This window comes from Haliotis rubra, unplaced genomic scaffold, assembly GCF_003918875.1.
Source record: "Haliotis rubra isolate DU_JTF1 unplaced genomic scaffold, ASM391887v1 Scf72, whole genome shotgun sequence".
NCBI lineage: Eukaryota > Metazoa > Mollusca > Gastropoda > Lepetellida > Haliotidae > Haliotis > Haliotis rubra.
Window position 1 is genome coordinate 2197963 of NW_025767435.1, and position 60195 is coordinate 2258157.

Sequence of the window (60195 nt, forward strand, 5' to 3'; positions counted from 1 at the left end):
TGCCATGATAGAGATGTAGCTGACGCTTGTCCTAGAAATGTTGTGCCATGATAGAGATGTAGCTGCGCTGGTCCTAGAGATGATGTGCCATGATAGAGATGTAGCTGACGCTGGTCCTAGAGATGTTGTGCCATGATAGAGATGTAGCTGCGCTGGTCCTAGAGATGATGTGCCATGATAGAGATGTAGCTGACGCTGGTCCTACAGATGATGTGCCATGATAGAGATGTAGCTGACGCAGGTCCTAGAGATGATGTGCCATGATGACAGACGTGTAGCTGACGCTGGTCCTAGAGATGTTGTGCCATGATAGAGATGTAGCTGACGCGGGTCCTAGAGATGATGTGCCCATGTATCTGACGCAGGTCCTAGAGATGATGTGCCATGACAGACGTGTAGCTGACGCTGGTCCTAGAGATGATGTGCCATGATAGAAGTGTAGCTGCGTTGGTCCTAGAGCTGATGTGCCATGATAGAGATGTAACTGACGCTGGTCGAGATGACATTTGGTCAGGTCACTCGTGTGAACCCGGGGTAGAATGTGTCCACATCATCCCATTGCTGGTCTTAAGAGGGGACCACATTGGTCAACCTGTCTGCCGTGGGTTGTGCCCGTGTGTCGGTGGAGGAAGGGATTCTGGTGGTTGGGGCAAAGGAACCTGGAACCGTGTTCCATTTGTCCAACACACCACTTCGACCCTGACTTCACCTAGACGGGTGGTAGAATTGGCCGGTTCTATCAATCGGCTGGTCATGCCATTTCTGTTCACGGTAAATATTGTTGCACTCTCTTGATACTAGTGTGAAAATTATTGTGCAATTTAGACCTTTTTGAATGAATGATTTAATTAAATAATTCAAATACATTGCCTTGAGTCCTAAGCCAGAAGGCGGTGGCTCATTGACCAATCTAGTGATGCTGACCGTTGAATACTGTATGTTTCTTAATTGTTGTTATGGGCAGGACCAGCCTGACAATAAATTTAGTAAACAAATACAGCTATTCAAGTTAATTTTGCTTGAGTATAACATCCCTGTATCCCTGGTGTTTGCATTCTGGAGACCCGATGCAGCAGGGATACTTAACCATTTTGTCTTACATTATAAATCCCCAATCACCTGGTTCATCTAGAAATGACAAGAAGAGGCGCATAGAAAATGTTGATGGATCTTCCAGAACTTTTTTATTCCAATGCTGATTCCTGGGCTCGTTTCCTGGAAGTTGAGGTTGTTTATTTTCTTCCTATCAAATTAAACCCTGTTGCTCTTTCCAAGGCAGTATATGGGATTTGTGGGGAAGTAAAAAGGCCACCCGTCTCCGTAGCGGTTCACTTCGGGTGAATGTACACGAAGACAGCAATGTCTGTTATCCATCAAAACATTTGCCAATGTCCGTGCACAGAAGTTTAAATTCCTGTCGTGGCATTATCCGTGACATAGCTCGCTGTCTGTCCGACATGTCGGCAGACGATATTGCTGCAGAGCTTCACGATCAGGGTGTTACTGCTGTGAAACGTTTCACCGTTAAAAGGTAGGGTACCATTGTAAAAACAAATACTATTTGTTAACGTTTGACCGTACATCCATACCAGCATCAATCAGGGCAGGGTATTTTAACATCGGGGTGAACGTGTATATCCCCAGTCCACTGCGACGTTATAAATGACATGGGTCAAACTCTTGCTGTGGCTCTGCGGTATGCCATCGTTGTGGTGAGAGCCACAAGAACACGGACTGCGACAAAGAATGTATATGTGCTCATTGTCTCGGTCCCACAAATGCTGCCCTGTGTGGCAAAAGGAATCAAACATATTGAAACTAAAGTGTGAAAAGAATATATCTTACTTTGAAGCCAAAAGGCTATTTGCCAATGAAACATCAACTCCACTAAATATTTACTCAGCTGCAGTCATCCGCTCCGTGACAACATCCTCCGTTACATGCCAGACTGACTCGACATGGGTCAAGTCAGACAAACCCATTACTTCAGCTTCAGTCGTACCATAGGAATCCCGTGTCGCACAGTCTACATCTCGATCTCAGACTGACCATCAGCCGGAGACACCATCACAGACGTCCAACCAACAGCCTGACACTGTTCAGCTAGCGTCCCTTCGCCCTCCTGCCCCTTCAGAGGTTCCACTAGAGAAGCCCCGACGTGGTTTAAAGAACCCCACCTCCAGATATGGAGGTCTCTGCGTCCTCACAGGACAGGCGGAGGAATAGTTCCTCCACACATTCACGAGAGAGATCACCAATTGAGACTACACGACTCAGTTGTCTATTTTAATGCAATGGAATTGCAGAGGACTGAAAAATAACTTTTAATACAAGATCTTAAACCGTCAGCATTATGTCTTCAAGAGACTGAAAAATACTGATAACTTTAGTTTGAGACAGTACAGTGAATATCACTCATTTTCTCCCCCAGGAGATAAAGTGACATGAGGTGCTTCCATTTTGGTACGGCAGGGTATAATACATAGCCCTGTCCATATTAATACAAATATTCAAACTGTACCACCCTGCACATTGCATTGACACTATGCAGCTTATATATCCCTCCCTCTTCTGATATTCAACAGTCGAATCTTAAGACTCAGTGTGATCAGCTTCCGAAGCAATGCCTCATCATGGGCGAACTGAACGGTCACAACCCGCTTTGTGGAAGTGGTCATACTAATACTAAAGGCAAGATTTTTGATGAATTCTTTTCCCATAATACTTTATGTATTTTCAGCCACTTATTTACATCCAGCTACGAGAACATACTTCCCTTTATCTGTCACTCGCCGACTCCATCTTGTATAATGAATGTGAATGGATGGTCCATGATGACCTATGTGGGAGTGACCACTTCCCCACCATTCTCAAAACAATCAATCCTGTTGATGATCCACCTTTATCAAGGAGCAGCTTCGCCAGGGCTGATTGGTCATAATATAAGATACTATGTACTGCACACTTAAAACATTATGTTTTAGCAGAAAGCGAAGATCCTATACAGTTGTTTTCAGATATACTCAATGACATTGCTGACCAAACTAGACCCTACATCCTCTGCAATTCCACATATTCATAAACCATGATTTTCTGTAAACAGGCCAGAGAGAGTAGGAAGAAAGCTGAAAAATATTTTCGCCGACATCCCACAGTCCATAACTTAAAGGAACTATGTTTCCAAATCAAATTCCCGTGCACCGATTTCAAAGGTGTGGAACATGGTTCAAAGAATAAAAGGCAAAGTTTCTAAATCTACTGTTCACCATTTTAAAGACAGTGACAATTTTCTAACTGATAAAGCTGACAGTGCGAATCAACTTAGTGAAACCCACGCCAAGCATTCGCCGTCGTCAAATTATGTCCCTGAGTTTAACAAGTATCAGAAACAACAGGAGAAGAAAAGAATACATTATAAATCGGGTAATGGCGATTATAACGAATTATTTTCGTTACATGAGCTCCATACTGCCCTTGAGCAAGTTCATGGTACAGCAACAGGAGCTGATAACATTCACTATCAGCTCTTGAAGCATTTCCCTGATTCATGTCTCGAAATCCTTTCTGAAATGTGTGTGTGTGTGTGTGTGTGTGTGTGCGTGCGTGCGTGCGCGCGCGCGCGTGCACGTGCGTGCATGCATGTATATGTGGTGTGTATGTGTGTATGTGTGTATGTATATTTTATTAAAAGTGTCAGGTACATCCCGTTTGCATCCATCCACCAGAAAGCAGCTACCACTGGGTGCATGTCATGGAGTATAGACATCCCTTTCCCTGATGTTTTCTCGGAGTAGACCTATGTAAAGTAAACCATATTTGAAAAGATGTATTTGCACTTCCAACAAGGAAGTTTGCCAATCGCTGGAGGGTAAGAGGTGTGAAAGGGCCATGGTCATCAATAGAAGATGGGACCATCCTGAGTTTTGTAGTAATATGCTGTTGTTAATGTATTGACATTACAAAAGAACTGAAGCGAAACATCCTGCCTCAACTAGACATGGAAAGTGATGTGAATTTGGGTGAGTCATTTTCTTTAAGCTTGTGGTCGTCAAGACGGAGACGGTAATGTAACAATACAACAGACCCACAAACCTGCCACGTGGAACCAATGTCTAATGAGCTGCTATTGAGTGAGTGAGTGAATTCAGTTTTACGCCGCTTTTGCAATATTCCTTGACATAACCTTGATTCAATGTTTATACGCATACCGAAGAGCGCATGTTAATTGATTTCTTCAACCCTAAGAACGGTGGATGCCTTTAGATAGTGTTATTTGAAAATATACATGTACCTGATGGTTCTAGACTGATTGTAATACATTATTCCAGCAGTTGATTTTCCGTTTCCGGATTTCTAATGTATGGGTGGTATAATGGCAGAGATTGATTTTTGAATCCCATTTTGTTTTTTGTGCCTTGATTTTGAAACATGCCATGTAATACTTCATGTTCATGTCAACTGACTTATACTATTAAAAAAATACATGTGATCTAGTAAAGCCGAAAACGAAATCAATTTACCATTGCTCTAATTGAAATCCTACTTAATACTAAATATGTACATTCAGCTATTTACTTTAGTACTCAGAAACTGTGTGTACATATTATTTGTGCAACAATGACTTCTCTTCAATCCTTCAGTTTTTAGACAACTTATTGCGTACACTACAACGATTACAACTCCAATGTTGTCATCCATGTTTGGTGGTATAGTACTTATGCCTGTACACCTATACTGACATGTCAAATCGACAATCATGCTATATTGAGGTTAATCTTCTTGTTCAATTACAACTACAACACAGGCTCAACGTATGAGTGAGTGATTGGGTTTTAGTCCACCTTCAGCAGCATTTGTGTTTCATCATGTAGTGTACGTCGGGTTACTTCTGGAGAAAACCAAATTTACCATTGGTAAAACAATAGATAGATTTGTTGACAAACCAGGGATTATAATGACTTACAAACTGTTTTCGAACCAAGACACACAGGTAGTTTGTTGTCAATTTTAAATCATGAAGATAAAGCCTGAATAAGATTAACTCACGTCTTAGTATATGCAGTGAAAAAGCCCAGCAGTCCTAATGGGTACACAAAGAGTGAGTGAGTTTAGTTTTAAGCCGCAGTCGGCAGTATTCCAGCTATATGACGGCGGTATGTAAATAATCGAGCCTGGACCAGACAATCCAGTGATCAACAGCATGAGCATCGACCTGCGCAGTTGGGAACCGATGATGACACGTGCCAACCAAATCAGCGAGCCTGACCACCCGATCCTGTTAGTCGCCTCTTACGACAAGCATGGGTTACTGTAGACCAATTCTAACCCGGGTCTTCACGGGTAGATACACAAAGAATAATTGTGTCGATGAACGTTTGGATTAAATATATCTTACTCAGACTGAAATAGGCTGAGAAGAATTTACTCAACTTAGGAACACGGTATAATGTTAAAGTTACCGGCGAAGATAATGACCACGTGACCGTAGCTGGCCAATGAGGAAACACCATTTCTGATTTTTTAGTAAAGGATTGAATTAAAACAACGCAGTCCCATACAATTCCCAAGTTTGACATGTGTCATGTGTGTTCTTGTGTTCTGCTGGTGAACAATTGATTTGCCTTGGCATGTGTTCATAGCGGATGCCGCCGATTGGTCACCATTTCATCAGAACCGTGTAGTCATTGGTTATGGCCCGGGAAAGCGAAATCTGGACAAAACCTCCTGGATTTAGGTGTCGGTTTCGCAGGAACTGTCAAGCTACAGTGAACACTGAATTTAGCGTTCCCGGGACTCTCAATACACAAGAAAAACAAAGAAATGTGAGTCGTCGTCTGATACCGTAGTCATGGTAGACATTTAATACATGTTTGAGTATGACCGTGTGCAATTATCACATTATAGCTGACGCCAGTGTAGGTTACTGACGGTCTGGGATTGTATCTGTGTCATAAACTGACGTACAAAGAAAGTTCACATCTGGTGTTTTGCGAATATTTTCCCCTGCAGGCCACAATCAAGCATAGTGTAGGTTACTGACAATCAAGCATAGTGCCACAATCAAGCATAGTGTACGTGTTGTCATAAACGCTAGCCTGTCCACTTGGTTGGATTCCCCACACGGCACGATGTGTGAAACCCATTTCTGGTGTCCCCTGCCGTGATATTGCTAAAATATTGCTAAAAGTGCCATAATACCATATTCACTCACTCTGATATGACTGTCATAATGGACAAGCAAGTGTTTCAAGCTCTGGTTATGACCAAGGTATAGTTTAAGAATCAGGGGTCAACCTTCACTGGTATCTTTTGTGTATCCTAAATACCTGTTAATGTAGCCAATGGAATACTCACAAAAAACCATCTTGAGAGCAAACACAACAATATATAAGGTAAAGAACATTTAATCACACTCCGATATAAGCAGTTGACATTATCACAGTCAGTAATTAGCAGTATGATAACATAGGTGGACGGCCTGATAACAAAATATATCTATATACACAAACACACCAAACATTACAACATTGTTGTAATTTGGTTCATTTTGGGGACATCAGTTCCACTTATAAAAATATTTACAGAAAAAATTACTTCCTTAACCTTAACATGACCCAAAACAGAATACTACAAGCTGACAGCTGTAAGGAGTATACACAGTATGTCACATCTCAGCATCTGGCATGAATATGATGATGATTACAAGGTCATGATGAGGAAACCTTTACATGAATATCAATAGTAAGTTCATGGCAGCTTACACAATAGGACCTTTACATTGAACGTATCAGAAGTATATATGACGAGATGGAATATGCAACTGTGATATATTTTGGTAATCTTTGAATAGTGAAGAAATATACAGAATTATAAAAATATTTGGCATAACCTTGACACCTCACGTAGATATAAAACTCTTATTTCAGGAAACATAAAATGTCAATGGCAGATAGTTTCCCAGACCTGGTAATCTGCCAAAACGGATTCCCAAAACATTATTAATGATGTAATAAACACATGTTCAGAGAAAACTTCTTCATACAGTCAATTCTCATTACTCTGGAACCCATTTCGAGGTGATTCTATCAGAAGTGTCTGCATATACTTCCCAAAAGAAGTTAGAAAACACATAATTCTTTAATATTTTTGATAATCTCTAATGTTATGACAGATCAAATATAGTAGCATGAAGGAATCAGGTATTCTATGACATCTTTTCCGTTGTAAATATATACAATAGAAAAGAATTAATATATATACAATCGAGAAGAATTCCTTTGTCCAGAAATGTGCCAATCCAGTTTATCATGGTACAGTTAAGGAATCACTTTGAGGTGGTCAAATGCTTCCTAGAACTGGTGTTTGATATTGCTTGTTCCAGTCTACTATCCATGGTCCCTCTAACAAGGTTCTACTACACTTATACGTTGTACATGACAATGCATATGGTGTTTAAACATAAAACTAATTATCAGTCTATCAAGATGCTTTCCATACTACCCATAAATATGTACAATTTATATTTACAAAAATTCAGATCAAAAGCTACCTGAATCAAATCACCCCAAACAATTCGCTTATACGATTTCAGCTATCTGTAATTATGATAAACACAGTATTTGTAGACATTGTAATTAAAAGGAAATAAATGTTACTTGATTTAAAAATTAGACTTTCGAGCAGGTATACAATTCCTGAATGTTTTCTCTTAACCTTAATCACATAGATTTTGACAAGGTGGTCCCCCAATTAAAATGGTTTATGAATGAACCAAACAATGTGTTTTAACTTAACAATGACCACTGTGGACATATCTGTATAGAGCCAGTTTTGGTGTCATCCAGCAAGAATTTCAAGTAATAAAGTTAATTCTACTCCTACATACAAGTTAGTTTTATATAAAAACGACTTAAAACGTGTTCCTGATATGAAGATAGTTAACATATTTGAGATGATTTATAACAATACCATGGTTTAAAAGTCCCACTGCACAGCTGAGTGAATGTTTTGACAAGAAACGTATGCTCCTGGTTCCAATCTCTATATCAGTTTTAGTTACACATTGACAATATGCATGGACTAGACCATGCAATTTGGGAATATTCTCAAATATGTGTATTTCCTGAGGATTTCATTATCAGCAGTTTCCTAATAATTTCACCTTAATGCCATTGACATCTTCAAATATGAATATTAATTTCTATGTATAAAATATTTGACTTCAAGTACCTGAAGTACAAAATGTGTGAATTATATCTTTCTGTTATTGTCTTTGGACTCTGGCGAGTTCTACACCAATTCAGCTACTCGGAGCCACTACTTGTTCCATTGGAATGTATGACTGAGTTGGAACAAAGAATTTCTGGGAGGACTTGAGGGTGATGAGCACTGGTTCCTGGAAGCGGGCATCGAACTCGTCCAGTCTGTTTGGGAATGGGTTCATGTACAAGGTCTTCATTGGCAGGTTGATACTCGGCACAAACGTAGTTATCTCCCCTGTCACCAGTGGTCGACTGCGGCCACCAAGAGGGGGGCAGTGGAAATCTGAAGATTGTGCATAGCAAGTTGTTTCAGGTCATGCACAGTTAATGATGTGTCACTATAAGCAGGTGGTTAAATTATTCATGTTTAAGAAATAACTTCAAACCTTTTTCGTGTTTATGGAGGTATAACCCCTCATAACTGGTGTGTATTTACGGAAAGTGTGCACACCATTTTTCACGTTCAAATATGTTGAGGTCAATTCTCATAAATAAATAAGCCAGCAGTAAAAACTTCACACACACAGAAAACAGTCTTCTGCTGGATGGCTTGATCAAGATTTTCAGTTGATGAAAACAGAAATGCAAAAATTATTAATCCATAACACAAAAGATATGACTGTTCTGTGCTGCTTGAATCAATACTCCAAACATATTACCACAAAGATACCCTGGTACTTCACATAACAAGAGACATTCAAGCAAAATGGTGCCATTAATGTGATTCAAGTTTTGTGATATGTATTGAAATGGAAGAATCCATGGAATGTTTGACAGTTATTAATGTCTATGCATCTACAACATCCGTCCATTCATATATCCATTGGTCCATCCATCCATCCATCCAGCCAGCCAGCCAGCCACAATCACATACAAAGCCACATACATACATCCAGACTGACAGACAGACAGACAGACTGACAGACTGACAGACAGACAGACATCCAGACAGACAGACATCCAGACTGACAGACAGACAGACAGACATCCAGACAGAAAGATGTAGGCAGTTTGGTATATAAGTAAAGTAGAATGTAAATGTGGGCCACATACCAATGGTGAGGGGTTTATCTCTGCTCCTCCTACACACACTGGTGTGTGTCTCCCCGAGGCGGACCAGCGCTGCTTTACTGTGGGCAGAGCACATGTAGGACTGTCAGAAACATTCATTTATCATCACCTGTAGCTATGTGTGGAAGGTGCTATTTTAACATGATCAAATTTATGACTCTCCCTGGTATAGACACTGCCAGGGAAACACATCTCTATCCTGAGCGATAATGTGGTGTATACCACACTTTAGCCTTTGTGTCATTATCTCTATTGCACAGTGTTAATGATCTAAGTTTGGAAAACTTCTGAAAGTGACCCCTGACCCCTGATAATGCAATAAAGTCTCCGGAGGACAACCTATGGACTTGCTGAGTAAGAAGAACATGGGACCACTTCATAATGAACCAGTGAGTGAGTGAGTATGGTTTTACGCCGCGTGGGACACCAGATGTGGGCTTCACACATTTTACCCATGTGGGGAATCGAACCCGGGTCTTCGGCGTGACAAGCAAACGCTTTAACCACTAGGCTACCCCACCGCCCCCATAATGAACTAGAGACTCCTGAGGATGAACCAAGGACTAGTGAGGATGACCAAATTTCTACTGGACCACAGACTATTGATAGTATAAGGACACACTGATTATGACTCAACAGAAACTAGGAACTCCTAATACGATCACTTAGAGACACTTGATGATGAAAACAGGACAGAGGACTCTGTCGTGATGAATCAATGTCTAATGAGGACAAACTCAGGTTTCCTCTAACTGTCCAAATTAGTCCTCAGTATAACCGAGGACTGCATGCTAATGAACAAAGAGTGAGTGTGTATGGTTTTACGCCACTTTTAGCAATATTCCAGCAATATCACGGCAGGGGACACCAGAAATGGGCTTCACACATTGTACCCATGTGGGGAATCGAACCCGGTCTCTGGTGTGACGAGCCAACACTTTAACCACTATGCTACCCCACCGCCCCTCATGAACAAAGAAGCTCAAGAAGATGAATAACGGGTTTGCTGAGAATAAACCAAAGACTCATTCAGCATGAATGAAAGATTTCATGTGAATAAACACGGATTGTCATCATGAGACTTACTGTGGTAGTTTTGGCAGTACCAGCACTGTGTTTTTGGGAGGCCCAGGTTTATCTTGCTGGGGACCTTGTGGGCGAGACCTTCCTTTCTTCAGCGCCTCGATCTCCTTCTCCACCATCATCTCACAGAAGTAGCCGACAGCGTCGAGGTAACGTGACTGCCTCCACCACGGCCTGGTCTGGCATCTTGTCATAGGTTACTGAAACATACACTTTGTTTACTTGTTGTTGTCACACTCAGCAATGATCCAGCTATACAGCGGCGGCCTGTCTTGACCAGACAATCCAGTGACACTGAGGCTGACCACCCAATTCATGTGTTCACGTCTTACAACCAGCAAAGGCTGGTGGTGGCCGATTGCTGTCCAAACCCACTGTCCCAATAGGGGAAACACATTAAGCCAGGACAATAATGGAGCAAGGACACTCACATAAAGAAACATAGCTCGTTGTGCAGATCCTGATGTAGTCACCAAACATGAGTTATGAAATACATACCTACGTACTACTTTCAAAAATATATTTAAAGTAAATCTTAAATTTACATACAAGAATATATTTTAGAGTTTGACAATTCACAAACAATATCAATCTCACATAGGCACCATCCAGGTTAAATAGAAAAGGTGAATGAGTGAGTTTTAGTTTTATGCCACTTTTAGCAATATTCCAGAAATATCACGGCAGGGGGACAGCAGAAATGGGCTTCACACATAAATAGAAAAAGAAACCAAATATATGAAATTTATTCTATCATGAATATAAATGGGTTTTATGTGGCCTGTAATGTAATTTCTTGACTCAGAGCATATCATGAGCATAATTTTGAGAGTCATGCATGCGAGCCATATTTTGAGTCCCAAATGTTCAGTCAACAATATCATGATCACCAAAAATATGCAAACTTTTAAAATGTTCACATTTTAACCTTGAAGACAAATCAGAGTATCCTGTTCAACCTTTTGATGAAAATCACCTTAAAATCTGTACCGACATTCACAGCTAATGTTAACTTTCTATAAGGTTCAGTACCGACTCTTCAAGATTTGTTGTGTCAAACATTGGCCTTGAAAATATGACACTGAGATTACTTGATAAACTCTGAGTCAAATACACATACTCACTGATGTATGATAATCATCACATCATTTGTAGTGATAGTGTATCATTTGGCTCCTATCATCTAACACTCTCCGCCATACAGCTGGAATATTGCTGGGTGCAGCGTTAAACAACAAATCAGTCAATCTAACACTCAACTTACTTGTCATACTGCGTGATGCTGTGGGCACAAACTGTACCCCGTCTGGAAGTGTCGTGAGCGTGGTCTGGTCATCCGATACATCGCCACCCTGTCAATATATACCGGTGTAACATCATAGCTGCATCCACTTGCAACACAAACGCATACATGACGTAAACTGTAAATGGTAACTTCTCCAGAAAATGATAGATATGATGGTATTAGTAGTCGGTACACTGACCTTGGTGACTGAATTGTTTAATACATGTCCATCACCTATATACCTGTTGTAGGATGGAAATAAGCAATTGTGGAAACATAATTGTGGTTCATTGAAGGGATATTGTAAACCAAAAGTCATCGTGTTCTTTAATCTGATTGGTTGAAAAACATGATCGAATGGTATTTGATTCCCATAAATTGCAAGACTATCACTGCATATTGACACATACAAATATCGCATACAATTGTATTGTTGCGTCATCATCAGTGGTGACGTAATTCAAATCATATTGTGACGTAAAGTTGGAATGATGTCACAAATGAGCAGTTCCAGATGCTACCATGGGAGACAGCCGAAATGATGACACTTCACTGCTGTACCCGTACTCGATGTCAATGAGTGCAGATAGTAAAACCCATGTGGGCCTTTTGGTTTACTTTTGTGTTTTCAATGTCGATAAACATCATGTGTTGGCCAATTTTTGGGTATTATTGAGTATTTGAAGCACGGCTAATGCTGTCGGTTCCAAATGAAATCCTGTGCTTCAAATACTCGATAACACCTGGAATTGCCCAACACATGATGTTTATCTCCTAATTTCTCTGTAGAGGGTGGACACACTAAACCATGAGTGATATACATAGGTATGTGGTACATGGAAGGGATATAACTCTGTGGAGGGTGGACACATAAAACCATTGAGTGATATACATAGGTATGTGGTACATGGAAGGGATATAACTCTGTGGAGGGTGGACACACTAAACCATGAGTGAAACATAGGTATGTGGTACAAAGGGATATATTGCTGGTGGTGGTAAAATACAATACAATGTACTTACAGCACTGGATCCGAGTTTCCCCTGCTGTTTCTGTATCTGACCCCGTGTCATTTTCCCATGGACATTCTGGCCCTTCTTCATCCGGTCGATTGTATCCTCGATGTGAAGCTTGTAGGAGGTCATCCACCTGAATACAGGGAAACCTTCACATGGCAGCTCTAGAAAGTGTGAGTGACAGCCCGAGAAGTGTGCCAGTGCTTGTGAGTGTGTGTGACAGCCCGAGAAGTGTGTGTGTCAGCGCTTGTGAGTGTGTGTGACAGCGAAGTGTGTGTGTCAGGCGGCGAGTGTGTGACAGCCGAGAAGTGTGTGTGTGTCAGCGCTTGTGAGTGTGTGTGACAGCCCGAGAAGAGTGTGTGTCAGCGCTTGTGAGTGTGTGCATGGGTGTGTCAGTATCTGCATGAGTGCATGCATGCTTGCATCTTTTTCATATTCATCAACATTCCAGCAATGGGAGCCTGCCCGTAAATAATCGAGTCTGGACCAGAAAATCCACCAATGAGTAATCAACATCATGAGCAAAAATTCAACCCGTTTTGACATGTTCTATATGTTTTATGTGTTCTTTTCTTAAAGATTAATGAATACTTTGTGGGGCTTAGAAATAGAATTACAACATACATTGTACAAGACACCACTGCTGGTTATGTCAAGTGGTAACGGTCACCCACCTGTTGAGCCACTGCTGACACATTCTCAGAAGTGGTGAGCTCCATCTTGCGGTCACTGTCGTCCAGGTTCCAGATGTCCCAAGAGTCCAGCTCCTTCTGGAAGTTGCGATGAGGGTCCTGCAGACCACATCCAAACAGGGTGTCCATGATGCTGGACCTGTAACGTAGTCCATGTAGACGTGACCAGTCACTCACTCACTCAAGTACTGGACAGTGGACAGTGGGTAATGGGAATTGATGATGACGTCACACTGCTGTTGATACTGAGTCAGGACCCCATCACACGAAGTGATTTTAGCCTAAGGTGATTGTAAATCCCATACTATAACAAAGACTTACGATCATCATGGCACTTAGATCACTTTGTGGGATGGAGCCCAAGAGTTCACTGGCCACCTTATATGCATTTCAACAAGTAACACTGACACAACTGGGAGGTAAAGCCACTACGCTTTCAATGTAGAGCTGGGTATCCTGTAAACTGACCATGCTAAATCAATATGGAAATGAACCCACAGCAGCCTATAAATAATACAGATGTATACGATCAAGCAGTGTTTTTCTGCTTCACACAAACATCCACCCTAACCCAACTCCATCTCACATCTAGACTTACCTGGCGTCACGGTCTCCATCTAGGAACTGCACCATCATCTCCACCACAAAGTCGATGTCCTTGACTGCCAGAACCTGCAGACACCTGATACTGCTGAGGATGAAGGCCTTCTCGTCCTCCACAGCACAGGTGGGAGGCTTGCTGTGGTGGTTCAGGGCGGAGTAGATGGCCTTCTGGACCTGCACCGTGACAGCCCCTGTCAGACTCTCCTGGGTGAACAGAAGGGTCAGGGCCTCCACCACTGCTGTCTTGTGCTGGGTCTCGGCTATCCGGATCAGCTTCAAAACCATGTTCGCCAGAGTATCCGAGGTCCATGGTTTGGGCATAGTCTGTTGGATACACATCAGAATGATCAGATTTGTTCTTTTAGCACCTTACGGTAAAGCTGGTAGCATTGTGAGAAGTAAATCTGTCTGACTGAAGGAGTAGTTTAGAGTTACACTTTCAACAACATTTTAATCAAATCAGCCATCAGATTCATCATATCGATATGCTCAAGATAACATGCCTGATTGATATGTATTTTGGAGGTAAATAGGGTGAGTGAGTGAGTTTAGTTTTACACTGCACTCAGCAATATTCCAGCTATATGGCGGTGGTCTGTAAATAATCGAGTCTGGACCAGACAATCCAGTGATCAACAGCATGAGCATCAACCTGCAGAATTGGGAACCGATGACATGTGTCAACCAAGCCAGCAAGCCTGACCACCCGATCCCATTAGTCGCTCTTGCGACAAGCATGGGTTACTGACCCGGACCTTCACGGGTAGGAGGTAAATAGGGAGCACCAACTTGTTTTACACACCATGGAACATGACATCACGTTGAATTCAGAGGGACAAGGGGACATAATTCTGCATAGCTAAAATGGACACAATTTGTGGTCCAATTCCTATATATATAACAACAATTCCTATACGCTTGATTTAAACTGACATTGACTCAAGTCTGCAGCACCCACCCCATCCTCCTTACTACCCAGCCTGAAATCATTCTTATAGACATGGGAGGACTCCAGAACATGTATACCATCACAGTTTACAATATAAGCTGAACATATACCAAACAAAAGTAGTAAAGAATCACAAATACTTTTATAGATTTTCTTTCAAAATTATAAGCTTAGTCTTCACTACCCAAAAAAATAGCCCTTAAGGGATTCTTGATATCTAATGGTTTCCTTCAGTACATAAATCCAAATCATAACATAAGGTTCAAAATAGCGGTATAAAGTCACTGTAAAAAGGAGAATTGTCCTGACCCGAAAACACCATGCTATGGTCCACTGGTGTAAACAGAAAGGTACCTTGGTTAAATATCTGAAACACTGGCCTTGACCCCAACAGCCCAATACTTACTTTCTCGTTACAGTTGGGAAAGTACTTCTCGAACCACTCTGTACCGATGAACTGTTTGATGAAGTTTGGCAGTGGTGTAGGTGGGGGTGGTGGAGTAGGGGTGGGGATTTCTGGGGACGGAGACGGTGAGGGTAACGGCACTCTGGGCCTCGACACCAGCTTCCTGATTGGCTGGAGAGGTTTGAGTTCTCTCTTGGGTGGAGTCGGAAGTGGAGGTGATGTTGGCTGACCAGCGGACTCCGGACTCTCCCGGTCCTGGTAAGGTGATGCTGACTTCTGAGACAACACCTTCGGGGTGAAGACTTCCTCTTCCTCCTAGCAACAAATACAAGAATGTTGGTTGAATATAACCACACTCTAAATATATTAAGTCTAAAGTTTTGCCCAACCAAGTTTATCAAAAACAAAGGAAGTAATTTGTAGAATCATTCTTATTGTTTTATTTCAAAAACAGGGTGGTGGGGTAGCCTAGTGGCCGAAGACCTGGGTTCAATTCTCCACATGGGCACAATGTGTGAAACTCATTTCTGGTGTCACCCGCAGTGATATTGCTGGAATATTGCTAAAAGCGGCATAAAACTAAACTCACTCACTCACTATTTCAAAAAGTAGTTTATTGGGGAATTACTTGCCCCAAAATAATGATGATGATTATTTGCTGAATGTTGCTGATCACTCGATTGTCTGGTCTAGACTCAATTATTTAAGGACCGCCGCCGAATAGCTGTAATATTGCTGTGGTGTAAGACTAAACTCACTCACTCACTCACTCTGGAATATCCAAAAGTAGACAGTAGACAAGATGTCATCAGTTAAACAATGAAAGTATTGACAGTCGGACATTCATGTTTGTTTTTGCAGAAGTAACTTAGCATAATGATGATGCCACGAGGGTCGATCAAAAGTATGTAGTCTAACTATATTCTTGATGTCCAATGTTTGAAAAGCTTCCATCTATTTTGAAGGAATCGTTAGCAAACGGATATCCAAAATTTCACATGTGTGGGTAATGTGGTTAACCAGATATTTGTCATCACAACACATTGGGGTATAATATTTCTAACAAACTTGCAGAATATGAAAAACGATTTGTCTTTTGGTACCTCATGGATAATGGTATGCCCTCAGATAATGTCATATAAAATATGTTCAGTATAGTATTGGATGACTTCCCATCATGATCAATAGTCAAAGATTTGGATTGCCTGATTTATATTTTTAAGGACACCCCCAATTTAATCTTTCAAAAACATTGTGTCCAGATATTCAAGCTGGTACTGTTTACAATATATTGTGAGCTGACACTTGTGTGACCAATCAGTATTTCGTTTGAACCCTTGGCATCATGTATGAATAAGTGAAAACATTAGAATAAGCTATGCCCTTATGATTACATCATCTGAATGAGTAGTGTCTCCAAAACAAGCTCTTTCAGTCAACATGAAGGGGGGAGTCACTTTAACAAGCGATTGTAATTTCAAATTGCTTTTTGATGAACTTTAATATCTAAGTGTGATTCTAGGGGACTTCTATCAATCTCAATCACACAAAATATTTCTTGCACATTTTGTTTCCTGAAGGTTTTGATGCATTTATTATAGATTTTGCATTTTTTGAGGGTACCAAGATAAAAGGTCAAACAAAATGGGGATCATGAGACTGGAACATAGCAAACCCAAATTGCTTGAGCTTGACAGATAATATGTAAAAAAATCAAACATAAAAATAACTGCATTTGTATCGTTTTCTTGGTGATTCTATATACTTTTTTTATCGCCCCTCATAAGTACCTAGACACTTCACAAATAATCTTTATCAGGATCAGTGATCAATTCAGGTGTGACTCAACTGGGAATATTGTAACAGTTTGTGTATTTAGAATTATATGAGAACAATTATAAACTATGAGCAATTTCTGAAGTATGTTTGCAATATGAAAACACATTGTACCATGTGTGATCATGACAGGAAATTGTCTTCTGCCCTAGTTGAAAGGTTCTAAAAATGCCACGGCACAAGCAGGAAGTCTTAGTGTACCTGACACTGAAAAAAGTACTCCGATGTCAATAAAAGTGTGAGGTATTTAATGTAGACATGTGCTTACTGTTACAGGAAATTTCAATTGGAATTCGATTTGGAAAATGTCAGATGACATTTGAGCCTTAGTTCAGAAGAGTTTATCTTATTCAGTCATGTTCGATTATGACCAATGAAAATAATGCAAATGTAATAAACCTATTTAAAGTTAATTCCACAGAAGTCAATACCAAAGATGTATTATTGTTTCCTTATCCTTCAAACAACCCTAACAGCCTTATACTGATGTGAGCTTGTAGCTGACAAACAGCAAGTGTGGTACTCTAATCTCACTGACGATGGAAATAACTGATGGGCTAAGAGTGAGTGAGTGAGTTTGGTTTTACGCCGCTTTTAGCAATATTCCAGCAATATCATGGCGGGGAACACCAGAAATGGGTTTCACACATTGTACCCATGTGGGGAATCAAACCTGGGTCTTCTGTGTGATGAGGGAACGCTTTAACCACTAGGTTACCCCACCGCCCCCTGATGGCTATGAAGAATTATAGTTTATCTTCCTCAAGGGAACTAATGTCCTACATAAGCATCATAGATCTAGGAGTCTAGGTCATTAATTCCTGTTGGACAGAAAACAGTCTAAGTAAACTTAGGCTCAGTATTATTCGTTACACTGATATACTGAGTCTAACAAAACCTAGTAGAAGGTCGCATCAGCTAACCTTTTGGACTGACCAATCAGAACACAGCTTACCAAATCGTGAAAGTTAACATTCGCGCATACCGTTTGAACCTTTACCTCAAACACTCGAATGATTCCGAATGCTATTCACCACACAATCGCTTCCGAGTGATACACGCAATGAGTGAACAGTCTCTGAAAATAGCGGTTTTGTCAATATTCAAGGATGTCATCTTGCGGAAATATAAGCTAATAGTAACCATGTCATCAGAAACTCCTAAGCGTATATACTGCAGGTCAAATATCTGTGTTTTCTGCGGATTTTCGTTTGTTGATAAATCATTGTCACAGACCAGGGAAGAGAAAATCCAAAAAAAGTTTTGTAAGTCCCGCCGAACCCTAACAAGTAGTCGTTGTCTGATTGGTTAAATCCGTTCAGCCGTCTCGTGTTTGATTGGACGGTCATAGGTCGCTCAAAGGTTTGCTGACGCGACCTTCTACAACGTTTTGTTAGACTCAGTATAGCAGTGTAACGAATAAAACTGAGCCTAAGTTTACTTAGACTGGACAGAAAATACATCATTCCCAGTTCAGAGGTGATTATACTTTTTATTACACATAATCAAATTTACTGCAACTTTCTTCACATCGCACTCTTACCACCTTAAATGTTTATAACATCTGTGAGTCAAAATAACATAGCCCTTGACAACAGTAAACATGTGACCTTTTCACCTACTTACACCTGACACTTATACAAAAACAACCTGCAAACTGCCAGAAACATGCATTTCATTCATCAGTTTTATCGTGGAAACCATGGCAACAAGGTGTGTATAACATACCTCTGGGGTTGGTGGCCGTGCCATGATGTTCTTCATCTTTGACATGAGAGATGATGACTTGCCCTCAACCAGTTTGGGTATCTCTGGAGACTTGACCGATGTACGACGGGAACCTGCCTCGCCTGGTTGAGGACTGGTCGGCGTTTTCAGTCCATCCTCATCTTCATCATCATCATCACCCCAGTCAAACACTCTCACAGTATCGCCATCTTCACCAGTAGCAAATGTGACTGACCTCATAGCTCCCGAGGACGGTCTGTTGTCCTGGTGACACGAATGATTCATTCATTATCACATCTCAGATACTGTGATGCGAAGTTGCAATAGATATGTCAGCTCTGTAGGGGTAGACTTAAAATTTAAATTCTACTCAGGATATGTCAGTCTCAATAGGTACACATGTTGTTGTGATGATAACACATCACAATCTAATGCTATGTCACAGACTAAGGCTTATTCGTCTACAATTGGTTGAGCAGTAAACTGTATAATCACAGTTAAAATGTTTTAGAGCGCTCTCAAGACTCGCAGAGTTTGGAGGCAATCAGATTTAGTTGTGCAATCAGCGACGCTGTTTCCAAAAGTGATCATTCAAGTAAAGCCCGTCTCGTAATTCTCAGATACTTCGAAAACTAACGTTTCCTTTCCCCGTTGGGGGAATGCGCAAACGCTTCTTCTAGACAGAACTCAGTCATGTTATGGCTCGTCTCCATCTCCCTCAAGCTGACAACGACAAAGCTTGAAGCCATTAAAACGTCTTTGTGTGTAACATCAACACAAGTCCCCGCAGATGGGGATATTTGTGGCCCCCACATTTGCTTGTGCGAGGGTCAAGTTGAATCTAAGCTCGATGTAACACGGTTCTGATTGGATAGAAAGAGGGAGATAATTCGTGCTGCATCTTTTGCCGCTTAGGGATTTTACGTAGAACGGGAAATATGGCCGTGATTAGAACAGAGGTCTGGAAGGAAGATATGACAATGGTAACCCTGTGGGAAGAGAATGAGTCTAGATATATATATTTCAGTGGTTCCTGACTCTAAGTTTACAAAGTTTGTTTGATACGCCCTGAAGACATTCTTTCATTCAGAATATATAACAGTCCCAATTATTTCACCAAGCAGGGATCAGGGATGTAAAGTGCCAGTCAAGGTTGACTTCCTATCCCATCCATGCAACGGTTGTGCGCTGGCATGCTACTTCTTTCCATGATTACTACAGCTTAAAGCAATGAATAACTTTGGCTCTTTAATCCGGCAGCAACTTTGAACAGTACTACATGGGTAGGTTTACATCACCGCATGTCTGTTTAATGTGGGAGAAAAGCCAAAGAACTGCAAGTCTCAGATTTTAGCTATTTCTCGTGAAACCCACTGTAGGGTGGGTATGGTGTTGACAGACCTACAACATTATTGGCTGGAACCGTGATCGATCGAAACTCAAGATCACAGGGTTCAGACATGCCCAATGGATGCAATTGTTCCAGTGAATATTGAACAAACATTATCCGGGTTGAACCATTGATTTGAACTCAAGATCACAGGGTTCAGATTACGCTCTAATGGATGCAATTGTTCCGCAGTGAATATTGAAACAAACATTATCGGGTTGAAAACCATTGATTGGAAACTCAAGATCAGAAAGCAGGGTTCAGACAGGCTCTCAATGGATGCAACTGTTCCAGTGAATATTGAACAAATTAATTATCGGGTTGAACCATGATTTGAACTCAAGATCACAGGGTTCAGACATGCTCTATGGATGCAATTGTTCCAGGAATATTGAACGTGCAAACATTATCGGTTTTGAACCATGATTTGAACTCAAGATCAAGGGGGTTCAGATGTACTCAATTTATACCTCAATTGTTCCAGCGGAATATTGAACACAACGATATCGGGTTGAACCATGATTTGAACTCAAAGATCACAGGGTTCAGATAGGCTCAATGGATGCAATTGGTTCCGAAAGTGAATATTGAACAACATTATCGCTTGAACGCCAAATGATTTGAACTCTCAAGATCACAGGGTTCGTGACATGCTCCCATGGATGCAATTGTTCCAGTGGAATATTGAACAAAATGATTAATGGGTTGAACTTACGATTGGAACTCGATCACAGGTTCGTGTGACAGGCTCAATGGATGCAATTGTTCCAGTGAATATTGAACAAACATTATCGGTTGAACCATGATTAAAACCCAAGATCAGCAGGGTTCAGATGAAGCTCTCAATGGATGCAATTGTTAGAGCTTGAATATTTGAACAAAACATTATCGGTTGAAACCATGATTTGAACTCAAGATCACAGGGTTCTGGGCATTGCTCAATGGATGCAATTGTTCCAGTGAATATTGAACAAACATTATCGGGTTGAACCATGATTGGAACTCAAGATCACAGGGTTCAGATAGGCTCAATGGATGCAAATTGCGTTAGAGGAATATTGAACGGTAAATGATTATCGGTTGAACCATGATTTGAACCTCAAGATCACAGGGTTCTGGCATGCATACCAATGGATGCAATTGTTCCAGTGAATATTCGAACAAACATTATCGGCTTTGGAAATCCCATGATTTGAACTCAAGATCACAGGGTTCAGACAGGCTCAATGGATGCAATTCCAGTGAATATTGAACAACAAACATCATCGGGTTGAATCCATGATTGAACTCAAGATCACAGGGTTCATGACAGGCTCTCAATGGATGCAATTGTTCCAGTGAATATTGAACAAACATTATCGGGTTGAACCACGATTGGAAACCAAGATCACAGGGTTCTGGCATGCCTAATGGATGCACTTGTTCCGCGTGAATATTGAACACACACATTATCGGTGTTGAAACCATGATTGGAAACTCTAAGATCACAGGGTTCTGGCATGCCTAATGGATGCAATTGTTCCAGTGAATATTGAACAAATGATTATCGGGTTGAACCATGATTGGAACTCAAGATACAGTACAGGGTTCTGGCATGCTTCAATGGATGCAATTGTTCCAGTGAATATTGAACAAACATTATCGGGTTGAAACCCCATGATTTGAACACAAGATCACAGGGTTCTGGGTACGCCCAATGGATGCAATTTGTTCCAGTGAATATTGATCAAACATTATCGTGGTTTAACAAATCTAATTGAAATCAAGATCACAGGAGTTCTGGCATGCCTAATGGATGCAATTCTTCCAGTGAGTAGCAGTGTCTTAGATGACCACTCGCTGACCCCAGTAAACCTTTATATAATGCCACACATATATGCAAATACCTTTAAAGACAGTGCGTTGACTTTATAGATTATAATTTTTTTATTTTATTCAACATTGATAGATTGTATAGTTGCTAGTATATTTAAGATGCAAGTAAACCTGGTCTTCACATGTACAACACAGGTAGTAAACTGCTGCGCCATTAAGGACACCCACCTTCTTCAACTTGTTGATCTCTCAATCAAGCTGCCCGGCTGTGAGAGAGGGGTGCATATGTGCCCTGTCTTCCAGTTTAACCGGAGACGTGGCGGCCATTAAATGGTGCTTCACCATCACCGAAGTTGGGGATGAAGCCACTGCGGGTTGATGGGTAGGGCTGGCTCTGAGGCCCTTGGCTGGTGTTGGGGACGAGCAGGAAAACTCCAGCTGGCCCGGCTCTACACTCTTCTGGTAATCCTCTGTGGAAAGACAAACAGGACTGTCTGAGCTGAATGTTGTCGCCTTTGGTCTTTGTTTATTGTTTAGCACTGCACGCATGCACGCATTCGCATCGCTAATAATAATAATAATAACACACACACACATACATTCACATTATACATGTATACATTAGTGGTATGTCCATGACAGTCTGAACAAGATCATTATGTCATTGATATTATCAAAAACAATCCCTGATGTTAAAGTGATGACAAGCCGTCAACATGTCTGTCCTCATAATCCCTGAACTGCATTATTTTCCTACTGCCTAGCTCCTCCCTGCACTGCTTAAGCACTGCTATAGCTCGCCTCAATACCTTCTGTGAAGGTCCATCTGGTCCCATCCTAGTCTCCGATGACCGTGGTCCTCTGGGAAGGGCTGGTCATCGCCTCATAACCGAATGACAACGGGCAGTCCATATGATTTTCAGTGACAGATAACAGAGTTAAGGTCCACATTCAGCAATAATCCACGCATTTCATAGCAGCCAAAAATATATGTGCATCACAATACGTGGGGAATTGAAACCAGACCCCAGGGCAAAAATTAGTGAATGCCTTCACCACAATGTGCTACCCAACCGTCGCTGTTCTGGCTGGAGGGCTTTTGTACTGTGTTAATTTCAAACAATGCGCATATTTGTATTTGATTACACGATTTCCCTTTGGTTCCTGACAAGCTGATTTGAACGCTTTCTTGGGAACAAAGACAACAGGAGTGAACGAACTCATGCAATACTGAAGTTCTTTAGAAGGTGCAACTGGGCATCACTGGACCTTGATCTTGGGTTGGTCATAGAAACATCTCTTCATGTAGTTGAGGAAGGTCTGATTTCCAATTTCCTTTGGTGGTTATTATTTCCATCTTTTCCTTCAGCCTCACCATCACGGATACGCAGCAACTCCTTCACGAGCCTCAACTCCGTGGAAAACCGCTTTGGTGCACGGGTGAAACAACATTCATGGTGTTAGTGACAATGTGACAGTATTGGATGATGATGATGATGATGATGATGATGATGATGATGATGATGATGATGATGACGATTTGACATGATGATACTCATGACAACAAGGTTGAAAGTGTTTCACCTTTTGTGAAACCCCTGCCTATCTAAGTGGTACTGATTCCTCATCAGAATCATCCAGCAATTTTGTCAATTGATTAATGTTGCTTTAGATGGCAACATCTTGTTTGGATGTAAAATTAGTATGTATACATGTGTGTATGGATTATCTTCTGCCCTTGTCAAATCGTTCCAGCAAAATCAGTGCTGGGGATAGAAATGAGCTGTTTCAAACATTCATCCATGTTGGTAATCATAGCGATAATAATCCTGAATGCATTACCCACTAGGGTTTACTCCATCCCCAGATCGGTGTTATCATCCATTATGAAATCTAGGTGTGACACAAAACCTCCTTCTTCACCGGGTTCTCCTTCACCACTTCCTGTTCTTCCTCCGCTGACAGAAGGTCAACAAAATGCTCAAATCTGAAACGTATGAGAGCATCCTTTTCCACTGGAGACTGAATGAATGTGACAGGCCTGCTTGTGCTCGCTGTGGTAAACTAAAACAACAGTGGCACTGTAATTTTCACGAGTCTGCACAATGGCCTGGTGGTTGATTGCATGGTGTACAAACAACTGTGCAATGGGCTTTGTTAACCTGCCACTGCCCATCTGAGTAGTCACTTACAGTCAAATGGTGTACCGGGAAAAACCTATGGTACCGATTCTCCCCTGGAACCCCCTGTTAATCAGTCGGTAAAGTCCCATTTTACAAAACATCAGGAAACTAGCCAAAAAGGAAGAGGTAAAGAAATTTGTCATCCTTTGTTTTGAAAGCAAAGTGATGAGTGGAGTGAGTTGGTTTTACATAACGCTTTTCTTCAGCAATATTCAAGCAATATTCCAGCAATATCACTTAGGCAGGGATGCCAGAAATGGGCTTCACACATCAAAACCGAACCTTTAGCATAATGAGTCGGTAACGATATAACCACTGGGCTACCCCATTGCCCCAAAGAAAGAGATGAAAATTTGAAATGAATTGTTGGGTTGCCATGGTTATAAAAGACAACCTGCCATTTAACCTGAAAGAGTTGTTTCCCTTGAACAAGACTGCACTCAAATGATTAAACAAGGGAGAACATTCACTGACCATACCAACCTCCACCCACTATAGACAGGAGAAATGTGCAAGTCAGCAGCAAGTGCAATAACACAGAATGAGTGTCCTAGGGCCTCAAGACCACAATCTAATCCCAACAATGAACAGCAAGAACAACCATAACAGTGACCTACTTGAAGGAAGATTTGGAGTTTTTCAGTCTCTTGACATCCTGTTTGCTGAGCATGTTCAGGAGGTTGTCATCATAGGGGATCGGCTCCTCATTCGGCTCCACCTCGAACTTCATCGACACCATGCGGAACTTGTACGCTCGTGGTAGAACTTAAAACACATGATTATTAAAACAGTCAAATTATATTCATATAATCAAGCACGATCTTCAGAAAACATCTATGGGTGTTGTCTTTGCTCATCTTTATAGAATTCTGTTCACATGAAGATGATGATGCAAGAATGCAGCCAAGCCATTATGATATAATTATGAATCAGTACAGTGTATATTCAACAAATCTGGGAGTACAAATTCTGGCTTACTTTCATGATGGCATATAAGAAGTGATAGTCAAGCTGTTCTTTCATTAAAACAACTTTACCAAACAATATGGTTAAAGGTAAACTGAGGGCCGCTGACATGCTTAACGTAGCCGTCCTCCCTGGACATAGCTGACTTTACATCTCTCATGTGGTGATTTTGAAGAGATGATCCCCTGTTCCAAGCAATAGGTCTCCCTTATGGCTGCAGGAACCCTGATACTCAGCGGTGTTGTGTTCAGCCTCGCAACAACCTGTGGAATGAAACTGTAACTCTTAAACATGGTAAATTTAGTGAAGGAAATCGCTTAAAACATACTGCTTAAAAGAAGTTATTGGAACAAACAATTTTCTAGTGTGGAGCAGATATTTTTTGGCAAGCCTGGCTTGAGGTAGCTATTATTCCTCTCCTTGACTTGACTCCTGTGTATATAATGTGTTTCCTGCAGTATTGTACATCACTCGGCTTCATGGCGGTGTTATCAGCAACACAAAAATGTTGCTTTCATTATACTAAAGAAGTTGTATATTTCATAGAACTTGCCCCATTGTTACATCACTCAAAGAAGTTAAACAATTTTCTATATAAACTACAGATAATCTGCTATGAGAGACTGGCTGTAATCCAGTGAAGAAATTGAGCGTTATTTTACACCTTTTACTTCTTTTAGTAGCATAATACACATGTATGGAAAGGAATGAGAGACAGTTGTTGCCCCTGATCTCACCTGCTGATGGGCGTTGTGACCTCACATGATCAAAGTTTTGATTTCACCTCCTGATATGGGTTTTACCTCCCCTTAACCTTACCTGATGAAAGTTTGATCTCCCCTTGACCTTTCCCTGTGAGAGTTTTACCTCTCCCTTGACCTTCACCAAAGAGTTTTGACCTCACCCTAATCCTAACCTGGTAGTGCGAGTTTTTTACCTCAAACCTAAACCAAACATGGTGAGAGTTTGACCTCATCCTAAACCTAACTCCTGAGAGAGTTTTGACCTCATCCTAAACCTAACCTGGTGAGGAGTTTTGACCTCACCCTTACCCAACCTGGTGAGAGTTTTTGACCTCACCAGGTGAGGACCTGACCTCACCGGGTGAGAGTTTTGACCTCACCTAGGGTGAGAGAGTTTTGACCTTACCGGGTGAGAGTTTTGACCTCATCCTAAACCCTAACCTGGTGAGAGTTTGATCTCCCCTTGACCTTTCCTGTGAGAGTTTGATCTCCCCTTGACCTTTCCCTGTGAGAGTTTTTACCTCTCCCTTGACCTTCACCAAAGAGTTTTGACCTCACCCCTAAACCTAACCTGGTGAGGAGCCTTTGACGTCACCCTAAACCTAACCTGGTGAGGAGTTTTGATGTCACCCTAAACCTAACCTTGGTGAGGCTTTGACCTCATCCTAAACCTAACCTGGTGAGAGTTTTGGCGTCACCTTAAACCTAAACTGGTGATAGTTTGACATCACCCCCTAAACCTAACCTGGTGAGAGTTTTGATGTCACCTTAAACCTAACCTGGTGAGAGTTTTGACTTCTCACCTGGTGAGAGTATTGGTTTCATTCAGATCCGGACGGTGCCATCCATGCTGCTGGTAGCGAACAGTTTCATCCGGGGACAGGAGGTCATCCCTGTGATCAGGTCAAAGGTGGTCATCGTCTGGCTTGTGGTCAAACCGATCTAAATAAAGGCAAGAACAGTGATGTTATAGGGGCCCTGACATACCATGATTAGTGTTGATACAAGGACAGGGTACTAAGTGTTTGTTATATAGAACACAATACCAAACTCTGTTGATACAGAGATACATTACCATACTTAGTGTTAAATGAGAACATTATACCATGCTTTTGTGTTGTTCCTTTGTTTTGTTTGTTGACTTTACGCCCCCTCAGCAAAATTCCAGCTATATGGCGGTGATCCAGTGATCAACATCATGAGCATCGATCTATGCAATTGTGATACGCTGACATGTGTCATTACCAAGTTGCAAGCTTGACCCGCCCAATCGTTAGTTTCCTCTTCACGACAACATGGGTTGCTGAGGACCAATTCTAACCGGATCTTCACAATTAGCTTAGTGGTGTTGATCTAGGGTCCACAATACCATATTTAGTCTTGATACAGGAACATAATGCCATGCTTAATGTTGATACAAGGACACCATACGACACTTGATGTGATATATGGACATATTACTATACTTAGTGTCCTTGTATTGATACAATACTATACTTACTCACAGTTGATACAAGGACACCATACGACACTTGGTGTGATATATGGACATATTACTATACTTAGTGTCCTTATATTGATACAATACTATACTTACTGTTGATACAAGTACACCATACGACACTTGGTGTGATATATGGACATATTACTATACTTAGTGTCCTTATATTGATACAATACTATACTTACTGTTGATACAAGTACACCATACGACACTTGATGTGATATATGGACATATTACTATACTTAGTGTCCTTATATTGATACAATACTATACTTACTGTTAATACAAAGTACACCATACGACACTTGATGTGATATATGGACATATTGCTATACTTAGTGTCCTTATATTGATACAATACTATACTTACTGTTAATACAAGTACACCATACGACACTTGATGTGATATATGGACATATTACTATACTTAGTGTCCTTATATTGATACAATACTATACTTACTGTTGATACAAGTACACCATACGACACTTGATGTGATATATGGACATATTACTATACTTAGTGTCCTTATATTGATACAATACTATACTTACTGTTGATACAAGGACACCATATGACACTTGGTGTGATATATGGACATATTGCTATACTTAGTGTCCTGATATTGATACAATACTATACTTACTGTTGATACAAAGGACACCATACGACACTTGATGTGATATATGGACATATTACTATACTTAGTGTCCTTATTTTGATACAATACTATACTTACTGCTGATACAAGTACATGATATACGGATTGTTAATAATAGTTCATGACGTCCTAAGTTTGAAAAGGGGCACAATATTCTCAAATACATGTAATACCAGTTGCAAGAGAAAGGTTTATTAAGTAAAGGCAGTGTTTGGGTAACTACTGTTAGAGAAGATCCCTCAAGGGAGAATGTGCTGAAAACATGGTGAACATGGTGAGAACATTGTTTCCTGTAAACAAGAAATACTTTAGTTTCTGCTACTGAGTCCACATCATATTCAATGATCAGTGAGTGAAAGTGCACAATCCAGCAACTGAGCTGAGTCAGTGAACAGTGAGTGAATGGTGAATGAGTGAGTGAGTGTTTGAATTTTGCTGTCTGCAATGGTGAAAGTCATATTGGAGGATTATATGAACAAATCTACTGGGTGAAGGAATAACAACAATTACTCTGAAACAAAGTATTGTTTTGTCATAACAAATTACTTTTGAAACTGGGAAAGGCCATGACATATTTGGACAGGAATTTCAGGAATGTCAGTTTGTTACTTGTAAAGAAAGACACCAGATCTGGTGTTCTGTCTTTTTCCATTCCTCACATAAAGTCTTAGCAAAACTAAATCTGTTCTACTCCAAGAGGAAAACTGACATATTCAAAAGTCTTTAGATTGTGTAGAATCAAGTAGACATTATTCAGTTTTTGTATACCATTCTTTATCCTTTCTGACTTTGGTAAAAGAAATACATTTGATCCAACTTCTGGCAAAATAGTGGCACACACCAGCAACAAGTCAAAGATGAACAGGCATTAACCAGACATTGTCATCGTATGCAGCTACAATATACAGCAATAATGAATGTCGATAGAGAATGTATGATTATATATTCGCCAGGATTATCCCAGAGACTAGTCATGATGCCTGGGTCTGACTGTCAGATTTGAGGTAAGTGCTCATCAGGTCAAATCAACAACAGGATTAGTTAGACATTGCATCTCAACTCATGATCATGTGTGCACATCAAATATGTTAAAGGACAAATATCACTCTGTTAGTTATCAAACAATTCCTCACTGAAAGCATCCATTTTGTCCGAACTCGGTTGATGCAAAACTAGAGGGAACATAATAAATGGTATTATGTAAGGAAATCAGGAAAATAGAGAAAAGAAGACAAAAAAATCATGATAACATTTTCTGTGTGGCTAATTTATATAATTATGTGTGCAAGATGTACAAATGTACTACATGTACGGTACATTGTACAGACCAGATCAAAGAATAAGAAGGGTTGTAGGAGGCTAGAGCTGCAAGCGATTCTGTTCGATTCATCGAAATCGAATCTGACACCTTAGTTTCGATTTTCAATAACCATTATCACTATTTCGATTCGATATTTGAATACCTATTTAAATTATTTCCACACAGACAGAACATAATTTTGACTTAGCTTCGAGCATTTCGGCTGAAATAAGGTGAAACATGTCTGGATGTCCGCGTTGGGCTAATTATCTAATGAGACTTGTTGTTAGTAGACATCACTGCGTTGACAATGAATTTCAGCTAAAAGCCGACTTTGAGAGTTAACTGACATCTGATGATTTTACTTGTATGAAGAATCGAATAGAAAATATGAATGAATTGAGGTGTACAATATCGGAATTCGAATCAAATCAAGGTCTGGGTGAATCATTGCAGCAATAAAGGAGGCGATGACAATTTTTCTCAGAAATTTGTCCTGAACACGTTCTGTTGCTGGTTTCATGCAGAGGTAACATCAATAGTCAAAGGTCAGCGAATATCCAGTCTTGATTATCATTAAAAGGTAAAATAGTGGCAACAAAACATGAAGTGATGACAATATGGTCTCCATGACGAGGGTGATGAAGGCTCAAAGCATGGTGATGTACAAACAATGATGAACTTAGAGTAAGCAAACCAGTGGCAAATGATAATGAAAGGATTGATATTCTTACCAGAGTGGTATGCAGTCTGCAGTTATCGGTATCAGATATTATCACTAAGATATAGCATACTTTATACAGTGAAACCTTCTAATCTAAATTTCTAAATAATTCCAGCATGATCAATGTTAAAATACTGGGACATCATGAGGAGACTGAAACATTGCATATTTACAACAATAACAGAATCTCTGCAAGGAGATTTCCATAACATGGAGTAGAGAGATGAACAAGACTTCCATTCAAGACGTCCACAAATCAATCTAAAATTCATATACATAAATTGGCATAAAATACATAGTTTCACTCAAGAGATAAATTTTAAGAGCAACAAAGCTTTTGAAGGAAAGATTACATTAATGAAGGCCTTATTAATGAGATCCACAATAAATGACTTAAAGAGACAATGAGGCTCACATTAACAAGATCCTAACTAACAAAATCCAAAATAACAGGGTGGAGTCTTGGAGGTTGCAGAAATACAAGGAGGAGGCAAACCTAAGTGTTCCAGAGTGACAAGGTTGGGTAAAAGCCTGGAGCTCCACAATAACAGGGTTAAGCTGTGTACCTACATACACTGCAGTGTTCTCAGGGTATGTATTCTGGTGAAGACCCTACCTTTATCTTTAAGGTTATAGAGGACCGTGCTGAAGGTGGCGGTGGAGGGGTCCTGGAAGGCCACACACAGCCGGGTCTTGATGGTGGTCATGAAGGACGGTGTGTGGGCGCAGTAGAAGGACATGAGGGGGGTCAGCCTTCCTGGGCAAATGGGTACAGTCGCCACACCTTGATCACGTTATCTGCAACCCAGGAGTAATGTGGTTTAACAAAACACATCAGCCCTGAACAGTGTAGGAATTAGCATGAGGTTGTGGACCCATTCACATAACTCAAATGTAAACAAGAGTCATCAGAAGATGACAAATCCCACCAGCCCCCACAAATTTGAAAGAACAAATCATCTGACAGCCCCCACTAATTTGAAAGAACAAATCATCTGATGGTTACTTAAAGTCCAACTTCATTTTTTAGTCTAAGTCCAAATCGTTTCCATGGAAATCATGAAAAATATATATGCCAAAATCTGCAAATAGCAAAAGGCACCATTTCAAGAATCTGTTTGATATATCTGCCAAGTCATGTAGAAAAATATTGAACGGTTTTCAAGTTGTGCTCCAGAAACGAAGCCCACCCCTCCCTTTTGAGACTATGTTCAAAACGTTTCCATGGAAACCAAGAGAAATAAAAATGACAAAAATCTGTAAATAGCAAAAGGCACCACTTTTAAGGTTCTGTTTGATATATTTCTACCAACTTTAGTTGACAAATATTGAACTGTTTTTTGAGAATGTCTGGAAAGAAAATGATTACGGACAGACAGAGAATTTTGACAAAAGAAAACACATTAATTAAACATCCTCTGATGGAATTCCATTTTGATATATAAACATCATGGTACTCTGAATAACCATGCACTTCTACACTATCCACAACATAATAACAGTGTAACCCTTTTTATTTACACTCAGACCTGGCAGTTTAGCTTATTTTGGGGATACAGAAATTAGATATGCTGGTTGGAATGTTTTGCTCACTCACAACAAGAATTTAGAATCCTTGAAGCTGAAAGGTGTTAATTACAAATTTCACCAGATGTGACATTCTACTGAGGTGTTGTCAGATCTGCACACAGACATGTATCAGAGTACCAAATGCAACTTCAATGAGATTTAAACTGCCAGCTCAGGTTGACCTGTGCACCTACCCATGCCTGCTGATATGACCTGGTCGGCCCTGGAGTTAGCGATCATGTTGAGGACACCCTTGCTGCCATGTGCCTGTCACAGAAACATGTCCCACACTGTATTGTCATCATCTCACTGTGTTAGTGCAGGAAAGTATCAGGTTCACATAACCATATTTGATGTATCTACCACCCTGCTGAGACACCATGAATGGGTTGTGGGACATGCAATTTGTAATTAATCAAGATAAAAATCAGAAAAATACTAATATTGGTGAGGGACAATAATTTTAAGAAAAATAACAATTTAAATAAATTTATTAGTAAGAGTAGTCTAGAAATGTATTTGCCGATGATTGCTGAGTTGTATGTGGCCAGAAGATGATGCTGGACTGCTCCAGGAACAATGGAACATAGTGACATGTGATATGTGGCTAACACTCTGAAGACACAAGGGTGAGTGAGTTGTTGCAGGTGCTAAATACATCAAATGTATCCAAGAAAACATGGTCTGACCTATTTTGCATCTTTTCAATATTTTTCATGATCAGTATGCTGAAATGACCAAAATTAGTGACAGTTTTGAATTAAATACACTCCTCTCTTTTTGATAGGGCTTTCAGACATAAATAAAAATGACTTTCCTATCAAAAGGTGAATAGTATATCATAACAAAATTAAACACAAACACAAAACTGACAAACAATGGTCTGGCCAGAAGAAATGAAAGTAATACATCACAACCATGTCCTTCTTCCAGGCTGTAAACATAAAGAAGATGACATGAGAGATATATGTGTGTTACACAAGACACAAATCAGACTCACTTCCACCTTGAAGTCGACCGCTCCAGTCTCCCAGTTGAACACACAGATGTAGCCATCCTTCCGCCCTCCCAGCAGGAGGGTCCGGTTCCGGCTCTGCTTGGCAGGGGCTAGGTTTGCTATGCTACGAGTGGCCACGCCCTTCTTCATGAGCGCCCAGATATCATGTCTAGCCGTGGAGTCCACCACATACTCATACACCAGCAGATAGTTACACATATCTGCAGACCATCACAACACAGGACTCAGTATCAACAGATAGACTTCTTTACAACTAAAGCAAAAGTGGGCTAAAGGGTGTAGAGATCTACATACAAATACTCATATGATAAAAGGATAAAAATATTGACTTGATATTTCCCACAATGTTCACCACCACACAATACAGGAAAGCTATAAGTCAGTTAAACCTACAATACTTACATGGCATTCTGAACACATTTTACGATAGAAAAAGACAACATCACCAACGTCTTTTATTTCACTTCTTCCCCTCTCCCCACCATGAGATCCCAAAATGAATTCATAAGCCAAAAGCCATCATATCAGTGAACAATGGAGTATGGAGGGTTAGATCTTAGTCAGAATGCTAATACTGGATTGTTTGGTTGAACTGAGGTCCAGCAAATGATTGCAGAGGGACTGTATGTACTAATTTCAGTCCACAATTCACTTGTTATCTTATGCACGTCTTTTAACTACTGACACATCCTGACTAGTTTGTCTGTGGATTTGATATTTAAATCAATAAGGTGCAAATATGTCCATATGATACAATCTGGGGCTACTGTGTGCTCAGCAGTTTCATATCCCTGGAAAACTACAGACATTCTATTAAGTATCTTAGATCTACCTTGACTGTGTCATGTCACATATACCTCCTCCATCTACCCTCTACCCGGACCCTGTGATGATGCGGGTTAGAATCGATCTTCAGCAACCCATGCTTGTCATAAGAGCCAACTACTGGGATTGGGTGGTCAAGCTTGCTGACTTGGTTGACACATGTCATTGTATACCAGTTGCATAGATTGATGCCCATGCTGTTGATCACTGGATTGTCTGGTCCATCTCACGTGTGTGAGATGAGTTTTAAAGTAACAACATGTCAGCTTATCTTTGAAGAAAAGGCCAAAGAGTTTGTAGACAGTTACCACTTCAGTACAACAGGGCTGGCAAACCAAGTCAGTTTGAATCTGGGCTTCAAACCTATGATCAGTTCAACTGACGCATCCCAGTGACAATAATAATAATAATAATAATAATGATCATGAGAATATTCATAACGCACCTTTTCCAGGCTAGATATCCTGCTCAAAGCCCACAATCTGATCATTATCACCCTGGATAACCCAAGCTGCCTGCTAGGCGCTGAAAGGTTAATAGTTTCACAACTTATTTCACCGGGTACCCATTTTCTGCTGGGTGAACAGACAAACAAACAAACTCACTTGCCTAAGGTGAAACCACATGTATCACATGTGTTTCGTTGTGGGGCAGCACTGAAGCCCTAGAAACTCTCAGGAGGCTACCACACACAGTCACCCATACAAGGACTCTCCGAGTCCAATGTTGCTTAACTTCAACTGATTGTGACCTGAGCGCTATACACAGGACCACACACCACCAAGAAGTGACTTCCATATTGTAGCCATCTATGCCCCCACAATAAGCATGACCATGCACTACCTACTCCTGTTAATCAAGGGGCGGTGGGGTAGCCTAGTGGTTAAAGCGTTGGCTCGTCACGCCGAAGACCCGGGTTCGAATCCCCACATGGGTACAATGTGTGAAGCCCATTTCTGGTGTCCCCCGCCGTTATGTTGCTGGAATATTGCTAAAGGCGGCGTAAAACCAAACTCAGTCAGTCAGTCCAGTTAATCAATGGACTACACAATTATGGAACTGACACATACATACTTTCTATCAGTATTGTAGGTTTGTGTGATTTCATTACAATTCAATCTTTGTTTCAATGGTATAATTGTGACTGTCACAAGTGTTTTCCAGGGATATGTCTGAGCACAGGACACAGTGTCCCTCGACTGGTGAGGATGGGTCAACACATGAAGGTCATCCAAAACCGGAGCTCTGTAACAGAACTGTCATGTGACCTGAATTTACAGTAATAACTTCATTGAAACCTGACATCTTTCCCAGGCATTTTAAACTGAAACAACAACTGTTTGATCTGCTCCTTCGTTGTCCTATAATAATGGGAATAAGGACACGGAACACAAATATGGACATGAATGAGGAAAAGACAAATACCTCTACAAGCAATCTTCAACTCTACAGATACAAGTACTGCACAGCAAATAAACACAAACAGCACACTGTATAATGAGTACTTATTCACAACTTTGCAGGGGTATGGGTGATATTATAAGGGCTGGTGTTTGGGTGTTAGCTGTGGACATGCTTAGTGGGGTGAGTAACACGATGTTATCTGTCATCATAGGCACAAACATACAGCTGTATTATGGCGGTCCAAAGGTGCAAACCTGGATCTGACAAACCAATAGTTAATACCATGACTAACAATCAACATTAAAGATAATGAGGGAATCAAGTCTTACAAAAGTCCCATTTCGTTAGACGGATCATTGTTCCAAGGATTACCTGGTCTGTCCAGGAAACCCTTGGTTTGTTTCAAAGCTAAAAAATGGTAAGGAAATATTTGTCCCTTGTTTCTCATTAATTTTCTCTGCACTCGATATTTTTGCACTTCAAATTCTATAGATATACCAAGGTTGATCAAACTTATAGGGATCCAAGGGGCGGGTAACTCCCACCATACTTCAGTGGCATTGCCACATATATTAATATTACTTATGATCTTTCCTTGTACACTGCAAAACCATGCCCATCTGAACTCACAAAATACCTTAAAAACAAATAATCAAATAATGATCGATTCTAGTCTTCAGGAATAGGCTTAATTTTCATGGTTACTATACTAACTCTGTTTGATATACACAGCAGCCTTTACTCATAAAACCAGAAAACAAGATGCACTGAATTACTAATTCCAAGGGATGCACAATAGTAGATATGTTTGAATCATTATAACCAATTCTAATTCAGCCATCACAGGATGCATACAATACATTTTACTTTCTCGCTTTCCCTAAGTTTATTTTATACAATTTTCCATGTCTATAATATTATACACACAGACTGACAAGTTATTGTCGGGGTCAAAGTAAGGCATGCTTACAAAGATTATTTAGAGATTGGTCTTGCTAGCTGCTCACTTATTTGAGTTTATTATGTTGAATATGGTACATTATTGTTTTGTTGTTGTTGGCACTAGTGTTGGGAATTGGTTGAATTCTCACAATTGATGATTGCTGCATTACCAATGAACAATCATTGAAAAAAATTGGTTAGCGTCATGTTTTAGATTTTCCTACCAAGGTTGTTATTGTAGATATGTATAACATGATGCAACTTGCTACTTTAAAGTGATGAGTAATATATCATGAACATAAACTTTCTGGAGTCTTCAAGAAATATTCAGTCATGACTTTTCAGTTAGTGAAGTGAGTTTTCTACGAATTAAACAAGTTTTCAGGCCCTGACACCTTCGAAGATATGTTCCATCGTCAAGTGTTTCAAACACTAAAACAGCAGTTCCAAAATCGTTTGTGTTCGATTATGAGAAAATGTGATCAATTGCTTGGTCGTTTGGTCACTGCGACCAATCTTCGATTATTTCAATTAATCGGAACATCACTAGTTGGCACAGAGGTTTCCTTCTGAGACTCCTATTGGGACTCCTCACAAATGGCCTAGTTAAATCCCAATGTCTGTACAAGCAGTGTACTTAAATCACGCATGTGCTACTGACATATCTCTAGCTACAGTCTAGTACCAAACTAGTCCCTGTACATCTAGCTTCTACTGCTTGCACCTCGTCAATAGGACAGTGACTGGATCGTCTCAACACCTGTCTCAGTTACAAAACTCAGAAATAACTCATTGCATTGGATACAGAAGTGGCATGGCTGTTGGATGATGACAAGAGACAACTACAAATCAAACCATCATGCTGACTGGTCATTTATACATGGGTGGTCAGAGTCACTGGGAAGGGTTGGAGACGTCAAACAATACAACGTGGGGTTGGGGGGTCTGGTAGGCAGATCGAGTGGGGCTACACCAGCGTTTAAAATTCCCGCCTGCCCGACCGTCCGGAATGGTCTATTTTTATCTCGGACGGTCCAATTTCAAAAGTTGCCTGTCCGGTGGTTTGGTAGATATTTTTCTGGTCTTGATTGTGAGGCAGAAAATGCAACAGATTTCTAGTTTATAAACCAGGCCATGTACCTTAGCCTTAACGTTACAATACATGCAGTAAAGTATTCAGAAACTTGATTTTATTTTGTTTTCTTATTGTTGAAAACCGGACAGGCAAGTTTGTATCCGTACTGGTAATTTTTTAAAGTTACCAGTCCGGCTGTCTGGCTTGGAATTTTGGGAGTTTTCAACACTAGCTACACGGGTGTGCACCCCTCCTTGTTTCCCACACCTTACATGTTAACATACATGCTCTGCCAAGTCAATTTTGGAATTGGATATTTATATGTATATATTTGTTCAAAATACTCTATCGGCTATTGGGTTTAGGGGTCTGGGGTTGGGTGAGTGTCCATGACTGTGTTGGCAGCCATAAATATATGGAAGGGAGCTTGATGAAGTTTTGAAATTTTTGGAAAATCATTTTAATTATTCCTGATGTCATATTTCTTTTCCAACATAATACCCAGGAACCATTTCACACCCCACATCCTCGATTTGATACAATGCTCAATGAAAAAAGGGGTCTTAATAGTTAATATAAGTCGTAAAATTAAAAAAAGAATAATTTGCTACATTATTCATACAAATTATGTAATACAAAGCAACGCCTCCAAACTGCCATTCAAACTACCAAATGCAATACAGAGTTTTGTGAGTGAGACATGAGACGGACCCTGATTGGCTAGATTCCTATACACGCCTCCAGGCACACATGACTGCCCCCTGGTGTACACGTATGTGAACCTCAACTAGCACGGTGTCTGGACGCCATGAAGTGGTGCAACGTAACTCCCACCGCAAACATCATCACTTAGTGAAAACATCATGGTTATGTTCAAACGTCATGCAACAACACACGTTATTACTGGTTAACAAACACAATCATCAGCAAATTAGGATCTTACTGGCTTTAATAGTCATGTCTAATATTTACTTTGACCTTATAAAGTATTACTACTTTCATCTTCAAAAACATCACAATTTCACCATTTTTCTTTTTCACTTTGTGAAAGGAATCGAGCTGATGCTCTAACAGGTCTTACTGTATACATTTATTTCTATATATTTCACAGAAATTGCAAAATTGAACTTAGAAAAACAGAATTTTTGAAAGATCAGCCAGTATGCCTCCTTACATTACAAACACAAAACATATATTTGTGATATATCTGGCAACATACAAACCTTCAGAGGGTGTAATGATTTGTACATGTTCAATAGAACAGACATGAAAACCTGAGTAGAGCCTTTAATATCATCATCCAGTAGTTAAGGAGGTCAGTATTGGTACTGATGATATTATAATGATATTATAAGGTATAAAACAGTTTCTGTTAGTGACACAGATGTATCTCTGTAAAATGCTAACACGGGAAGTTGGACTTGGTTACTCAAATACTATTAAACCAAACATTTTGTGTAAATTCAAATTAAATCGAGGATATTATATGAGTGCCCATGTCATACTCTCTTTATGACACGGGTGCCTAGATGTTGGTATTTCCCGAGCGAGAGCGAGGGATATACCGATATTTAGGCACGAGTATCGTAAACATAGTATGATATGGGCACGAATATAATATTCTGTTTATTACCAAAGTTGTCAAATTGAGGAAAACAAACCCAAATCTACTTTGAAACAGGTGGCTACCCGCCATCGCCGCATGTAGAACGCAATGTCACAGAAGAAACATGATGTCATATCATTGTTCAGGACGTCACGTCACCATGACAAAGTGATATTTTGCCCCAGGGCATCGTATGAAAAATATGAACCCCGATATTTTCGCCTTCATAGGTAATAAAAGTATAAAAAGGCAAGTACGCTTGGAGTTGGCACTACTTTAGAGGTGTCTGTCTATGTTTAACTCATGGACAGGTCATTCCACCCTCTGTACATGTCTGTGAGTGTGCAGGTAACTGCATTGCAGCAGCGTCGTGCCGAGCCTCACCGTTAGGATTCTGACATTTCCATCGCGCGACCAGGCTGCAGGGGTTGGTGTTGGTGCGGCACTTGATGATGTCGCCATTACCAAGGACCGTGAACAGCATCTCTGTAACAGATGTCTAATAATAACATTCAGTAACTACAGAGTAATTGATTGATTGGGAGAGTGGGGAGAGAGAGAGCCAGGAAAGGAGGCCAGTATGGTTCTATCGTGCTATGACCCGTGAAGGTCCGGGCTAGAATGAACCTTCAGTAACCAATACTTGTCGTAAGAGGCGACTAACGGGATCGGGTGGTCAGGCTCGCTGGCTTGGTTGACACATGTCATCGGTTCCCAATTGCGCAGATCGATGCTCATGCTGTTGATCACTGGATTGTCTGGTCCAGACTTGATTATTTACAGACCGCTGCCATATAGTACATTGCTGAGTGTGGGGTAAAACTAAACACTCACTCACTCTATCGTGCTATTAGGCTGGAAAAAGGTTTGGGTTCTCCACTTACGAATCATCCATACATATTCCAACAAATTTCATTTAAATTTCCTCTGAAAAAAACAATCTGTTAATATTCCAGGCTTTGAACACAAGACCCTGAAATGCTGCAATACTTTGAATGACATGATCCACTAAATTATGCAGTTACCTCCCTTTCCGTATGCAGAGTTTTTATGTGTATTGCTATTTGCATGGTGATGGTTGGAGTTTGAGTGCTTGTTATGTCATTCACAAAGCTGGTCAGTGAAAATGTGGAACTTGCAATAAAGCTTGAACTTGATCGAATACATGATGGACAATTTCAGCAGAAATTTTCACTGTCTTCTAAACATTGTCTAATATGCACAGGTTCAATTTCAAGGGTGACAATGTTTTGTTACATATGCCAGAAATAGCTATCAGCTGTGCACAACCATTCGGTGATTCAGTTTTAATAACTTCTAATATCATGACTGAGAAGAATTTTCAATACAATGACAGGAAGATGTTGTATCTCTAATGACTAATGTTCATTTCAAGGCATCAAGAGCATGGTGATAATTGGAGTTTGTGTCATCTGCTGACATTTTCACACAATTTCACCAAATTTAATGTAAGCAATATTGGACGAAATTTTGAATTCATGTAATGGATTGAAATAGTAAGTCCAAATGCAAAAGGACTGACTGAGTTTGGTTTTACGCCACTTTTAGCAATATTCCAGCAACATCACGGCGGGGGGACACCAGAAATGGGCTTCACACATTGTGCCCATGTGGGGATTCGAACCCGGGTCTTTGGCGTGACGAGCCAACGCTTTAACCATTATGCTACCCCACCGCCCCAAATGCAAAAGAACACTCATAGTATGATATGTATACATCAGCAGGTATTTGTTGACATGCCATGTTGAGTTGTCATTTACAATACAACAAATCTTGGTGTTCCTATTTAGTGAGATACCTAGGTGCATCAAATTTGATGAGAAGAGATTAATCTATCAAAATTCTACTCAACAGGATCTACATTTACATTGGAAAGCCGTTACCCAGATTGATTCTGTGCAACTGTTAATTTGGTTACATTCTTGTTCGGGAGAATAAACAAAATAATCAATAAAAGCCTTCCACCTGCAGTATTTACCCACAATGCATTGCCTGAAGAACATTTTTTCCGTTTGTAATCTGTCACAGTGTCAAATTCCAAAACAGTTCATGAAGTGTGTTACAGACTGACGTAAGTCGACTCAAAATCACTCTCAAAACATGAGGCAATTTTGTCCTCTTATAGTTTAATACAACAGGACAATCTGAAGTAATCATCGCATTAAAGGTTGAAAAAAGACAACAGATTAGAAAAAGTCCTAATATAGTTATCAGTAACTTTGAGATGGTGGTCAGTGAAAGTTGTTTATTAAAACATAAATTCCATGAAAAAAGAAGCCCCAAACAACAAAACTAAACACTGCAATGTTCCAGTGTTGTAATGTTCACCTTGTTCTATGGCATAAGCAGAGTCCATGATGTTCTTGCCAGGATCCATCAGCATGGTGGTGATGACGTTGCCAGTAGGTGGCGACACGATACGGATACTGGAGTCTCGACACATCAGCACAGCTCGCATAACAAAGTTGGGATGTGTGGTCATCTTGATGTTCATCACTCGGTGACTGGGGAAAAATGATGCACTTTGAAGCATGGCAGACAGCCATTTACCTGACAACTGTGTCTATTAGATACAGGATGTGTGATATACCTGAAAACTGTGTCCATCCTGATGTAGGATGTGTTATTTACCTGTGTCCACCTGATGTAGGATGTGGGATTTACCTGTGTCCATCTGATGTAGGATGTGGGATTTACCTGTGTCCGTCTGATGTGGGATGAGGGATTTACCTGACAACTGTGTCCATTCTGATGTGGGATGTGTTATTTACCTGTGTCCATCTGATGTGGGATGTGTCATTTACCTGACAACTGTGTCCATCCTGATGTAGGATGTGTTATTTACCTGTGTCCATCTGATGTGGGATGTGTCATTTACCTGACAACTGTGTCCATCCTGATGTAGGATGTGTTATTTACCTGTGTCCATCTGATGTTGGATGTGTCATTTACCTGACAACTGTGTCCATCCTGATGTAGGATGTGTTATTTACCTGTGTCCATCTGATATGGGATGTGTCATTTACCTGACAACTGTGTCCATCCTGATGTAGGATGTGTTATTTACCTGTGTCCATCTGATGTGGGATTTACCTGACAACTGTGTCCATCCTGATGTAGGATGTATTATTTACCTGTGTCCATCTGATGTGGGATGTGTCATTTACCTGACAACTGTGTCCATCCTGATGTAGGATGTGTTATTTACCTGTGTCCATCTGATGTGGGATTTACCTGACAACTGTGTCCATCTTTATGTAGGATGTGTTATTTACCTGTTTCCATCTGATATAGAATGTGTGGTTTACATGACAACTGTGTCCATCTGATGTACGATGGGTGATTTGTCAGCCAGCCATGTGCATCTGATAATGGATGTGCAATTTATCCAACAACTATGCATCTGATATAGGATGTGTGATTTGTCCAACAGGCATGTGCAGCTGATGTAGAAAGTGTGGTTTGCTTGCCAGCCTTGTACATTTATTGTATGATAAATGATTTACCCGACAGCTGTGTGCATCTGATACAGATGTTGAATCCTCCACAGGTCGACCTTCTTTCCAGCGAATGTATGGAAAATGTCATATTGCATGCTTGTCCCCAGTCCCTCTGCTGGCTCACTCATGGCAATTCTGGAACACGAGGCTCAGTTATAACATGGACCAATTGATTGTATAACCACTGTACCAAAATATGGCTGAAGATTGTCCTCTGGGCACGTTCCACAAAGCGACCGTAGCGCTGAGATGATCGTAACTCCCATTCTTAACATATACTTATGATAATCTTAACGCTGAGATCATTTCATGGAACAGGGCCCTGGATTATAACAGTCAAGTATATGTACGTCTAACATGGTAAAGTATGGTACTAGAAAATCTATAATAACATCAAAAATAACAAAGAAGTAAAGAAGTCGATCCTGTCTTGACTGATATGACTGTTTTGAATTTTAGTTTATGGATAAGATCCTTTCCTTCTTTTAGCTGTGGCAGACCTAGTAATATTATAGCTAATGTTGGCAACTGTCATTGAGTATAGTAGATACTACTGGGATTGATATCAGGACCAACAATCCACATTGTTGATGCTGACATGCTGTCAGTCAATCAAGCCCAAATCATTATGTCGCCTCTTACAAGCATAGGATGCCATGGACCTATTCCAGTTCAGACTCTCTACAGGGAGCTACTTATAAGAATACAGTGGTCCACTGATGGAGTCAGTGCTTCATGTGTGATGCTACCACGCACCTGTCTACTTCATCACAGGTCTCCATGTTCCACACCCTGATGGTGCAGTCCAAGCTGGCGGAGATGATGGAGGGTCCATGGGGGTACACAGTAAGTTGGTTCACCAGGCGCCGCCGGTGGCCCACAAACACCATCACAACATGCCAGTCATTGTCCCAGATTTTGACTGAAACAAAGTGAACATCAACACATTCAACAGCTTGTCTCAGTGCTTAATACTTTCACCGGGCAGTAGGGTAGCCTAGTGGTTAAAGCGTTTGCCCGTCATGCTGAAGATCTGAGTTCGATTCCCCAAATGGGTACAATGTGTGAAGCCCATTTCTGGTGTCCCCCGCTGTGACATTGCTGGAATATTGCTAAAAGCTGCGGAAAAAATAACTCACTCACTCACTCACTAATACTTTCACCAACAAGTGTTCATATATTCGATATTAGTAGACACTTGGGTAAGATTCCATTTTATCATTCAAAAAATGTAATTTTTTAAGTAAAATTGATATTTTATACTTATCCTGACAAATGATCTTTTGCTATCTCCATTTCCCTTTCAAATGGTAGTGGAACACTTGAATCCCTTGAAGTTCCCGAAGCGGACGTATAAATACACTCAGCCACGAGTTACCTCCCTTTGCCCTTTCCCGCGCAAACCAGTCATGTGACGTCCCTTACTTGTCACTCTCTCCTTATTTTCCGCCCTTGCACTTGGATCTGCTGTGAAATCTCAAGTGTCTTCAACGGGGAGGTTGGGAGGGCTTGTTTGTCATGAGTCAGGATAAGTATAAAATATCAATTTTACTTAAAAAATTACATATTTTTCCTTATCCTGACTCATGATCTTTTGCTTATAGAATCCAACGGATAGGTGGTGGGTCAAGCCACTGGATTCAACAGTTGTCCTTAGATACGTCCTGTATCCCCCCCATGGGAACTGCGAAACGGCATTTCCGTGATCCTATTCTTCAAACTTCCGTTATAACTCGGGGGGGACCACTTCTTGCCTTACTTCAACCTCAGACAAGTTGAATCATGTTGATTCATGTGGCTACAGATAAACTAGTATTTTCCTATTACTAGATATCTTATAACAACCCATAGATTATGATAAGATCTTTATCATAAATGAGTTGCGACCCCTTCACGTACAGGTAAGATCTTTACCCGTACAGGATCTTTAATCACTCATGCTAGCCTGTCTTAGACTGTGCGCATGGACTTTCAAACTAATACTTTTCCTTAGTAAAAGTTATCAACAAGACAGCATGATAAAGGGTGAGATTTTCCAACTCAGCGCCTTTGAGGAACTGTTAGTTGCTGTGCTACAACGAGAGGCCCAAATTGGTGAATGCCTGAGACATCTTCAGTGGCTATGTCTCGGAGGTAGTGGTTGGCAAACACAGTGTCCAACTTCCAAAAGCAGCCCTCCATAATTGTCGGTATAGAGCAATTACCGTGCAGAGCTAGTGTTGACGCCAGTGCTCTGACTTCATGTGGGTTGGAAGTTCTAGGAGGTTCTAGTCCTGCTGCTTTATAGGCTCTCAATATAACGGCTCTCATCCAGAATGATATGGTCGTTCTTGAGACTTCTGCTGAAGTCTCCGTTGATAATGGGATGAATAGGCGCTTGAATTTTCATCTCCTCGTCTCAGTCTTTTGAAGATATATCTTCAGGGCTCTGACTGGGCACAAGGATAAGTCCTCTATATCCTGTGGGCTGAGGACTGTAGACAGCGCTGGTACGTGGAACTGTCTATCTGGTTGACCAGGTAGCTGGTTCTTGGCAATAAAGTCCCATCTAAGTCCTAGATGAACTGAATTATGTTGCCCTCTGTCGAATGTGGTTCGACCATAGTCCAGCGCATGTATTTCCAATATGCGAGCTGCAGTGGCTAACGCTAGCAGGAACAGCATCTTCTGTGTTAGCAGCTCGATCGTAATCTGATCTAGTGGTTCGTAGACATCACTGGTAAGATGACGCCGAATTACATTTAGACCCCAGGCTGGAGCTCTGAATTTGTTTTGCTGGTCTTCCAGCTTAAAAGATCTCAGCAGAGCAAGTAATTCTGGTACTTTCGTCAACTTGATGCCTGTTTTCATGGTAATCACTGTACTGATTACAGCGAGGTATGTAGATAGTGTCGAACCCTTCAGATGTCTGGTCTGTCTAAGATGACACAGATATTCCGCCACTTTAGTATGAGTGGCTATCATCGCTGTGAAGCCTTTCCGCCTTGCATAAGTCTCAAACTTCAGCCATTTGTCGTCGTATAGGTTACGAGTCGATCTGCCTAACGCTAGTGTTACTGCTTTGGCTGCCCTGGCAGAGTATCCTCTTTTCTTCAAGCACGTTTTGATACGGTCCACACGTGTAACTGGAACACTGTTGGGTTTCCGTGGACTTGCTTGGTGTGCGGATGTATTAGTAGGTTCGGCCAATCTGGTAACTTGATTACTGGGTTTCCGAGATCTTCTATTAGGTCTGGGAACCATGCTCTCGCTGGCCAATAGGGCGCGACCAAAGTCAGTTGTAGCGTCTTAGTCTGTTTGATCTTGAACAGTACTTTTGGCAGTAGTATCGGGGGGGGAAAAGCGTAGCCGTTTAATCCTTCCCACGACATGCTCAGTCCATCTGTTGCCCAGGCTTGAGGATCTGGAACCGGCGAGACAAGCGTCTGTAGTTGTTTGTTGAACCTCGTGGCAAACAGGTCTATGCAAGGGGATCCTATCTCCCTTATGTTCCAAAACGCTTCTGGATGGAGCATCCATTCCGTAGGTGACGGGTGTAGTGGTCTTGAGAGAGCGTCTGCCAGTACGTTCTTGGCTCCCGGTATGTGACACGCCTTTATCCAGATGTTTGCTGCCTGCGTGATCTGGAACAACTGGAATGTGAGCTGCAACAGGCTTGGAGACCTTGTGGATCCTTGCCGGTTTATGGAGAACGCCACTGTGGAGTTGTCCGTGTGGATCATCAGCATCTTGTTGTTCAGTAAGCTCGACCATAGTTGTAAGGCGTTGATCACTGCTTTCATCTCTAGCAGATTGATGTGAAGCTGCTGTTCCGTTTTTGACCACTTTCCCGACGCCACTTGATCGTTGAGATGCGCACCCCAGCCTTGTATCGAAGCATGTGTGTAGAGATGTGTGTCGAAGGCCGGCTCTTGTAAATAGGTCCCTCCGCAAACGTTTGACCTGCGTGTCCACCACAGTAGATACCTCTTGAGGTTTTCCGGCAGCAAGATAGGGTCGACGCTGTCTAGATGTTTTATCAGGAACCGTTGCAGTGCTCTTAGTTGTAACCTTCCTGTGCGAGTCAAGTCCTGCGCCGAGGTTAGTAGACCGAGTAGAACTTGCCATGATCGTAGTGTTAACGGAGAGACGACTGCTGGCGGGATCATGGTTTGTATCTTGACCCAACAATCTTCTGGGACGACAATACGATTCTGTGTTGTGATAAACCTTATCCCCAAAACTTGCAGATCTTGTTTTGGTTCCAACTCTGACTTCATTAGGTTCACCAGCCATCCTAGTTGAGTGAGCAACTTGATCGTGAAGTTCAGCTGTAGTCTGAGTTGACTGAATGGTGAACCTGAATTCCATCGTCCAAGTAGAAGGCATTGTGTAGACCTCGATGATGAAGGTATGCGACTATAGGCTTGGTTACTCGTGTGAATAGCCACGGAGCTGAAGATATTCCAAACGGTAGGATGTTCCATTAGAAGTGCTGCCCTCTGAATAGGAATCGTAGATACTTTCTTGATTCCGGATGTATGGGGATGTGTAGGTACGCATCCTGCAGGTCTATGTTGGCCATGTAATCTGCTGGACGGACGAGTAGTCTGCGTTGAGGTACGTGGATCATTCTGAACCTGTCTGGTTTCAGTAGATAGTCTTTGTTGAATTTGCGCATGTTGTAAATCAGTCTGAACTTCTCCTTGGAGTTCTTCTTGGGTACTAGAAAAATTGGGGAATAGAAGCCTGGAGTGAGATGATCCTGTTCTATTATCTCTACAGCCCCCTTCATCAGTAGTGAGTTGATGGCTTCTTGTAGTTTGTCTGCCTTCTCCTCTGCATAGTCGAAGACTGTTGGGCTGAGGGTTAGTGGAGGTGTGGCCTTGAGATGTACTCTGTATCCTTCTCGTAGTACTTGGGAGAAGTAGTCATCCTCTAGTATTCCCCAATTATTCCAGTACCTTTGTAGACGTCCACCCATTGTCGATGGTTTTACAGGAATGGCTGGGGGGGTGGAAGACTCCAGTCATTCCGAACCCTCATATTAACGTCTAGTTCCTCTGGATCCTCTGGGATTGTGGCTTCTCCCTGAGTTTACTCTGTAATTTCTATATGGGCGACAAAAAGATCCTTTGCCACCTCTGAAGCTGGAGTACTTCTTCTCCTTTGCCTTCTGTATGCCGGAATATCTGGACTTGCTGTTATACTTTTGTGAAGTATGACGGATGACGTTGGCCAGAGTATCTATGGATTTTATCATCATCACTTCTCTAGTCGTGCGTAGCTTCCTTAGCTGCATTGTCTATTTGTCCTCCAAAGATAGTAGGCGCCTCCCATGGAGCTCTCAGTAGCAGTTGGGTGAATCTGTCACTCCATGAACAGGATGCAAGTAGCCCTTGTCTGCGTAGTAAAGTGAGACCTGCAGATATAGATGCCAGATGGTCCGATAAAAAGTATTCGTCCTTCTTCTGAGTTATGAGCACGGAATATATCATTCTGTCCTCTTCCGAACTAGAGTTCTGGAATTTATTGATCAATGCTTCATTGATAGCTCTGGACCTGGCCAACCCGAAGAAAGATCTCCTTGTAGCAGTATCAAGTTGAGATAACTTTTTATCTTCTACTTTATATATCTTGTTCCGGGAGTCGTTGAATAACTTTATGTTATCATCCCATTCAGGCGCCTTTGTAAATGGATCCATATGATGTAGAGGGAATCTCTTAACATTAAATGATGGCAGATGCTGACTCTGATACTTGGATGCTTTCGCAAAAGCTGTGCAAATGTTGGAGGGTACCCTGGATATAGGTTCAATCGGAGGGATAGTGACGGAGTCAAAGTCGTCGTTACGCATCATATAAGTGTAGACTTCATCTTTATCCTTAGAAGGAGACTCAAAGTTCATCCCGTTGGCAATCCAAGCTGTAACCTCTGCGTCTGGGAAGACGAAGTCCGCTTGCTCATCCAGTGTCTCCTGATTATTAGAGCTAGGCCTCCGCGTATCATCCATCTGCGAACCTGTATCTATTGTTGAACCTTCATCATCCTTTCGTGAACCTCTGTCTGCAGATTCCTCCCTACGCGAACGTCTATCTTGAGAGTCCTCTCTTCGCGAATCTCTATCTTTAGATTCATCTCTTCGCGAACCTCTGTGATGTGAGCTTTCTCTTCGCGGACGTCTGTCTCTAGATGTATCCCTTCGCGAACGTCTTTGATGTGAGCCTTCTTTTCACGAACCTCTGTCTCGTGATGAGTGACTTCGCGAACGTCTGTGAGATCTTGATCTAGAGCGGCTAGGTGTAGGAGATGGATCCTTTGATGTTCTCGAACGTTGAGGGTTTGCAGATGTAGAATGATGAGTAGGCATCTCATGTCTTCTATCCTCCTCCAAGATGACAGAGTCGTCCGACTGTGGAGACCTTCGTAAAGGTGTATGCGTTTGCCAACATAGTCTTGAGACGTAGTTCTCTGAGGAGTAGGTTCGCGCAGGTCAGTAGGTTTGCGCAGGTCCTTAGGTTTGAGCACGGTGTCGGTAGATGAGAGGCTTCACAGAGCCTTCGCTTCTTCCTCAAACCTGCGTTCCATCATGGTCATCATCTGGTTGGTGAATTGTCTCACAAAGTTCTGCATTGGTTGAAGCTGCTGCGGTGAAGACGAAGCGTTCGCGAACGCTGATGAGTTGTGTGCCTCGACTTCACTGCGTTGAGAAGTAGGTGGTAGGTCGTCAAACAGCTGTCCTGCTGTGTGCGTTGCAGGAGACGATATAAAAGTTGTGGACGTCGATTGAGTCGCTGATCTCGTAGGCACTTTGGCTAGAAGTAGTGGTGGATCATCAAAAACGTCTACTTCATGTGGAGGTAATATCTCTTCATTGAAGGATTTCTGATGCGTTGACTTACTAGCCCGCGTAGATTTACCCTCTGATCTGGTAACAGATGCTTTCTTCTGTGATGTAGAAGAGGATGACGTCTTTTTCTTAGCTTGAGTCGGAGACAACTGCGTTGTAGCCTATCTTTTCTTAGCCCCCGTACCTGCAGACTGCCCCTGCAACGTACTCAACATAGCACCAGTATTATGAATCTCCGCAGTAGCAATCAACATACGGTTTGCAGGCTGATCTCCCATTTTATCAGCCGTGACTTTAGATGACTTCCTCACCCGACCATGGCACGTGTATAGATATAAGACAAATATTGATTAAATTGTAGATTTGATAAATCAACACAATAAGTACAGCACAAGCTGGAAGAACATTGCTTTATGCATGAGGGCATTGGGGGTGAGAATCAGCCAAGGATAACCTGTGCCTGCAAACACTGCAAGATTTCATGAAATGTAAACAAAGTTACATAACGATGAAATTATGACACAAATACAAATAATTTTTACAATTTTTTTTACATATAATACAAAGTAGTTATTGCCAAGTCCATACACAGCGTAATTTTGAAGAATAGGATCTAAATAAAAAGGATATAATGCCGTATATGGGACACCAGTGCTCGCCCAACCATCCACTTGGGTGAAAAGGGAGAGAGTGACAAGTAAGGCTGGTCGAATGACTGTTTGCACGGGAAAAGGGCAAAAGGGAGGTAACTCGTGGGTGAGTGTATTTTTACGTCTGCTTCGGGAAGTTCAAGGGATTCAAGTGTTTCCACTACCATTCGAAAAGAAAAGGGAGATAAGGAAAAGATCATGAGTCAGGATAAGGAAAAATAATTATTTGTAACTGAACATTATTTAGTATTTAGGGTTTAGTACTGATACAGTCCTGTTCCAATTACATACATACCAATACATAATGGATGTGATATTCATGCTGTCATGTCAAATGCAACAAATTGAGAGTGAAAGTTGTAACATGGTAAAGTGTCCAAAATAGCACAGTCTTACTTGAACCATCCTGTGCTCCAGTGACCAAATACTTGAGAGGATTGAAGAAAGTCATGGCAGTGATGGTCCGTCTGTGGAGTTCCTTGCGATGTTCCAGCATCTTGCCCTCATATAAGTTGTACACCTGAGGAGGTGGAAGATGACGGATAGTTTCATCAGCTCTGGGAGTTTTATCAATGCTAACAAGTTACAAGAACTGCAGGGAAGGGCAGGATAGGGCAGGGTAGGGCAGGGTATGGAAGGGTATGACAGGGTATGACTGGGAAGGGTATGGCAGGGTAGGGTAAGTTAGGGCAGGGTATGACAGGGTAGGGCAGAGAGGGCAGGATATGGAAGGGTAATGCAGGGTATGGCAGGGTATGGAAGTGTATGGTAGGGTATGACAGGAAAGGGCAGGGTATGGAAGGGTAGGGCAAGGATAGGTAAGAGTACTGCAGGGTATGCAATGGTATGACAGGGTAGGGCAGGGTATGACAAAGTATGGCACGGTGCGACAGGATAGGGCAGGGTGCGACAGGATAGGGCATGGTATGACAGTAGGGCAGGGTATGACAAGGTATGGCAGGGTGTGACAAGGTAGGGCATGGTGACAGGGTATGACAAGGTATGGCTGGGTGTGACAGAGTAGGGCAGGGTATGACAAGGTATGGCAGGGTGTGACAGAGTAGGGCAGGGTATGACAAGGTATGGTAGGGTATCACGAAGTCTCACCACTTGATCCATTCAATTGCTCATACAATATTCAAAGGCTTTGAGGGAATTATTCTAACCCTTGATTTTAATAACCATGTGGATATGACTTTGAACAATATATTCTATTTTTTAAATCAATATAAATATGATTCCGACTTTACCATTGAACTTTAATTTGAACATCTTTAAGAAAAAATTAAATTCCATGTATAAACTCACAAAAATATACTAAAATCACTGAAACAATTAATTCAAACACAACCAAAGCTCATTGAAATCTATTGGTTATCTTTCATAATACAAGAGAGTGGAAGCTAAATGAATGTATGATAAGCCAATACTGACCACAACACCTAGTCCACAGGAAAGGAAAGCTCTCTGAGTGTGACTGGCTGTTTCCTCCAAGACAATCATAGAAAACATGTTATCATCCCCAAAGTCTGTCCTGGTCGTCAATCGGGGGGATCAGATGCCGGGCTCCGTATCGGAATGACCAGCTCTGTACGTACAGGATGCAAATGATGATGTTACCATATGTGACCAAGTGTCTGGCTGTGTACAAGTGTATGTGACTGTATAATCAGTGTGTGCATGAGTATGTGTCATTGTTTGTGACTGTGCTTGGTTGTGTTTGACTGTTTGACTGTGTTTGACCATGTAAAGCTGTGTGACTGTATCACTGTGTGTGATCGTGTAAAGCTATGTTTAACTAAGTTTATCTTACCTTCATGTAAAATACTTTAATTTCATTGGTCAATGACGCTTTAACAAGTTTCCGTGTCACCCCTCCCAGGAGGGTGACAACTGGGAAAAATATTACCCGCTGCCATGGTAACCACCAAGCTCTCCGCCATGAAGCTGAAGTGCTAACAATCGTATGACGTCATGATATGACGCATGCCGTGCCCAGAGTTCCAGAACCGTTCGATCAGCTGTTTTTGTGTTCACTTTGTACAGATTTATTTTACCGACTTTCACTGCTTTATTTAAGCTATTTTATACATTGAGTGGTTTGCACACTCAACTTGAACAAAATTAACCATTTTTATAGCAGTTTTAAGCTTGTCAGAATATCTTTCACTGATTTTAAAAATCCAGTCGAGAGGCAGACGCCATTTTGTTTACATGTCATATAGTCCGTCGCGATCTTTAACATAAAATAATATGATGTTTTGTACATTTAACATGGCGGTAAGATAAATATGTTGTATGCTTCTCCCTCGGGTAATACGGTCTGATGTACGGCTTTTTGTAGCAGTGTCATGCCTCGCCTACCGGCTCGGGTGACTGACCTGCAGAAAGTGGGACCCCAGTGTCACCATCTCTCCTGTGTTCTGGTTGTAGGTTCCCAGCAGGATGTTCCCAGGGCATCGGGCCTGGGATATTATCTCAAAGTCCATGTCAAGCAGCTGAAAAAGACACAGATTATTCACTTGCAATTTTGTCTTGAAATAATCCTCAAACATCCTCCACAGATGATGCCACAAGCATTGTACAAACAAGGAAGACAAGAAAGATATCTGCTGTCATTCTAATATAGAAGTAATTAGGGCTATGTTATGCTGTTCAGGTTGAACGCAAATAATCAGAGGTTTTGTTATGGATGTGGATTAGGTAAACACTTCAAAACTAATTTTATTCATTCATTCCAGTGAAAAATAAATGTTATACCTTTTCAACAGAATAATTAAGCAGAAATTCTGCATATCAGGCTTTCTCTTTCACATATAACTGTTTTGTTAGACAAGAAAATGTGTGAAACACAGTGCGATGTCAAGTAATGATAAAAATACTAATGTCTCTGAAAGTTTATGCCTCCCTCTAGTTTTAATACTTCTCTGAACATATGTAATCATTTTTCTCTAGCACTCCATTTATGGGAAAATGATGAAGAGGGGAATAATTTACAAGGGAGATAATTCTGTGGATAGACAGCTTCTTCATTACAATGAATGTGACATTTGGTGTAGATACTACTTGCTTGCAAACAGTGTTAGTATCTACACTGACACATCTCAGACATTGTAATAGAGAAGTTGTATATCCCTAGAGATATCTCCTTGTAGAAGTTAGTTGACTGATTTGATGGTCATCTCACTTACATAGAGCATCTGGTCATCATGCAGCCAGCCCACGTACTGGTCAGTATGCGTGGAGTAGACCACTCTGTTCATTGGCTCCTCAGGGGTAACTGTTGTCTTCTTTCGTCCATCCTCCATAAAAATGTTAAATATTTTCCCATCTGTTGTCAGGTATTCCTGTGTTCAGAAAGACAGCCATTAAACTTGGAAGGCTAAGCATCATAATCATAATAATCATTAATGTGACTGATTGATCATACATCAACTTCTATAAACTTGCAGTTTTTACATTAACACATGATAATAGATTTTTTTTAGATTGCAGGCAAATATTTTCTCCAGTGGGTGTTCACGACACTGTGGTTTGGTCAGGTGGAGTACATTTATATTAGTGCTGGCTATGTAGACTGAATATCATAGTTCAGTAATTGATCAATAATCGATTGTAATCGTAAACCCCACCACAGAATTCATGTGGGCGATAACAGGACACAATCGTAACCTTCTGCAAACGGAACAGACACCGATTAATATTACAATCAAGACAAGGCCAAAAAAAATAAATATGTGTGTTTAGGGTAACATGAAATTATAAAACAGGGTCGGTAGGTAGGGTTGATCTTTTTTTCTTACATTTTTTTTTAAATGCACTCGCATATTTTTCATAAAATCACATATTTATTTTAGGCACCAGTTTCGAAAGAAAAGAGGGGAAACCAGTTTAAAATTTTAATAACTGAAGCAACAACACTTTCTAAATTCAACATTTATGAAAAACAAGATTAAGTGAGCACAGGTCACATATGGTTGCCCCCAACATTGGGGAGTACATACTGTTGAAATAGCAAAATGTTTCGCCATCTTTTAAAAAATAAATAAAAAAATTTAGGGTCGGGAAGTTTGTGATGGGGTCAGTCGGGAAACCGTAAGCACACATATTTGTATTTGGCCCAATCAAGGATACTTCCTGTTGAGATAAGCATGCGAGTATGTTGCTTACATTGCAGTTAACTGTATCAGTTGTTTATGTCTTGATATAACAAATTTAATAACAAGGCCAGACCAATATTTCTTGTTTTTCGGATTTTATCCTCAGAAAACCTAAAGGCAGGAGGGAAAAAAATATAAATAAAAATCACCAGTCAAAGTAATATTCCTTTTAAATACTAGAAGAGTTTTACTTTGGGCAATTTATGAAGTGTGTATAAGAGGAAGAAAAAAAAAGAAAAGAAATTGGGGGTAAGTTTACAATTTTGGCCGATAAAACATTAGGATTTTATTTTTTGAGCGGGGAAAATTTATTTATTTATTTTTTATTCTTGAAAAAATATGACTGAAGGATCCGTAAAACAAGAAATAAAATTAGTCCGGCCTAAGAAATGAACTTCTGAAAGTTCAATTTGATGTTTCATTCTATATGAATATCTATTAATCTCCCTAGCCAATCGATAAATTGCTGACACAAGTGAGACCGATCGAATGACCGATTATTCAATCAGTCGCTCTAGCACTACTCTATATGCTGATAAAGTACTGTAAAGCATACAGTATAGATTAATGAAACTCTCATGCTTTGTGAAACCTGTACTTTTCAGTACAATAAGTTAAAAAATACATACACTTGGTTTCACAAAACATTGAATGTGAGTGAGATATTTGTGCAACCTGCAATATATATGTCGCGGAATGCAAATATTTGCCTTTGCTCTGAGAATGATAGAGAACTTTTGCCAGTACTTTATCTGGATATAACTTGTACTGCCATGAGAGAAAATGGAAAGGTGAAGCAAAGTGCCAATGTATCAACGTATTGTCATAGAAGAAAAGGCAAGACAAAGCCAATCCCAATGTTTGTGCATCAGTACATTTATCCCAATAATTTGAATAAAGCACTGGAACTCATCTACTACATGTAATTTTCTGGATACACAACTATTCACAAACTCGTTGTCTTTAACATGTTTAAACCAATAATAGTGGTTGTATAAAGCAGAATATGTAGCTGAAGTTGGTGATCTTGTTTATGTCAGCCTCTTTTCATACTGGTTACAAGATCAAAAACTAAAGTATTACATTAATACTAGAAGTGATAGAAGTGAGTGAGTTTAGTTTTACGACACTTTTAGCAATATTTCAGCAACATTGTTGCTTGGGACATCAGAAATGGGCTTCAGACATTGTAGCCATGTAGGGCATCAAACCCGGGTCTTTGGTGTGAAGAGCGAACACTTTAACCACTAGGTTACCCCAACGCCCCACATTTACAGAAACCAATTCAACAAATTAACAATCAAACAAAGGTCTGCCAGTAAGACAATACTTTAAAAGACTTTCAACAGTAAACACTGATAAGGACTATTTATATATTTTTTTATTATAATCGAGGGTGTCTGAATGAAACATTTGTTTGTGTTTTTTTTCTCAGACATGAAAACTAAAATCCTATATTGCATGAAAATAAAATCTGGCAATATCTGACCTTCCTGGGGCTTACAAAGATGACATTTTGAAGAAGTTGTGTGTGGTTTAACTTCCGCTCATGATGAATTCCATGTGAAATGACAATATCACGAATGTCAGCATTAGCAACTGCCTCTACAGTGTGCTTGATAGAATTCCTCAACAGTGTCCAGTGATGTCGAGCTTTTCTCCTTTCCTCTGCATTGCGACGCTGAACAAGAATTTCAAGTGCTGAGATGTCTTTTGTATCACCTTGATCATCACTCCCAGCCGTCAGATCGTGGGGGTTCATGGTGGTGTTTCTCAGTTTGTGGACCTCCATCATTATGTCAATGGTTGGAGCTAACTCCAAACCAAAAGTAGTGGCTAAAATGTAAAGAACTTTGTTGAAATTGCAGGAGAAAACCATTTACATCAAATATTGATGTTTATTAGCCATATGTTTTAAGTGTGCAAATAGAAGTCTGTGCAAAGCACAAGCCTATCATATACATATACCCTGCAAGACACTTGACATTAGGCAACATTGAATCAATTGTCATGTTTCATGGAAACTTCAAAATTATCAGATATTTATTTTTAATATTTCATGATTTCAAAAGAAACAGCTTTGAAACTAGTGAAAGACCGAAGAAAATTTATTAGACTTGGGCCTCATACTAGTGGTTAAAATTGCAGACTGGTTACACTTTAGGGCTCGTTTGATATAATGATAAATAACATGTGGTTGAAACCAGACATCCAGTCAAAATATACTCTTCTTCCATAAGTCAAGAGCTAAAATATAAAATAATTAATTCCCCCTGCCAAATTGGTAAGGAAAACGTTCAACAAGACCCTTCCTCAGTATTCGATGATCAATGGTTGCTTAGCTTCTTTTTGGGATGTCTTGCTAGTTTAACATGGGTTAATGGCGCTTGTCCAGTACACAATGACACAAAACAAATGTTATCATAATAACTATAAATTGGTAATTAAATGAACAGGACTGATGAAATATGTCCCCGACTGATGTCACTCATGAGGTTGTCGCAAACGATTATGAATCTTCTATTTTTGACTCAAGGTTCTTTGTTGAGGTCCAATTAATTATTTATATGTATTACATTGATAGTCAATTTTTACATTCAATCATATTAAGCCATATGAAAACGCAAACAAATTGAGGATGTATAAGTGTAAATCTGGGCTAGAAATTGCACTGACCGATTACTTAATGTTAAAAATATCGTAAGGGCTAGTAGAATCTCACAAAATTCAGGGCAAGAGGAAAGCGTGATGGGATTGGGTACTGCTGTTGTCATCACTTTTTGAGCTAAAAAACAGTCTTGGTCATATATTTTCTGTCCCTGTAAATGCATAAAAACCTAATTAAACAAATAAATACTTATTGCTCAGTGAAGAAATCTTTACGAACATGACAATAACTTGTCTAGAATGGTTGCCTAGATCTACTTTGAGCTGATCCAATACTCACTTCACTTCAGCAACGGAACTTGTATGCTATGTGTAACTGTGGGTTAATAATCAATTTAATTATTCAAAAGGTCTATCATTTCTGGTTTTCCGATTAGGTTATGCTTTTTTACGTTCTAGCACACAACTACAAGTGACGATAAACAACAAAAATAACATAGCTGAGCAGGAATCAGCTGATTACTTTTAATGTTGTCATTGCTCGTGCTGCATTGACAAGTTGGTAAACAGGGGATATGTCATGGACGATTTAGAAAATCTATATTTTATAGCAGATTTGCATTTTCACGAATGACACTATTACAAACCAAATAATACAATGAAAAAATAAATATACCAGCGTGCACCTTTACACTGTCATTATTCCAATCGTGTTCCACTGGGTTTGATTATTTACACCGTCCGCCATGTTGTTATCTCCATGGATTCAACTCACGCGAGATTGAAGGGAGCTAACTCTTCCGGATCTAATTGCACACGACCAGCGTACCCTTCTCGCAGACGACCATGGATCGAAGCCCAATCATGTTGAGAAACAGCAACCATTTCCTCCACATACGTACATGTATTCAATATATTTGTCTCTTCGGACATTCCTACTCAATCGAATTCTAGCAGCATTTCCCCGAATGACTATTGTCTTTAATTGGCGTTATTCAGTTGATACAGTTTTTTGTTTGATAAACCTGCGTCATTCAGCATAATTTATGTAAAATGTCTTTCCTAGATTATCCCATTTCGGGACACCTTCACTCCTAGAATTCAGTACCACTTGGAAACACAGGCCCTCGTGTCTGCAAAGATTAAAGATTTAAACAACATACTGTTTTAGATGACCCCCTACTCGAAATGCTACACAGTATATGATTGTACTGTGAAGCATTTCGAGTCGGGGGTCATCACAATTTTTCATATTTTTCTTAACAACTTTAGTCCTCGCAAAGGCTCGAGGGCCTATGCTTGGAAATGGACACGTTTCAGAAACTTTCACGAGTCGGTTAGGAGTCAGGGCTATATATTTAAGTCCTTGTTAGTAAATCTTTGAAGGTCATTTAGAAGTGGAATGCATAAGAAAAGCAAGATTTATGGATGTCAACTTCTTTATTGTGAATAACACGACGTTTCGGAGTGTATGCTTACTCCCTCATCAGGCGCATTTCTTCTTTCCTTGTTAGTACTCTTTTTCCCCACATTATTTCTCTTCGAAAATCCACGATAACTGTGCACTTTAAAATTCAGTAACATCGGGGGCTTGCTCCGACGTTGTTATTGTACCGTTAGATGATGTGTTATTGTCCAGTATAAATATTGGTTTACAAATGGGATAGGTTTAGTTAGATAATATATCATTTCATGCAAGCACGAACGTGGCAATGATTATACCAAACTTGTCAATGTTTGGGGGAACAATACATAGAACACCCCCCAAAATATATAAATCAAATAAATGAATTAAGAAATAAATAACAAAGCATAACCGAATACTGATGTAGCAGTGGTGCTGATTTTGATATTAAAGCTTCTATATGCATGCAATGCAACCTCACCCTAGCTATAGTATAATGGTTATTACATATTGCCTAAAACTATTGAATATAATTTCCGCAATCGTAAGAAGTCTGTACTAATAGCAGAGTCCTTTGGACTTTGTTGATTGTTTGTAACCGTATCTGAACTGAGTTGGTTGATGCTCATGATGTCAGTCACTGGATCGTCTGGATTGGTTATAGACCGCCATCATATAGTTAGGATATTACTCGTTGCGACGTTAAAAACAAGAAATAATCAAACTGCACATTGAAAATTGAGTTGGCCATAGGTATGCGTTACAAATCCTTTATTCTTGTTTGTTCGGTATCGACCAGTAAGTGAGTGATGGGATGGGGTTGGTTGGTGCGTAGGGAAGTGAGTTGGTGTGCCTGGGGTACTGACGCTGATCATCTACCAGACTGGGGAAGGGTGGAAGGGGTTGAGATAAGGGAGAGAAATATAACACAGTCCTATCTCTTCAAATAGTATTTACAAATTTGGAGTGAATGAGTTGAGTTTTACGCCGCACTCAGCAATATTCCAGTTGTGTGGCGGCAGTTTGTAAATAATCGTGTCTGGACCAGACAATCCAGTGATCAACAGCATGAGCATCGATCTACGCAATTGGGGTACGATGACATGTGTCAACCAGGTCAGCGTGCCTGACCACCCGATCCCGTTAGTTGCCTCTTACGACAAGCATGGGTTACTGAAGACCGATTCTAACCCGGATCTTCTCGCGTCTATAAATTTGGACATAGATTGTACTTTGGGACTGGTCATTTAGCATAGCGGATAGGCTGGTGGTATGCGGGTGGGGTCTTGTTAAATCTTACATATGGCATGGTGTCAGAATAGATATTATTTAAAATATAGTACGGGATAACATAGCTTATTTCTCTCGTGTGGTGAGAACAATGTATTCGAACTGAACACCCCCTCACCCCTTTTGTCCTGTAAGTTTATCAAATGACCATTGAAACTCTTGAGAAAACGGGTGAAAATGGACTGTGCACCCCAACCCCACTTTCTCAAAAAGCCGTATCCGCCCGTGTGTGCCTTCAAACGTCTACATACATATACCTCGGTTGTCGAACTGGACACAGAAGCCAGTAAGTCTCCAGGTGACATATGTTACACGGCAGGTCACGTGGTTGTTGCTAATACATTGTGTTACATAATGTTACAACATCTGTTATGACATGTGTGACACAATTTACATTTTCCAGATTAGATAGTATGAAAATGAGGCGACTTGTTAAAGTCAGTAATGCTTGATTGATATGTTCGCAGGGATTCTTTTGATTACCCAATTTGATTTGACTCTGCTGCACACGAGAAGGGAATTGGTACGTCATGCTAACGATAAACGTTCGTTCATATTTCTGACATTGCATTTCGTTTTAAAGAAATAATGACAGAAAAAACATAGAGATATAAAGACTAACCTGTTTTATTATATAAAGGATACTGTCGGAATAAATTGATCAGATAAAGTTGGTTCGAAGATGATAAATATGTAAATAAGGTCACATGCCATCAACTAGTTTTAAGCTCCAAGTGTCGATGCAAAGTCTTAATGATCAATAAATTAGTATTTTATGTACCCAATAAGTTTAGATACGGAATTCAACATATGAAGGTTGTTCTGTAGACAAAGTTGGTTGTAAATCATTTCGAATGATAAGAGGCGCGGTTCACCCAAACATTGTAATTTCTAAAGAATGACATCATAGAATGACATAATTACCATTGTTTGGTAGCATAATACAATTTGCATTCCTGACATATGATATTTAACATGCTGAAGGTCACGCTGTTGAAATGTCTAATTATCTGCACATGTCCAAAACATATGGCATCATTTCCGATACTTGGTGACAGGGTTACAGATCTCGTTCA

General features: G+C 40.6%; 1 protein-coding gene across 1 annotated transcript; it reads right to left on the reverse strand.

Moving 5' to 3' along the window:
- Window positions 1-6391: 6391 nt before the first annotated feature.
- On the reverse strand, window positions 6392-57198 carry LOC124259381 (WD repeat-containing protein 97-like). Its single transcript, XM_046693507.1, is given in 35 exon segments — window positions 6392-8544; window positions 9315-9391; window positions 10419-10567; window positions 10569-10615; window positions 11680-11767; window positions 12724-12850; window positions 13392-13417; window positions 13419-13548; window positions 14008-14336; window positions 15368-15682; window positions 18932-19195; window positions 22453-22606; window positions 22946-23007; window positions 24048-24123; window positions 24937-25084; window positions 25437-25548; window positions 26100-26229; window positions 26470-26561; window positions 26860-26934; window positions 26936-26970; window positions 30834-30971; window positions 30974-31015; window positions 31981-32053; window positions 32787-33004; window positions 39041-39142; window positions 41006-41181; window positions 42184-42312; window positions 42934-43099; window positions 50054-50177; window positions 51092-51208; window positions 51210-51245; window positions 52039-52155; window positions 52849-53004; window positions 55307-55653; window positions 57111-57198. Coding segments are annotated over 34 exon segments (4581 nt in total). The 5' UTR covers window positions 55613-55653; window positions 57111-57198; the 3' UTR covers window positions 6392-8299.
- Window positions 57199-60195: the final 2997 nt, after the last annotated feature.